Source organism: Artibeus jamaicensis, unplaced genomic scaffold (genome assembly GCF_021234435.1).
Source record: "Artibeus jamaicensis isolate MK-2021 breed Jamaican fruit bat unplaced genomic scaffold, CSHL_Jam_final contig_490, whole genome shotgun sequence".
In the NCBI taxonomy this organism is placed as follows: domain Eukaryota; kingdom Metazoa; phylum Chordata; class Mammalia; order Chiroptera; family Phyllostomidae; genus Artibeus; species Artibeus jamaicensis.
The window spans coordinates 8,198,692-8,258,292 of record NW_026521861.1 but is presented as its reverse complement, the minus strand read 5'-3'; the positions used below and the strand labels follow the sequence as shown (position 1 = coordinate 8,258,292).

Below are 59,601 nucleotides of genomic sequence, written 5' to 3'. Positions count from 1 at the left end.
AGATATAGCAAAGAATGGGGGTCTTATATTTATATTCTGTATTTCATCATTTAGGTGTTTATTGTTACAAATTCACTGGCATTTCATTCTACTGATATCCTTGGGGAGATGCTCAGGAATATTGTGCTAGAATAATGTTGTGCATATAACATCCCTTGCCAAATTTTATACTATGGAGGGTTGGTCACAGCAGAGCAAAGCTATAGATCATAGATTACACACCAACCACGGCAACCTCCTTACATATGGATCCATAATTAATACCCTCAGAGAGATGCTTAAAAAAGATTTTAGAAATACTAGAAAAATATTGTTCTAGCATAACCCTTTGAATGGGGCCTTAGAATATTTTTTATGCCAAATTGTCTCTTAGGGAAGATCAGTTATATTATGGCAAAACTGTAAACAATACACTGAACATTAGAGATTCAGCTACTCAAAATGAAAACTCAAAGAATTTTTTAAATTCAAAGTCACAAAACTGTTCATCTCACTTTTAAAAAAGTGTCTCTCGTGTTGTGTAGGAGAGGTTAGCACTCCCCTTGACAAGGATGGAAGAGGACTTCAGGCCTAACACACATACTGTTAAGGCATTAACATCATTTTTCTGAGTTGTTCTAATAAAAGTGCTTCTTTAGGGATTTCTGGCTTCCAGCAGCTCCTTACAAACCAAACAACCTGTCGATAACTATAAACTTGGGGAGAAAATCAACCAAAAAAATAAAAGGTTATATATGATTGGAAAGGAAGAAACAGAATGTCTCTAACTTGCATGTGACATGATTGCCTACGTAGAAAATCCCAAAGAATCAGAAAAACAAAAAACCACTACTAGAATAAACAAGTTTTCGAAGGCTGGGAGAATCCCAGTGTGGGTTGTACTTAGTGACTTGCTTCCAAAAAACAGAATCACAGGAGGAAAAAAATGTGACTTTACAGTGAAGATATTCGGCAAAAAAAGTCTTGGGCAGCCAGTCAAGGTACATATCAGCAGCAATAAAGCATGTTAATAAGGTATTTGATGTGATATGTTGAGGATACTTCACCCCTGTGGTATTATTTAACCCCAGTCTAACCATAAAAAAAAAAAAAAGTCCAAACAGGGCATTTTATACATCTGAAAGTACTCCTCAAAACTGTTAAGGTATGAAAAACAGACTGAGGAAGTGTCATCAACTAAAGGAGACATGACAACTAGTCTCTTCTATGGGATCTAAAAAGGCATTAGTGGAAAAACTGGAAGTTTAGTTGATAAGCTACTAAATGTACTATGAATATGCTCAATGACCAGAGATCTACATCTAAACCCTTAAATTCAGCATCCTCCTCTGCATTTTTAAGGATGTGCAGCAAAAATCCAGCATAATTTTGGGGCCACGGACCTAGTGTCCAGCCCCACTGTTTGGCCTGGGCTCGCCTACTGATCCTGCCGCTGTAATGACAGAGTGGCACACAGTGCTTCTGTAGAAGCAATGTCCTTCGGATACTTGGTGGCTTTTCAGATATGCATGCCTTTGATGGCCTGGGCAATCTCATGAGTGTTCCTAAAAGTGAACACGAAGGCCAAGATTTGAACCTCTTCATTTGAATGATTTTGTGGGCTTTTCTGGGACAAGTGAATAGTGAACCATTCAGAGGTCACTTCAGGCCATATAAAAGAGCACAATAGCAATTTTCAAACAATAAACAAACAACAAAGACCTCATCTGAGGGGGAATAAAAAACTGTGTCAAAAAGGGACTTCCGCCAAGATGGAGACGTAGGTGGAGGAAACACCTCGCCTCTGTGCACAACCAAATCTAAGAACAACTATTTTTAACAGCAGTCACAACCAAGCCACACGGAAAATCGACAATACGGAGTCCAAAGGACAACTAGATACTCAGCTGGACCGGTACGAGGAGCGAGGCCAGCAGCGGAGCAGGTTAGCAAGAAAAAATTCCCGGGGCGGTGCGCAGGCAACCGAGGGCGTTGATCGCAAGCGAGGTGGCTGCCCGAGTGCACAGCGGGTCGGTCCGTCGGTCTCGCGCATCTACGTGCGGAGAAACCAGTGAGAAGGGAAGCCGGCGCGGAGTAGCAGGCTCGCACAATTCCAATCCGATAAACAAGCCCCATGCGCTGGGCTAGCGGAGAGGACCCCCATTGCTCCCTCTCTGACCACGCCCCCACACACAGCGTCACAAACCAGCGACCTGGGTCTCCCCGTCCTGGTAAACAACTAAGGCTTCGCTTCGCTCCGCTCACTTAACAGCACGAATAGACCAAAAATGGCTCTAGGACAACTCAGAGCCCCAGAACCGATAGACCTAAGTGATGAAGAAATAGCCAGTCTTTCAGATGCACAGTTCAAAACACTGGTTATCAAGATCCTTACAGAACTGGTTGATTTTAGTCACAAATTAGAGAAACATATGGAAGCTAAACTAATTGAAATAAATGGTGATACAAAGGATGCCAATAGTAATGGAAAGAAAATTGGGACTCAAATCAAGGGAGTGGACCAGAAGGAAGAAAAAAAATGATCAAACAGAAAGGAATGAAGAAATAAGAATTCAGAAAAATGAGGAGAAGCTTAGGAACCTCCAGGACATCTTTAAACGTTCCAACATCCGAATTATAGGGGTACCAGAAGGGGGAAAGGCACAGCCACAACTGGAACACTTATTTGAACAAATAATAAAGGAGAATTTCCCCAAGATGGCAAAGGAAATAGACTTCTGAGAAATCCAGGAAGCTCAGAGAGTCCCAAAGAAGTTGGACTCAAGAAGGAACACACCAAGGCACATCATAATTACATTAGCCAAGATTAAAATGAAGGAGAGAATCCTAGAAGCAGCAAGAGCTAAGGGGACAGTCACCTACAAAGGAGTTCCCATCAGACTGTCAGCTGATTTCTCAAAAGAGACCTTACAGGCAAGAAGGGGCTGGAAAGAGGTATTCCAAGTCATGAAAACCAAAGAACTACAACCAAGATTGCTCTACCCAGCAAAACTTTCATTTAGAATGGAAGGACAGATAAAGTGCTTCTCAGATAAGACCAAATTCAAGGAGTTCATCATCACCAAGCCCTTATTATATGAAATGTTAAAGGGACTTACCTAAGAAAAAGAAGATAAAAAAGATGAACAGTGAAAGGACAGCAAACTCACAGTTATTAAGAACCACACCTAAAACAAAAGCAAACTAAGAGGACAGCTAGATCAGGAGCAGAACCATAGAAATGAAGATCTCATGGAGGGTTAGCAACAGGGGAGTGGGAGAAGGAGAAGGGGGGAGAAGGTACAGAAAATAAGTAGCATAGACAGTAGATAGAAAATAGATGGGGGGAGGGTAAGAATAGTAGGGGAAATACAGAATTTAAGGAATTTGAGACACGTGTTAATGAACTAAAGGGGGAAATGGTGGGGGAGGGGTATGCAGGGTAGAGGGGAATGGAGGGGGGAATAGAGCAAATGTAATGGCAAAATCAATAAAAAAAGTTAAAAAAAAAAAAACTGTGTCAATAAAAATGTTTCCCAAAACTACTCACTTACCCAGAAAAACAAGGACATTTTATGGCTCAATTTTTGGGTTCTAGTGTTCCCAGTTACTCTTAAAACTACCTTCCCAAATTTTATTAAATATACTGCCATCTTAAACTTAAAATAATCTTTAAAGGACTGTTATATGGACTTTAAAGCAGGGGTTCTAACCCTCAGTGAGGGAAAGAATCACCTAGGGGAACTTCAGAATTAACAAGCCCAGCACACCACCCCCTGAAGATTCTGATCCAACTGCAGGGAAAGATTCCCGCTGCTACTTTTTAAGCCTCCCCCATGGATTTAAGCATGTAGCCAGGACTGGGAACCACTGATGTAATTCAACAGAATATGAAACGGTATTTTTTAAATCTTCTTTTAGGTGAAGGTAGATCTTTTCTTAGGCAAAATAAAACACAGATATTGAAGAAAAGTCTGTTTCTAACTGTACAACTATAAATGAAAAGACACAGAAAACACAACATTAGTCATAAAACCAATTATTTAATTGAAGCCATAAAAAAAAGCAATATAAATTGATAAAATAATTAGGAAACGATATTTAGCATGTTTCAAAAGATTTAAAACAGGAACAGGACACTTACAAAAAGTTGTATGGGAAATAAAATTCTTAAACTATACAAGAAATGTAACATTACAGAGTATCTTATAAAATACAATGACAGAAATATAAAAGGACTGTGTGTACTCTAAGTCTGAAAACTATTAATAATGACCAGATATTTAGGTTTAAATTTACAGTTCCTGGGGATGAGAATCAGAATAGTATATACATCTTGAAAACCAGGGGACAAAATTCTCCAATTAACCATGGGTGGTATCATCTTCCACAAAGTCTTTGGCCATCTCTGCTGTGATCACATCGATATGACTAACCTGAAGAATAAATGTTAAAAACAAAGTCTGTTAAATCTTTAAGAAATATATCAGTGTTTTCACAGTATTAGGTAATATTTAAAATACAGCTATCACCTATAAATTTTACATACAAAGTCAAATGCTTCTAAAACACTGACCAATAAAACATTTATAATGGTGTTTGTTCAATGTGTATGTTTAAAAATACTCTGCATTTCAATGCTCTGAAGATATAGATAAGTACTTATGCCTAAATATTATTTTGCTATTTCAAAGAACCAACTTTAATTAAGGCTCAAAACACTAGGAAAAACTATGTGGTCCAGCCGAACATAAGTGAATGCACCTAACTGTTAAAGGCTGCATTAAATAAGTACTGAAGAGATAGGAAGATACTGTCTCCTAATGCCAATGAAAATAAAATCAGTTCAATGAATGCCAAAGTAGAAATTCCTTCTTTACAAAGACATCATCTGATAAGCAACTACTTTCTAAACTTTCTTTCATGACTTAAGTAACATAAAAAAGAATTCAACAGCTGAATTCAACAGCCCTGACTGGTATAGCTCAGTGGATTAAACATGAGCCTGAAAACCAAAGGATCGTGGTTCGATTCCCAGTCAGGGCACATGCCTGGGTTGCAGGCCAGTTCCCAGCAGGGGACACATGAGAGGCAACCACACATTGATGTTTCTCTCCCTCTCTTCCCCTCTAAAGATAAATAAATAAAATCTTTAAAAAATATATATATAATGGATTAAATACTATATGAACTTAAACTTCATGTTAAGTTTAAAATTTACCTTATTTCTGAACTTTACACCATAGAATTTGTCAGCTGACTCAAGCAGTTCAGGCCTAAAAGTAGTTGTAATAAATTGAGCATGTACAGCAAGTTCCATAATCATATCTGTAAAAAAAAATAATAATGTAATAGAATCCTTTTCTCAGATCTTAAAATCTGAAAACCAACTATCTTTATACTTACTTAAAATTCAAAACAGCCTGTGAATCTATTTTTCATGCGTATACCTATAAAAATTATCACTAAAGCTACAGGATATAAATAAGCAGCAACTTCTAACACAGCATTAAAAATAATGTGAGAGCAAAGTTTTCCCACACAAAAAAGACAAAACCACCTTTCCCCTCTACCCACTCCTCAAAGATCTTCTGAAATTAAGATCAAATACAGATTCTTTAAATACAGAATCAACTGTTTATGATAGGAACTACTTAAACATTGAGAAATACAAGTTTAAAATGAGAGACTTCTACATAAAAGTTTAACTGAAGTAGGATTCTCAAGGTATTCAAAGAAATACAACTTTCTCACAAAACTAAACTTTGCAAAGTAGTCTAATACTAAATTTTTAAAAACCTCTTAAAAGAGAAATTTCATTTACTAAATACATACCCCTCTCTAGTCTCCCCGGATATCTCATGGAACAAGAAATAACTGTAAGGCAAGCTATCATTTTAAAGCACGTTCCCACCGTTAAGTACAAAACCAAACTGTACCTGACACCGCCTTTCTGTGCTGCGCATCCAGGGCCTGGTCAATCTCATCAAACAAGTAAAAGGGAGCTGGGTCACATTTCTGAATGGCAAAAATGAGAGCGAGAGCTACCAGAGATTTCTGTCCACCTGAAAGCTGTTGCATTTCTCTCATTTCACCTTGTTTTCCTGTAAATGACACCTAAGAAAACATCTGAGTCAATATCCTAAAAGAGCAGAGTCACAATCACCTCTTCAAATTAAATCGCATGCAATGTATCAATTTAGATTTGCAAAATATTCCACAAGTTCCATATTGGAAATCATTGAGAAAAACTGGATGTTAAAGTATTTACCCTAATTCCAACTCCAGTGAACTGGTCCACTGACGGGACACTACTCTGTGAGCCAGAACCTCTCTCGCTTTCACCACTCCCTTCTCCTTCATCCTGAGACTGACTGCCTTCCACATCTCCTTTCTTCATCACCAAGGTAGCTTTGCCACCAGGAACCAGCTTCTGGAATACTTCACTGAAGTTCTTGGACACCTTAAAACAAACACACACACACACATACATAAATAATAAGTTTGGGTGTCAATTTGAATATAAATTTTGCTTAGGTGGAATTACACATATTACAGCTCAAAACAAAGACATATTTAAAAGCAGTCACAAGTATTTTTTTAAGAACAAGAATAAGAGATTGGATACTTTTAAGAACTGTGTAAAACATTCTAATTATTAGGTTAGTAACTTACATGCTGGATTTAGTCACATGTATTAGATCCAACTATCAGTGGGAAAAAAGCTTTAAAATCCTTATAAATTGAACAGTGAATTGAGTAGTAGCTGAAATTTTTGTCTTGTGTATCTACTACAAAAAGAAACATACCTGTTTGAAAGTTAACTGAATGGCCTCATACTTCCGAAGTTCAAGTACATTCATTAGTTCCATGATTGACTTGTACCCCCTATCCAACTCTTCTTGTCGCTTTATCAACTTCTCTTTTTGCTCAGAAAAATTTACAAACTGATCTAAAGCCTTTTTGTTTACATGGCTGTACTTCTTCAACTCTGTGTTGCACTGTTCAAGTTTTCGAAACAACTATAAAGAGGAAAGATGTACACATAAATTCATATGCAGGAAAATTTGCAATGAGATTTCAAATTCAAAACCAGTAAGATTTACCTGTTTGAGGCTCAGTGTTTGGTATTTTTCAAATGCTTCCTGGGGAAGTGATCCCAGTTCTCGAATTTTCTTCATACACTCTTCTTTCTTTTTCAGCAGCATGCCTTGTCGATTTGTCATCTTTTCTAGTTCTTTAGTATCATGATTTATAGCATCCATATGTTCTTTTTCCATATTTTTCCAGCGCTCCATACTCTTCTGAAGCTCCTTAATTCCAGCTTCTGTTTTATCAATGGAATTGTCCAAATCTAAAATGTAGAAAAAAACAAATTAGGCCACATTGTGTATTTTACAGCCAGAGTGTTATGTGAACAAATGTTTTATTTTAATAATCAAATCTATCAAAATAGATAGGCTTTTTCAATATCTCTTTAAATTTTACTATGAAAGTTCATGAAACAATCAGGACAAAATTAGGAGTTTACATAAGAATCACAAGTATAGTTTTTCTTATTAATGTTTATAAAAAACTTAAAAAGTTTTTCCTTCTCAGCAACTAGGCTATAAGAAACTTGATCCAGCTATTTCTTACTTTTGTCAACAAAATAATTTATGATCTTAAAACTGTCACAAAAATTCAATAAAACAAAGATTACTATTTTATAACCAATACCCTAAACTCCATTCACTAGATTGTTTATGATGATGGAAAACACAAAATCATTACTAGATGCTTTTGCCTATTTAGATATTTCTTTTTGTAGTAAACAGTGTTATAAAATACATTAGCTAAATTTAATTAAATAGCTTTTTTAAAAGATTTTATTTATTTATTTAAAGAGAGACAGGAAGGGAGGGAGGAAGAGAGAGAGAGAAACATCCATCAGCTGTTTCTCGTACGCCCGTATCCAGGCACCTGGGGAGCAACCCAGCCATGAGCCCTGAGTGGAAGTCAAACTGGCGACCCTTTTGGTTTGCAGGCCAGTGCTCAATCCACTGAGCCACACCGGCCAGGGCTAAATTTAATTAATTATCTTTAAAATTTTTACTAAGTAATAATTTACCTTCTGATCGTGCCATGGTATCTTTTACCCTTTTATTGATTGCTTCAAGTTCTGAGGTTGTAGCAGTAAGAACAGTACCCCCTTCTGTCTCTCTCAGTTCATTCAGTTCCTGCAACACAAAAGGAACTCATGAGCATTAAACCAGAAGATATTAATTTTGTTAGTTTCAAAATGTTATGGCTACCAACAGTTTCTACAGCTGTTATTCTACAATAAACATTCGAGAAAACAAACAAAACCATTTCGTATCATTATGAGGGCAGGAGTAATAATATAATTATTAAAAAACTTCTCAGCATCTGCCTACTACTGATAAAATATTTTTAGAAGTATTTTATTTATATTTTTTTATTTTTTAAGGTTTTATTTATTTATTTATTTAGAGAGAGGAGAAGGGAAGGAGAAAGTGGGAGAGAAACATCAGTGTGTGCTTGCCTCTTATGTGTCCCCTACTGGGGACCTGGACTGCAACCCAGGCATTTGCCCTGACTGGGAATTGAACCAGTGACCCTTTGCTGCACAGGCCCGTGCTCAATCCACTGAGCTACACCAGCCAGGGCATACTGATAAAATATTAATTAACTTTTACTAAGTTCCTAGATTGTACTAGGATAATCATACAAAACAGTATTACTGTTATGTTTACTTAATTAACACAAGAGGAAACTGGAGTTTAGAAATATTAAATGATTTGCCCTGACTGGTGTGGCTCAGTGGATTGAGTGCTGGCCTACAAACCAAAAGGTCTCTGGTTTGATTCCCTATCAAGGCACATGCCTGGGTTGCAGGCCAGGCCCCCAGCTGGGGGTGTGCCAGAGGCAACTAATCTGTTTCTCTTTCTCCTTCCCTTCCCCCCCTCTAAAAATTAATAAATAAAAAAATTAAAAAGAAATATGAAATGATTTATACAAGATCACACGAGGTGGCAGTGCTGGAATTCCAACTCAAAACAGACGGTCAGACTGCTAGTCTTTCTGTCCCCAAAGTCCACGCTCTTAGTCAGAGCCTCTCATATAGCACTTTCAAAGTTAGGGTCATCAAGGAACTCTCGAAAAAGAACATACCTGTTCTACTTGGTCCAGGCGTTTTCTCAAATTCTCATTGAGGTAAGTCTCTACTCGAGTAATAATACCTTCTAATTTAATTCTTTCATTCAGCAACTGTCTGTTTTCCTAAAAGAAAAGAAAACTATTTATCTACGGAGGCATGTATGTATCACCCACAGGAATGCTGTTCATTTGCCGTCGCCTCCATCACTTGTTTTCAGATGAGCTGAAATGGAGTTTTATAGCCTCCCAAAAGCCCCATACTTTCTTCATTTTCTCTCTTCAGAATGCTGTTTCTGTGCCTGGCTCTTTTTATAAACATGCTATCAAAAATGTTTTTCTTCTCCTGCTTTTTATTTTTTGGACTTAGTGTTGTTTTTATCTCAGTTTAAATAATAAAATGTTTAATAAAAACAATATTAAATACATAAAGGTGATCAGATCAATATGGCAAAGCTAACAATCCCAACCTTACTAATGATAAATGTGCAATAAATAAGATAGAATAAAATGAAGATTTCTTGTACAATCCTGACATATATAGAATGGTTTAGAAAGACTTGTTTATTCTTATGGCTATTTTAAGTCCAAGGGTCATTTTTACACTTTCTTAATAATCCTTTGCATTTCTTATCAGCAAAAAAGACATTTCACAGTAGCTAGTTACCAACACGATTTTCTTCCTGTCAGTTGTACTTGCCTGCTGAAGTTGACGAATTTCATCATTCAGTGCATCTACTCTCTTCTGATCTTCGAGACTAAGTTGAGAAAGCAAATCAGTTCCCAGTTCCGCTTTCAATGATTCTCTGGTGGACTCCATAGCATGCAAACTCGCCTCCAAACTTTGTAAGCTACGTTGCTATAAGACGAATATTCATTTATTAATAAATGTATTATGTTATTGTATCACTTATAATAGTGAAAATTGGTAACAATCTATATTTGAGAGTAAAATGAGCTAAATAATGACATCAACTCAATTAACTAGTAGGTATCCACTAAGTTTGATAATTAGACCCACAGCAACAATATTCATGACACCATTCTGTGGGGCTGTATGGAACACCGTATCTCGTGACCAACCTATATAAAAATCTTCATACATATTTGTAATAAAAAATAGTTGCTAGAATATACACGGGTGGAAAACTTATGGGCAATTTTTAGGAAAAAAACTTTTGTTTTAATACTACTGATGTATAAAATTAATAGTTTTTGTCAAATCGCTTCACGTTTATAAGACCATTAAGCATTACTACCTGTAACAGCAATAAGTTTTCTTTCTATTCATTTTAATACTCTGAGCAAAATGTAATGCAATTAAATATTCATGTGACTCCATAAATAGTACTGTACAGACAAAAGTACTTACTGACAAATATACTACTATCAGACAATACTATTTTGCCAGAGTTCAAAATGCCAATTTGTTTAATGAAGTTGAAAAGTCTGAATGTGGGTGATGAAAGGAGACCATGGGTACCCCTGGTTATAAGTGTGATATAACAAATGCAGATATCCAAAAAAGTATGGGGCTAAACAAAAATGGAACACATGAAATCCAAAGAGAACCTATATAATATGGTCCACCCACTTTGATATAATTAAAACATCTGCCCTGGCTGGTGTGGCTCAGTGGATTGAGTGCTGGCCTGCAAACCAAAGGTTCATTGGTTTGACTACCAGTCAGGGTACATGCCTGGGATGCAGGCCAGGTCCCCAGTGGTGTCCACATGAGAGGCAACCACACAGTGATGTTGCCCTCCTTTCCTTTCTCCTTCCTTTCCCCTCTCAAAAAATAAATAAAATCTTTTTTTAAAAAAAGGATGTTATAAAAATATATATATATAACAAAAGGCATACTTACGAACCTTCGGCATAAAGGTTTTCTCTGACTGCTGCCTCTTCTCTTTCAGCATCTTCATTTCTGATAATATGCTATCTCGAGATGCTTTAAATTTCCTTTGCTGGGTCTCTATCTGCTGCATTTGATTCATCAACTGGTCAATTTCATTATTAATCCATATACAAGGCTAAGGAAAATTCTCCCAGTTCTTATAAACACATTTTGTATCCCCCTTCCTTTTCTTTACCCTTCAATAAAAGGTGTTTCCTCAAATTTATGGACCATAATAATGTTGAATTAAATGGTGCTCACCCCACCATTTCTCTTTCAAAATAACATTATTTTGCTAATAGCTATACCAACCAATCAATCAGCATTCTTGGGAAATTCTAAAAGATAGATGAAATGTAACAGTATTACTTCTAAAAATCCTTTCATTCAACAAATATTTACTATATAATCTATTATGCTTAAAGCATTATATATGGAAATGATGTATGAAAAACGTATGAAGCTATAAACTCATCCTTTTTTAAAAAATGTCAATTTCAATTAAGAATGTCCTAGTGAAGTAGCAAAAATGATTAATTCTTTTCACTGCTGGAGTACCTAGAGTATTTTTCGCCCCTACAATATTTTTAATGTTGTGTGCCATAATGTTAAGTACACATAAAACACTTGTGCCTTATACCATGATTGTTTTAAGAAAACGAAAGCCAGCCTAATCCCCCTCAATTCCCTTATAACCTTAAATTTTAGTGTTTCTTGAGTTCTTTTCTCTCAGTAGACTCAGTGTTATTAGCTATTTAACAGCAAAGCAAAGGATCAATGTTAAAATACTTCTTTGTTTTTTCTGTCTTCAGAAGTTACAGAGACAAACAACCTAAGCTTCTATGCTTAAATAAAAGTCAAACACATGGAATTTTTTCTCGCTGTATATATATGAGAAGATACACCTAACATGAAAAAGATGATATATTCCAACCAAAATGCAATTCTACACAGTAGCACAAAACAAAAGGATATTTTCAATATTTCGGCGTAGGTTTTCATTGAGCTTTGCTTCAAGCTCACCTAGTTCTTCTTCTGCTTTTCTGACATCTTTTTGTAATTCAAGCCTAGACTTCCTTGTGTCATAATAACCTCCAGTTAGAGCACCCCGATGACTAACTTGGTCACCTATAAACAAAACAAAACAAAGATAGCAATTCTTCATAACACCTTACTCAATGATACATTAACTTATAATCAAACAACTAATCTACAGGCTTTACCTCTTTAATAGGAACTAAAGAGAAAAGAATTTAGCCCTGCCTGGTGTGGCTCAGTGGATTGAGAGCTGGCCTGTGAACCAAAACGTAGCCAGTTCTATTCCTGATCAGGACACATGCCTGGGTTGTGGGCCAGGTCTTCAGTTGGGGGCATGTGTTAGGCAACTGATCAATGTTTCTCTCACACATTGATGTTTCTCTCCCTCTCTTTCTCCCTCCTTTCTCCTCGCTCTAAAAAATAAATAAAATCTTTTTAAAAATCCAAAGTATTTTATTTTATGCAGTTAAAAACACTGAAAGAGTTGACAGGCTTCATTCACCACAGAGCCAAAGGATTCCATGGTAAAAAAAGTTTAAGAATCCCTGTTATAAACCAAATCATTATACTGACGTGTGGACCCTTTTTGGATTCTGATTTGAATAAACCAACTAAAACACAACTGGACATGAATTTTCAAACACTCCTAAAACTAAAATGGTAGACAAGCTCCATCACCAACCTTCCAGGGTGATGCAGTCCATAGTGAAAGCACGGGCCAGCTGGGTTGAAACCTCCATGCTACGACAAATAAGCGTTTTTCCAAATACATGTTTGAAGGCTTTGTCAAATCTGGGATTGTACCTCAATTTACTTATCATAGGAATAGCATCCTAAAAATGAATATTTTGTCAGCAAAGAGTCACAATACAGTTAATTAAAACATGTTAGCACAATTATGAATTACATTCTTATGAAACATAAACACAAATGCCTATTTTAAAACTACTGATTTTTATAATGAAAAAGTCAGAAAAATCATTCTACTGAAATATCCTGAAAATTGTGTTCAGATAACCATCCAGGTTTTCAATAACAGAGCACAGTGATAAAGAGCTTAGTGAACAAGCTGTCTAACTTCCCTATGTAACAGTATCTTCTTTATAAACTTGCAATAACAGTGTCTTTCTTACAGAGTTAAGACTAGACAAAGTATTACATGTGAAACAGTATAGCATCTGTCACATAGAAGGACGAAATAAATGCAAACTAGTAATATTTTCTCAAAACATTCTAATTACAATTTAGGAAAACATTTTTTTCAGGTAAATTAATTTCCCCCCTTTTTTCTCTTAAACCATTAAAGCAGGATTTCTAGAACCATAAATTAGGAAGTAAATCCCACTAAAGAAAAAATGCAACTATATTAGGCTTAAATTAATAATTATAAGGGAATACCAATATAATCAACATGCAGGAGAAGAAACAACACTGTAGGGACCCAGAAGCCGCCAGTATGCCCCTTTCTATCACAGAGTGGTCACCTCCAAGACATGGATCACTATTCTAATTTTTATGATAACCGCTTCTGTGCACTTCTTTCTAGTGCAATAATCTAAGTTTAGTTTTGTTCAGGAAGTGTAAAGGAAACCGCACTACATGAATTCTTCTGTGTCTTCCCAGCACCTTTGTGACTCAATTCCTCCTCCCCCAAACAAAGCTGGGCCCTCTGAGCAGCTTATTAGATTCTCACTGTTCCTCTGAAACTGCTGACTGTCCTCACAAGGTTTCCGCTTCAACTTTAGGATAGTAAAATAGTTGCTACTACCATGAACGTTCTGGAACTTAATGCCTCAAAGTAACTCGTTTTTTTTCAAGAACAGCATCTCAGAAACATTTTCAGTCCATTTAAAGGATACCAGCTGGTAACAAAAGCAACATTATACTTTTGAGACTAGCACCTTGTAGACATTTTTAACTTATAAGCTGTTTAAAAAAACTACATTCAGAAAACAAAAATATTAATTTTAAGTGACAGTTCTTCAGGGAATTCTCCAACTACCTAACCTGAATTCTGTCACCCCAGGACACATTCTCAAAGTATCCTGCATTTATGTATGTTAATGCTTTGCATATTTTCAATGATCTGCTTCATGCTGTGGCTGTGGCCTCTGTCATCCCCATCGAGCATGAACTGTGTTCCACGGGAAAAAGGGCATGTTGAGTTGACAGACCATGTGAATCCTAATGCGCTAATGTACAGTGTCACTGCACTAAGAATGTATTAACCATTTAAAAAGTAACTGATTGAAAGAAAGACCAACTCACATTAGTTTCAGGATAGGCAGTATCCCTTACGTCTAACTTGTTAAGAGGCAGAAAAGTGACCTCTCCAGGAAGATTCATTTTATTAAACTCCATCAAAATCTTCGTGCTGACTTCGTCTGAATCAACAATATGATAAAATAACCTACATGTAAACAGAACACGACACATTTTTATTGCTAGATTGGTTTTTAACTGCTGGACTTTAAAGCACTATAAACATTTAAACAAACAAATCACTTCCTTTCTACCCAAACCAATTTATATGAGGGATGGGAAGAACTACTTAGAAAAATTCAAATGGAGGGAGAAAAAGCCCTGAAAGGGGAAAGTTCTAGGTCTACAATCAGAAACAAGTACTTGGCACCTATATGTTTAATTGGGACATTAGATAAGTAACTGAAGATACAAGAAGATAATGGGAGACATATTGTATTAAAACTATATGTCTACAATAAAAATAACAATTAGTTTATTCTTATTCCCTCTTTATTTTATTTCTTTTTTTTTTTAAGATAATGGAGTGACATCTTTTTTTTTAAAGGTTTTATTTATTCATTTTTAGAGAGAGGGGAAGAAAGGGAGGGAAACATCAATGTGTGGTTGCCTCTTACGTGCCCCTGCTGGGACCTGGCCTGCAACCCAGGCACGTGCCCTGACTAGGAATCAAACGAACAGGCGGCCCTTTGGTCGCAGATGGCGACCAAATATACTGAGCCGCACCAGCCAGGGCTCCCTCTTTCCTTTAAAAACTCAAGATATCAAGTGAATAATCCCACCTGTTTCCAGCAGTGACTTCCACACATGTGTAGAAAGCAGGCTCACATTCAAAGTTATTCATCACTATGCCATGATAGCCATTTTGAACATGCTGGTTTATTCCTTTTCGACGAAAGTGGTCTAGCACTTTGTTTATGCTGTCTATTCCATTTAAGATGGCCTATTTATAAGTAAAAAATATTAAGTTACCAATGGCTCTCTTGCTAGTAAAAAATAACCCCTTTATATATTTATTTAAAAATATACCAGATATTAAATTAAAAACACCCTCTCCCAAAACACACTCCTCCCCTTGAAATATCCCAACTACATGCAAAATCTTATACTGTGGGTTCTGTTCTCTGACACTAGCATTACAAATGGCTTCTTCATCTAAAAATCAAAAGTGCCATCATTAACTACATAGTTACACAATACCCATCATTTTACACTTAAAGGACAAGTGATCTGCACTCTACTCTTATTACCTGGAACCCACGACCCACAGGTTGAAAGCTAATAAATTTCTGTGCAATAGCAATGGACTCAATGTAAACTGAGGCAATGAAAAATCTGCTCACCTTTCCTGTTGCCGCTCTGAGAAGTTGCTGTTTCTTTTCAAGGTCTTCTCTTTTAGCAGCAAGTGCTTGCTGTTCTGCATTCTCCTCTCTCCACAAGTAACTAACCAGTAAAAATTAGACTGTCTTTAATTTCAAAAGGACACATGGAGAAAGACAACGGGGTGGAGGAGAGGACTGAACGTAGGGGGTGGGAGTGGGTAGGGCAGAGGAGAGTAATGGGGGGAAATGAGAACAACCTTAATTGAACAACAATAAAAAAAAGTATTAAGAAGATGCACTAACAGTGTACAATTTAGAGTACAATAATGAAATCAAACTTGAATTACAGCTAATTTATAACTTAAAGGCCACTTAACAGCCAGTAATTAACATTTCTCAAAAAATAATTAAGGTATATTTTAGTCTATACTAACTTTCTTTCACTTTGTAATTCGTCTTTCTTATTTTTTACTTCATAGTATTTTCTGTCCAGTTCTTCTACTCGAGCTTTGACTTCATTAAGGTCCTGATCCAATTTCTATGGAAATGAAAATAATTCAAATTTAAAATCCAGTATCATGCAAGCTAATCCAAAGTGACAGAAAGCAAATCAGTTGTCAGGGGATGGGTGAGGAGGGCAGTAGGGGACAGAGAGAGGAATTAGCACAGGTTATGGGAAACATTTGGAGGTGATGTGAATTGTGGAGACAGTTTCATAGGTATTTATATGTCAAAACTTAGCAAATGATACATTTTTAATATGTGCGATTTATTATATGTCAATTATATTCCAATAAAGCTGCTAAAGAATCAAATTTCAATTTTTAAAAATTATCTTTAGATAAGAGCATATCATCAGAAAATATAAATCATAAAGTTACTCGAGAAAATATTGCTAAAATTTTTTCATTAATAATCTAAACCTCATTACTTATATAATACATACTCCCAAATTTTAGGAGAAAAACATACACTCATAAACTCTCAGAGCACTGCAGTGCATACTTTTCATATGGTCTCCTCTGCACACAAACACTGGACCACAAGAGATTTAGGAGTACACTGAAAAGCTAAAGGTTATGTTGTGTAATGTAATCAGCACTGTAAAAATCATATCTATCCCATACACAGGAGAGACTTCACCTTCACAAGTGGTCATTTTGATACCCTAAAGTATGACTGAAATGTTGGAAAATAAGAAACTTGAAATTTGAGAAAGAATAAATAAACAATAAAATTCTTATTGGAGGATCTTGGTTAACCATCAGGCTCTTTAAAAAAAAAAGAGTTCGATGTTTCCATGAACCCAGGACAAAATGCAATTTCTTTATTTCAGGAAAGGATGTGCAGGCATTGCAGTTAAAACTATACTGTCTAGGGACTTTGTGTCAGCTGGGTTCCCAGGACCCGGGGTCCTGGGGAGTGAAGACTTAATTTCAAGGTCATGGCAAAACATAGGAATTTCATTGCCAGAACTGTGATGGTGCAGGAGGGGAATGTGGAAGGTACATACAGGACCCTAAACAGAATCCTCACCATGGATGGGCCCACTGATGAGGGCATCAAGTGATTCCAACACTACGAGAAGCCTTGTTGCCATCACTGACAGTGGAAAAGCTACGAAACCTGTTGGAGCATCTACACATGGGAATGACTCTGTAAGATCAACTTTCTGATGCAAAGTCCTGCCTCGGGCAGATCCAAGGCAGGACTGATGAGGCCTGTAAACATTAAGCTCGTAGGAAAACCCCTATCCACCAGTTGTGCCTCCGCTTCTTTTTTTTCTGCAACCCCATTCTCTTTTACCACTTCTTGCAATAAACTCAACCAGGTATATTATGACAAAAACCATCCTGTCTACCTAGATAAACCTGCATTTTCCATTTCCTCCATCCAAACCAAAGTCCAAAGCACACTGCACTCTCAAGGCCAGTAGGCTACTGTCTATTACTCCCAGTTACTGTTGCTACTAGTTGAGTCGTTCATGGTTAGTCAGTTCTGTTTGCTTCCAACTGTTACTATTATTTTTTTGGCTAACTGATTACATTAAACATTAACTGAGAATGAGTATCAAGAATTATTTCTTTAAAAACTTAATTTATGCCTGGCTGGTGTGGCTCAGTGGTTGAGTGCCAGCCTATGAATCAAAGGGTCACCAGTTTGATTCCAGGTCTAGGGCACACGCCTGGGTTGTGGGCCACGTCTCCCAGATGAGGGGGGTGCACGAGAGGCAACCACACATTGATATTTCTCTCCCTCTCTTTCTCCCTCCCCCTCTCTAAAAAATAACGAATAAAATCTTAAAAAATAAAAACTTGATTTACTTTTGGACACATTCAAAGGTGAGTCACTAAAAATTAAATGGGCAAATCAACTTTAAACAACTAGGGAAAATAGTTATATAACTGTAATACATAAATGTATATATCAATATATATGTACTTTATCAAAGTAACTCAAAACATCAAGTTACAAAGAAGTCATTGATTTATATAACTCACTGTAAGGTATATAATATTATATGTCAACTGTAATTTTTAAAAATTACAAAAAGTTAAGGAACTGGTCTAGATTAAAGAGGATAACAGATACCTATCAACTAAATGCAACATATAATCCTAGATTAAGCCCTAAATTAAACTGTTTTCATCCAACTTTAAGAAAAACTGTACATGTGTATGTGGCTGGTTCATTAACAAGAAAGACACCTGGGAACTCCAATTAAGAGTCATCAAAAACAAACAAACAAACAAAAACAAAAATCCCCACATATTTGGGCTCTACTTCAAAAAACTAGCACACTCTGGTGGAGGATGTTGATAATGGAGGGGCTATGCACATGTGGGAAACACAGGAAATCTTTACACCCTTCTCTCAAGTTTGCTATGAACCCAAAACAATTCTAAAAAAAATGAAATCTAATGAAAAAAAAATTGGCACATAAGCATACATCTATCTACTTAAAATACTTAGACATAAATGTACATGCTTTTATGTGTATACATAGTACACATGCATATTATATATGTAATATATACATATATTAAGAGTACATGTTTTAATGGCTTTTTTGAAAAACCAACCACACCAACTGGTACAGATCTTATGTGGCACGAGGGTTCCCTCTGTGTATGCACTGACACACACACCATCCTTCCCCCGTGCCTGTCCTACACACGCCCTTCACATCCCTTCCATCCTTCTCTAATCACCTATACTATCAATCGCACAGATCCCTTAGGAAAGCAGTTTTCTCCCTCTCTCATTTCAAATGATGAGAGATCCTTCTTACTCTGAAAGTGACTTTATCTTCTACTTCAACTTTTAAGGAAGTGCTAGCTAAATATGCATAGTAAATGCTTAATTCATTTAAAAAATGTCATAAAATCACCATTACTTTAACCAACAAAAAATACATTCTGCAGTAAGTTATTAAATTGACAGAAAATTACTATAAAGTTATGTTTTAGATTTATATGATGCCAAAATTAAGGGTAGTTCAGATACATACTACCAATTCATAAAAATATATTTCAAAATATACTCAGTCTAGATGGACATTCACTGGTAAAAGAGAACTACCATATGTATAATGTTAAACTTGTGCTGGTCTCTTCTATATGAGTACCTGTCTTGTATATTTTAAGAGTACCATGAAAACTGTTAAAGCAAATGGGTAAAACTACACACTTATCTCTACAAAAATATTTTTACAAAACAGTTGTAAAAGTTCTTACATTATACTGCTCCAAATTTTTCTCTTTATTTGCCTCAGTGTCCTCCAAATCTTTATGTATAGCAGCAATCTGTCTTTTTTTATCATTAATAGCTTGATCTAAAGACTTGAGTTCCTTTTTAATCCACTTATCCCTTTCTTCTTTTGATGTAAACTGGCTTCCTCGCCCCTGCTTTGCATAAAGATCCGTTCTTTCCTGGGTAGCTTGGGCCAATCTACACAAGACAGAAGAGAATGGATTGAAAAACAGAATAGGAAATAACCAAGTTTAATTGCAGTCGACACATCAAAAGTACACATAGATAACAGCCATTTAAAAAATTCCATTAAAGAAGGTATTAAGTATGAAATCACAGTTAAAGTCTGGTATAATATAAACAATGTCTTTACTCCAGGTTTGCATTACATGGTACATCTAGACAGTTCTAGCACCCCACCTCAGGAAATGCTCCAACTAATCCTGACTGGTGTGGCTCAGTGGTTGGGTGCCTTCCTGCAAAGCGAAAGGTTATAGGTTCGATTCTGGTCAGGGCTCATGCCTTGGGTTGTGGGTTTGGTCCCTGGTCAGGGAGTATAGGGGAGGCAACAAATTGATGTTTCTCTATCACATCAATGTTTCTATCCCTCCTGCTCTATCTAAAAATAAATAAATAAAATCTTTTAAAAAATGCTCCAACTACATTTAACTGTACAAACATTTCAACCCTTTACAATAAAGATACTATAAAAGTTAAAAGAGAAGATATTCACAACATACAGAACAAATATTAACATAAAACAACCCTATAAAAAAGAAAAAATTAAAAAATGGGCAAATTATATGAACAGGCATTTTACTAAAATGAATAGAAATGGCATAAAAACATGATAATACACTAACTCATAAAATCAGCAAACACTGGCAAGTCCAATCTACAGACGGATACTAAAATGTCCACATGTTAAAAGAGCATTGAGTGAAAAAAGGAAGTAACAGAATGAAACATACAGTAAGATGTTATTTGGGTGAAAAAAAAACCCATCATGAATGTTTTTAAAAGACCAACAATATCTAGCTATGTTATCTTCAATAAGTTATTTAACCTACCAGAGCTGCAAGTTTGTCAAATTTAAAGTGGGGACAGTGTACATCCCTTAGGGTCTTGAGTAGAAAAAATGTAGGCAAAATGCACATAGTAATGCTTGGCCCACAGTATTTGTTTAACACTGGCTATTACTTTGTAATGGGCATTTAACTTTTGCCCTGAATACTGTGCCTTCTCAACCCATCACTGTTTAGGTTCTACAGAAAAACTAGGTAGAAAGGTAAAAGTGTTGGTGAAAAAAATCCCAGACCTAGCAATTCCTCGCTCTTCTTTTTCTTTTACACTGTTGAATTTAGGTTCTGTTTCTGCCAGTTCTTTCTGCTTTTCTTCTATTTTTTCAAGCAGCTTCTGCCTCTCTTTTAATAAGCGTTTCTGTAAATAAAGCAAGATAAGTAAAAATACAATCTGCTTAAAATTTTTTAAATTTACAACTCATGGCCCTGGCTGATGTGGCTCAGTGGATTGAATGCTGGCCTGTGAACTGAAAGACTGCCAGGTCAATTCCCAGTCACAGCACATGCCCAGGTTGCTGACCAGGTCCCTAGTTGGGGGCATGAGAGGTAACCAATCACACATCGATGTTTCTCTACTTTTCTTTCTCCCTCCCTTCCCCTCTCTCTGAAAAGATAAATAAAATCTTAAGAGATAAAAAAAAAAATAAAATGTTTTCTCATAAAAAAATTCATGAGAAAATTTGTCCTGTGATATAAGACTAATTTTTTAATGTAAGAAACAAAGAGATAGTGCTGAATTGCTACATGAGTGCAAATTATTTTAATGTGCCAAATCTTTTATAAAAATTCAAGCATATACCCTGTCACAGAAAGGACTATCTTAGTTCTGAAATTCCTACTCATCTGAACATTTGTTTTTCATTTTCAGCATTTAACTCACCCTTTGTTCACTATTGCCTGCCAATTCATCTTGTAAATCCTTCGCTTTCAGCTCCAACTTAGTCCTCTGCTTAATTTGTTCTTGTCTTTCCGCACTGAGCTGCTCCTTTTCCTCTTTCATAGCTGAGATTTTTGTTTTCAGTTCTCTAACTTGGCGCTCAATATCCTATTCAAAAGTTCGGAATATAAATAAGTCAGGCAATTAAAAATACAATAGCAGAATTATGTAAAACCATTTGTTTTGTCCCTTCTTTTTCTTTCATTTACACTTTCAGTACTCTATGCTTCCAATACTCAGTCCCAGTCACACCCCACTTCAAGTTACCACTCATAATTCTGCTACAAAGTGTTTACTGTGGTCAGAAAATAGGAGTTAGCTTAAGTTTAGTTTGTAACCTTACTTCCATTTTATCTCTTGCATCCTGCTGGGCATCTCTTAATTGCCTGGATTTTTCTCCACTAGTTTCTCGCTTAGCAGAAAGCTGAAATAAAAAATAAATAAATATGTAACAAGGTATGGTTTCTAATCCATTTTGAATTTGTTTAATATTTCATTAACATCTATCTAGCAAAAAATTTTAGATATCTGCTAAAATAATCATTCACTTAAAAACTTTTACAGAAAAATTTTAGAGGTTTTCTTTAAATAAAAAATTCTTAGTTCTAAGCATTACCTAAAACAAATTTTTGTACAAAATGTCAGCAATAGTAATTACAAAATACATTTTAAAAAGCTAAGAAAAAAGTCATAAAGCATTAAAGGTGGCTTCCTCTGATCCTGCTCTGTGTGACACCTGATTGTATTTCAGATACAACCACAGCAAGGCCAACATAGGCCTACATATTTTTCTTGGAACAAAATGAAAGAACAAAGCTAATAACTAGTAAGTTCATAAAGGGGTCCTCAATTTAAGTTTCGATTTAAAAATAATTTAAAAGTATAAATATAGCATGCGTTTATTAGCACATTCATAATAATAAAATTAATCTGAATGTAAGTGGCAGAAGTAAATATTTTACCTCATCAAGTTTAGCACGAGTCTCGTTAAGTTCCTGGTTGTAAATGGTGTATTCCAGGGCTCTTCTCATTTTATCCCACTTCTGATACTGAGCTAGTTCTTCCTTTTCTTCTTCTAAGGTATGTAATCTCTCTTCAATGTATTTTAGCAACTCATTGATTTTTTCCCGTTTGCCCTCTTAAAAATTAAAAAATGAAGGAAGAAAGAGTTGAATAAACTTTTATATAATATCACTTCTCAAATATGCCATGAGTTAAACTTAATCTTAAGAACTATAGTACTATTTCTTTGATATTATGTGGTAACCAGATTTAAGATAATAAAATGACAATTGATATGCTTTATTAAACAGAGAACAAGCTTACACACAGTGAAAATTGATTGTTTTAAAGATTTTATTTATTTTTAGAGAGAGGGGAAGGGAAAGAGAGAAACATTGACATTCGAGGGAAACATCTGTAGGTCGCCTCTCTCATGCCCCCCAGCCACGGACCGGGCCTTCAACCTAGGCATGTGCCCTGGCAGGGAACAAACTGATAAGCCTTTGGTTCTCAGGCCAGCATTCAACCCACTGAGCCACGCCAGCCACGGCACAACTGATTCTAAATAGGTGTGGTAAGGGCCTCAGTTTAAGCTTCCTTTAGAAGCCAGTGAGCCTTCTCACAACACTAAAAAACAAACAAAAAACCCCTACTAACATCATTGATGCCACTGATTCTCAATTTTACAATAATGGCATTATCTGCAGCTGCCATACACTGAATGCCTACTGCACTCCACTTGTGGTGTTACTTTGCTCCTCTACAGAGAGATCGCAAGTCAAAAGTCATGATGTCAGTTAATTATTAGCAGATTCTGAATCCAGGACAGTTTGACTCTAAGCTATGACAGGGCTCAGTACTTGAAAAGTCAAGTAGGGTTTCTATAATAAATGTATTAATGAAGAGCCTAAGTTCAAAATTTTACATTTACTTGCCCTGAACAACTTTTTGTTTGTTTGTTATTGAGGGATACATTCAAATCTGTTACCCTCACACACAATGAGGACAATAACAGCACAAAGTAGCTGACCTAAACAAGCGTTATTATCTCACAGTAACAATTCTTTATTCAAAGAAATAAATTATTGGAAATCTCAAACATTAAACTGCTTAAAACTAATTTTTGCTCCATTCAGTACATACACAAATTATCATACAATATATTCCTGAGAATAGATATAACTCCTTTCTACTATAACACAATGCAAAGTAATTCACAGCAAATAGAAGTAAGGTAGAATCACATTTATTTTACCTGTTTCTTTCATTAAAGAGATGCTTTCTTCTTTTCGTTCATCGTAAACTCTAGTTCCAGCTACTTCTCGTAATAGCTTTAGTCTCTGAGAATCTGGTGCTGTTGCCATCTGATTGATCTAAAATTTTTAGAGAAAAATAATAGGCTATTCTTTAAGAATTACACCTTAAAAGAGTATTCACATAAGTTGAGTATGAGTTTGCTAATATAATCTTATAGTACATACAGGGGTGGGCAAAGTAGGTTTGCAGTTGTTTATATGGAAAATAATACAATAATTAATAAAAAATAGTACCAGCATAAACTGTTTTGTGTACTTACAACTATAAACTTATACCTTTGCTCACTCCTGTATACCTACATGCTTGTATTTCCTTTTACTTAAATAAAATTTACCAAACAAAATTACAAATAGAATTGATATATTCATAGGACTAATTTATGGATAAAACTCTCCAAATTACAAATGACAGAGGAATATTACACCACCATTTTTTCTTAATCAACATGAGACTCATTCTAAAAGAATATAAGGGGAAATCATAACTCACTATACATTTTTAAAAAACCTACAAGTTAGCCCTGGCTGGTGTAGCTCGGTGGATTGAGGTCAGGCTTGTGAACCAAAGACTCACTGGTTCGATTCCTAGTCAGGGCACATGCCTGGGTTGCAAGCCAGGTCCCCAGTGTGGACCATGTGAGAGGCAACCACACACTGATGTTTCTCTCCCTCTCTCCCTCCCTTCCTCTTTCTCTAAATAAATTAAATAAATAAATAAACAAAAAGCTACAAGTTATACTGTTAGCAGTACAAGAGAAATGGTATACTTAAATATAGATAAAAATAATTGTCTCACAGGGGTAGTATGCATTAAATAAGCAAAAAAAATCTTTAAAATCTCATTCACAAATATATGGTAAAAAAATACACAGAGTGGTAAAATCTAAGTTGCCACGCAACTTTATATAACAAGCATGAGTTTCACATATTCATAAAAACAAAATTAAACAGTTAAAGTAAAAATGTATTTTTACTGCATTAAAATTTCAAATGACAGTTATAGTAACACTTTTACATAAAGGAACCAGCTCTGAGCTGAGAAAAATTGATCAAAAAGTATATCTAACGACAAAAGTATATACAATAAAAAATATCACCCTTCAGATGCTTATCATTGGGTATACCAATTAAGTACGTTCATTCATTAAATTTACTCACTTAAAAAATATTTAATGAATGATTACAATATATATGCCATTCAGCTGGGTATTGGGAAAAGAACAGTGAGCAAAACAGAAGAGGTCTTGCCTTCATGGGGCTTACATGCTAGTGGAAAAAGAAAGGAAATAATAAGTATACCATCACAGTAAAATAAAACTCCTATGAAGAGAACTAAAATAGAGTAAGGAAGTAAAGCATATAGAGTAGGAGTGAAGGCAATGCTTTTGTAGATGAGGAAGTCATGGGTGGCTTATATGGAATCAGAGATGAACAGAAATTAAAATGATGTAAAGGGGCCCGTGTTGTATGTGTGCAGAAAAAACTCAGATAATTGCTGTGTTGAACCACCCCCCTTTTAAAAGTTTCTCTTACATAGATGATCTTTTCAAAAATCTGTTCTTCTAGTATCATATTTCCCAAAGGACATCAAACTCTTCCTAATCACTTCTTCTAAATGCTAACTTCCCAACACATATCTAAAAATGCCCCCAATGAGATAAAAGAAATGGACATTTGTAAAGAATTTTCCTGTAGTCCAAACAAACACTATAGAAAACTTTAGGTCATTACAGGTATACTCTAAGAAAAATAAGTTATCTCAAATATGGATTAAAGTATATGAGGAAATAATAGGACAATCAGCTAAAGTACATGGAAACTAAAAACTATTAAGAATATAATCTCTATAAAAAATAATACATAGCATTACAGTGGATTTCTGGTAATGTAAGCCTTTTAGTGTTTTAATTCTGTGACATACTAACTATTAATTTGAGAAAGTAATTTTTTCAAATGTGATTTTTATGGAATTTCTACAATATATTAAAACTGTGATTATCATGACTTTAACAAAGCAAAAACATCTTCTAGTACAATGCACGTTAGTACTACTGATACAGGTCACTAAGGAAAGACGATCCACTTAAATAACTCTGCTGAAATACTTCCCTCCCATTACGGGATGGACCTATTTTGTACTTTGTGGCCACATAACAGGTAATAATACTAACTTTAATACAAAAGAAATCAATGAAAACAAAAATAAGATATATTTTTGCTTCAATGTAGCCACTAGAATCAATAAACCAATTCTTCATTCAATGACTATATTTAGAAAGCAAATTCTATTGGAAAAAAGACATTTTTTTTTTACCTTTCCTTGTTTAACAATATAATAAGGATTACTTCGAGAAAAACCGGCACTTTCAAGGAGATTCATCACATCATTTTTCCTATTAAAAAAGATTGAAAAATTCAGATAAACAACAATCCAACAGTGACCATAAAAGAAAACAAGTACACTAACTTTTGGGTTAAGGAGCATGAAGGAGAGCAGAACAGTCATTACACCATCTGTTTCATCAGCCTCAGAGAATCTTGATTCTTATGTTTATGCTCTAAATACTGATTCGTTAAACATGAGGCAAATATACGCCACATATGAGGCAAGTAAAAGAATACTTTTACCTTTTTGTAAAGAAATTACAAATGTAAAGCAAATGCTTACGTGACCATCTTCTTGTCTAAGAAATATTGATCCTTTTTGGCACCAATGACTCTTCGAAGTGAAACTTCCTCTTTGTCAATCTAAGAAAAAAATGCAAAAGCCCTAAGTTAATTTAATAGTAAAAGTGAAGCCCTGGTCAGGTAGCTCAGTTGGTTAGAGAGCACTGTTCTGATGCGCCAAGGTTGTGGGTTTGATCCCCAGTCAGGGCACAGACAAGAATCAATGCATAAATAAATAGAACAATAAATCAATGGTTCTCTTTCTCCCTTCCTCTCTTCCTCTCTAAAATCGATTAAAAAAAAAAACAACTATCATAAGCCCTTGCTGGTGTAGCTCAGTGGATTGAGTGCTGGCCTAAGAACCAAAGGGTCCCAGGTTGATTCCCAGTCAGGGCACATGCTGGGGTCGTGGGCCAGGTCCCCAGTAGGGGGCGCATGAGAGGTAACCACACACTGATGTTTCCCTCTTATTTTCCTTCCCTTCCCCTCTCTAAAAATAAGAAAGTAATCTTTAAAAAAATATACCATAAAAATAATAAAAATGAAAAACTTTTTAGTAAATAAGGTAATTTTAGAATCCCTAACCATAACAATTATTTTTAAATGTCAATTTCATTAAAGGCATGGTATGAATACTTAATTCTTATGATATACATGTTTTCACAAGTGTGCACATTCCCATTTATTTACAAGAATGTTCATTATAATTTTAAGACAAAATCAGTATGTAAACTGCATCAATGTTTTCACATAAACTAAATTATAATAGCTTAAGTAAATAAAGCTCTAAATAAAGGTTTTAAACATGGTTGTCAAACTTCTTTTCACCAGGGGCCACACCAGCTCCTGGTGGCTTTGAAGGGCCAAATGTAATTTTGGACTGTATCCATGAAACTACTCCTTAACTAGGGGCAAGGAGCTCGGCGCTGCCATCAGGTAGAAACAAGGTGCAGGGCCGGTTAAAACAAGGTGGAGGACCAAATTCAGCCCGTACACCTTGTGTTTGCTACCTGTGTTTTAAAACATGGGGGAAAAAATAAGCTGCAACAATAAAATTCTCAACATTACTGAAAAGAAAAAAGTTACTCACTGGCAACCGGTTATCCGAATTGTCAAAAATAATCTCCACAAAAGCAGAAATAACACGAGGACCAGTACCTTCCTAAAACATGAGATAGATAAATTTTTTATTTAAGTGGTATTTTCAAATTCTTTAAATACATTGAAAGTTTTGTACATAGTATCAAGCCTGGTTCCATGGAAAAAGTTTCTACCAAAATAGTATATATCCTTCTTGCCAAAACAGCACAGACACTGGATTAGGATAAAATACTGTTCAACCAAAAGGCTTTAGGTTCTGAGTGAGAATAACACAGGAGATGTCAGAGTCAGGTCCTTCTTAGAGCACAAGACTCCACAGACACTGAATTCCATTCTAAAACATTTTATGGCTTTTCTTTTATAGACTTAATCGTAGAGATGAACTCTAACAAATCATATAACACTGGAACTGTTTTTATAAACATTTAATTTCACATCTATGTAGTTTGAAATCTGCTAAGAAAACATACATTTAACACATGTAACATTTAGATCAATTTATGACCCAACCCCTTACATACAAACCAAGTCCAGGTAATTTCCAGATTCTGGACATTGTTATTATGTAGTGGTTCAATACAATGCAGAATATCTAAAAAGATTATTCTTTTATTGCCAAACTGATGAACCTAAACAGAAATTTTTCTATAGGAAATTAGTCCCGATTATTGAACTAAAAATTCAAATTTGGGGGAACAGGTGAAGTAGAGAGATAATGGTTAAAGAAAAATCCTTGGTGTGAGAGACATTATTAAGATATGTGGATGAATCTTGCTTTCTGGCCTTTAAATTAATTAATTATAAACCATATTCAAACCAGAAAGGTAAATTATTTTATTATAGTGTTATAACTTTTATCCTAAAATTACTTTAGTTCATTATTCATAATGAAAAATTATAATAATTTTCTTTATATATATTGTACTTCTTTTCATATTGGAAAATAATGTTACCATTTAAGTAAAAATATGGCTAAAAATAACTTGTCTGTTGCTTAGTTTGCAATGGTTGCTTCTCTACACTCCCACTTAACTTCTGGTTCTGAATGTAAAAGTTCCTAATCCCCAATTTCAAACTCTTCTTTCTCCTCAGCAAATCTTCTTCTAGAGCCTTACCAGACAGTACCCTTAATCAAAAATTTATATTTATATGGAAGATATAACAATATACATGAAAATCCTATGATTTTATTGAATAAAAATTAGGGCTTTATCCTGCATTAATATAACATTAAAATTTACAACAGAATAACACACTTCAAAGGTTATATTCTATTCACGAAGAATATGAAACTAGAACAAATTATTTATCAGGACTGACAATGTATTTTAAAAAGTACACACAGCTGACCCTTGAACAACATGGGTTTGAACTGTGAGGGTCCACTTACGTAAGTGTTTTCTTCATTGACCTGCACATTCAAACCCATGTTGTTCAAGGATGTACTGGCAGTTGGGGATCCACATTCTCAGAGGGCCGACTGTAGTTACATGCAGATTTTCAACCTAAGGCAGTGGAAGCTCCCATCCCTCGAGTTGTTCAAAGGTCAACTTAATTTCAATAATGTCTTAAAGCAGTCTCACTCACATGCAATAAAGCCAATCGCTGTTCTGGACGAAGATGACTAAACTCGTCACTGAGAACAAACTGAATTGCTAGAAATACAAAAACATAGCTATTAGTACTGTCTAAAGCAATGCTAATAAAGTGGATTACCCACTTCATATAGACAAAAGCTATGCAAAAAATCTGCCTGTACTTCAGATTAATCAGCTAGAAAATGATGGCATGTTAAGAAGCTTTCAATAAAACATTTAAGGCAAGAAAATGGAAAGAAAACAAAAAGGTACAGGAAGAGACAAGCAGAATTAAGGTCTCCCTCTTATTCGAAGTATTCACTGATTGATTAGGTTAACACTGTATTTGCTTTTACCCTCTGGACATAAATGACATATATTATTTATTAACAAAATAAGATACATTCCTACAATATCCTTAATTGGATGCTTTGTCAAAGAAACAGACCTAAGTAAACAATATAGGGAAATGTTTCAGATTTCTACCTTCTACTCAGCTGCTTGCCATGCCCTTACCTGCATTAAGGAGCCATTTCCACTTCCAGACCACCCTGACCTAGAAATGGAACTCTTTACCCAGCTGTTCTGTTCCCAGTCCACCCAAGAGACCTTTGATGTTCTAAGAGTGGGTGTGTGTGCATGAATGGGGTGAAGGTGAGGATGGGTTGTCTATTATAATCACCCTGGGGCAGGAAGATGAATTCAAACTGCTGTCATCCCCCTAGAGATTATGAAATACTCACTTCTATAATGCCACTCTCTCACTATCCCCAAGTTACAACCACTGACAGGATACAGAGTACCCTTTAAATCTATGAGCACAGACAGAAGAGAACCCTTGCTCTTTTAAACCCCCCTTTTCTTCAAACACTACTCAACTAAGAGGTTCAAAATTTTTTCAACTCACTCCTTGTACAGTCCAATTCTGTTAACATGATTTTTTTCTCCCCAGAAGATGTTAACGGAGGCATTACTATGTGTATCTAAATGCATTTTAGCTTTAGAGATAATTTTCAAAGCTCTACCAACTTCAAATTAACAATAGTCTTTGTTGAGTTTATAAAGTTTTTATATCCTCCATCCTTTATAAAAACAGTGATTGGTTTAGAAAACACTTTAAAAAGAGGAAACAGAAAGATAAGGCATTAATCCTAAAACAATATTACCTATTCTACTGCAACACACATATACATATGCATTTACAACACATACTTCACTCTAGTAAAAAGCACTTCCATATGTATTATCTCATGAGATTCCCACACCCATCTAAGGTAAGTAGGGCAAACATCTCTGTTCTTACAGTGGAAAGAGTAATGTGAAGGGTTAAGTGTTTTGCCCAGTCTCACTCAGCTCATTCATCACTAGGGACAGAGGAGAACTCAGATCCTTACACTCCAATCTGTACACTCAGCGACAACCCTATATGAAGTATTTCTTGAGTTTCAAGCACATGTAATCTCTGAAGACATATTTTTTAATAAACTATCTTAAGATACCTAGGTTTTAATATATTTAGAATTCAAAATACAATACCTACCATAAAAAAAGTTACTTTTTCCAGATCCATTTCTGCCCACTATAAAATTTCAAAAAGTACATGTTATTTTGTATAAAAACTAATATAATTAAAACTTTACTCAAAGTATCGGAAAAATTATAAACCCAAGTTTTGAGCAAAACATCTTAATATTTGATATTAAATACAACAGTAAAAAAAATCAATAAACCAAACTTCAATTACCAAATGAGTGCAGTTTTTATAGACTTCAGCTTTTTAAGACATTCATTTTATTGTTGATTCTTTTGCTCTTTCCTAATACTTTAAAATTAATAAAAATAAAAACTACCTGACTTTCATAAGTTATAACCATTACAATGAACATTAATTCTACTTTAATTGTATATAATAAAGTACTTTTTAACAATTTTAACAATTTTAAGGTTCATGTATTTATTGCTAACATTTAATAATACTTGAAGAATCATTTTAGCCCTGGCTCAGTTGGTTAGAGCGTCATCCTGACACACCAAGGTTGCGGGTTCAATCCTGTCAGGGAACATACAGGAATCAACCAATAGGTGCATGAATGAGTGGAACAGATCAATCTTTCTCTCCCCACCCCACTTCTCTCTTTCTCAAATAAATACAATTTTTTAAAAAGAATCATTTTAAATTCTCAAACTTTTGGCCTATATATAATGTAGTTTCACAGACTCACAAAAGTACAGACAAGGCATTGTTTTTACTACCCAAATTCAGAAATACACAATCCTATACATAAGAGGGTATCAAATGTTTCAAATTTAATGAATTCATTTGAGGGTTTTTAAAAATATTTTATTTATTTATTTTTAGAGAGAGGAGAAGGAGAAAGAGTGGGAGAGAAACATCAATGTGTGGTTGCCTCTCATGTGCCCCATACTGGGGACCTGGCCTGCAACCCAGGCATGTGCCCAACTGGGAATCGAACCAGCGACCCCCTGCTTCACAGGCCTGTGCTCAATCCACTGAGCTACACCAGCCAGGGCTCAGTGGAGTTTTTTAACAAAATTTTCAGTTAAGTCTTGACCAAAAATGCTGAAAAATTACGCCCAAAAGTTATCACCTTTAATACAAAATAAATCCTAAAGAGTTCATTTATGTTATGCCAGAAATGAAAGAAGTACTTTTAAAAGGAAGTATATAGCAGACACAGAAGCCAGCCGGAAGTGGACTTCCACTGGCTAACTCTAGGACAACATGACTACCAAATAATTAGATGAATTACAAATTAGTGCTGGAGGTGGGGGAATAATCCATGAGTCCATTCTGATTTGTAAAAAGGTTAATAAGGGCTCTTGGTTGCTTGTGGTGAATGTGAAAGGGCATCGGAAATAGAAAAATCATGTTGTAACCATCAGAATGAAGCCAATTATCAATGGACACTAAATCCAGGGGAAAATTTTGATAAGGAGCACAATGTTTGCATGTTTCAAAAGTGTCTCCCCATGCCCATATTATTTATTCATTGCAAGGGAAAAAACACTAACTCTACATGGAAAAACTGGATACTACCTTGACTGGGTGATCAAAAGTAACATTAATAGAGGTAGGTGAATATCATGTATCTCCAGATGTAATTAATACCCAGAGGATACATTATTTATATAATATTTTTCAAATACAGTATTAGTAATGACAAAGAAACATTGTGGAAATGATCTACATTAAAGGAACATAAAGAGGCCCTGGCCAGCCACACCAAGGTTGTGGATTTGATCCCCCATCAGGAAATGTGTAAGAATCAACCAATGAATGCATAAATAAGTGGAACAAATCAATGATTCTCTCTCTCAATCAATAAATATTTTTAAAAGGAACCTAAAGAGATATGACAACTAAATGCAATACCTGATCCTAAAGTAGATTACTGCAGGGGAAAAAATACTATGAAGAACATTTCTGAGTCAGTTGACATTAACTGGAAAATGAACAGCAGATTACTGCATGGATGTTAAATTTACTGAAGTTGCTAAATATACTGTGATTATTAAGAAAATATCCCTATTCTTAGAAAGTGCACATTTAAGTCTGAGATAAATTTCCATGATACACACAACTTAAAAAAAGGTGAATACAAATAACAAAGCAATTGGGGAAAATGTTAATAGTAAGTACATGATATATATATGAGTATTCTCTGTAATGCTGTTGTTCATGCAACTGTTTTGTAAACTTAAAATTATCTCTAAACCAAAGTTTAAAAAAGACACATTAAAGGAATTATGTAGCCCTGGCCAGGCGGCTCAGGTGGTTGAAGCATCTTCCTATACACCTAAACATTGTGGGTTCAATTCCCAGTCAGGGCACATATGTAGGTTGCAGGTTTGACCCCTAGTAAGAGCATGTACAGGAGGCAACCAATTGATGTTTCTCTCAGATGAATGTTTCTCTCTCTCTCTCTCTCAAATCAATAAACACAACCTCAAGTGAGGATTAAAAAACAAAATTACATAAATAGTTCAAACCATAATACATAAATAATAAATACATAATTCATAAATAACCACAAAATTTTTAATTTCCCTTTAAGAATTACTATCTATAGATTGAAATACTATATAGCAATTTTAAAGATGCTAAATATATCTAACAATAATATTCAAGTTTATTATTAAATATAGGAAATTACCAACATACTACACTTAAACCCATTTTTATTTTAGAAAGTGTACTTATATAGAAGTACACAGAGACTGAAGAGGTATTGAGGTAGACCCAGTTCATGTGTACCCCAGATTCACCTGCCCCAATCCAGGCCTTAGCTGCCTGTCAACAGACAGGCTCAGTTTCCCAACACTTCAGGTTGCTGCACCCTATCCTGGGCAGGGTATTCAAGTTAGATCTGTGAAACCTACAGGAGGCCACAGTTCCCCACCTACTTCAGAGGAGTCAGCCCCCAGAGTGACACAATCCAAAGGCACTGGGGGAACTAATGCCCTCTGTGGTAAACTCTGACTAGTGACAAACAGGAGCCAGCGGACAAAACCCTCTCTATTCCTCTCCCGTGTGACCTTTCCAAGACATGGTGGGTTCATGAGGTCTGTCTGGAAGTTATCCAAAGTGACCACAAACCAGCGGTGTCTTCTTTACAAAGCTATGGCCAGCTTATCCCCTCACTCCTGCCCTCAGACTGCACCCTCCCATGAAAGCCTTCGCAGTGAAACAGGCCTCAGGCTCTGTTTTTCAAGGAAACCTGGGTGAATACAAGTATGGACCATTAAAATTAAGAAATGCCTATTTCTGGGTAAACGGATTACAGTTTATTTCAATTTTTTTCCTTTTAGCTTTTATGTTCTTCCATAATATTCTATAATTAACATATTTCTTTTGTTAAAAAGCTAGAAAAAAGGTTAAAAAAGATAGGTTTAGTATATTCAAACACTCAAACACCAGCACACAGATGTTTGCCTTCAAATCGTTTTTTTAAAAGGGTCAAAATCCTTAAACAAAGTGGTATGTATTCACAGGATGTTTTTACAGTCAATCTCAGTCTATGCTATTTTTGGTATTTCTGACCTTAAGATATTGAAACATGTTAAACCAATAATATCATATTATGTTTTTTCAGTTAAACCAAAAGGAACATTTAGATAATTTCCCTTATAACTAGTAACAATGCTGATGCTGCAACCAAAGTACCACAGTAAAACAGCTGTCTCATAACAGCTAAAACAGTAATACCTAACAGGCCATAATTTTATCATCCTAGGTAATAATGGTCTTCATTTCAAATCTCATTTATAAAATTATCCAGTTGATATATTAAATTACTTATCTACTTATAGCTGTAAGTTAAAGAAATAATATAAACCTAGTATTTTTCCTCTATTTCTAAATATTTCTGATTGATGAACATCAGAAGACACTTATAATCAAAATGTAATTAAAATCTCAATATGTATACCTTATTGTATACCAAAACAAAAAAATTTCTCTATTCCCAACAACAAGGTTGTAACTGATTTGTTAAGGGCAGGTTTTTTCTTGTTCTCAATTTTTAAAACTGATCATTTATATCAAAATAAAGAATGACTGATTCTCCACGGTTCTCTAGGACTACCAGCAGCCAGTGTTCGCCTTTTACTGGTTTCCATGGGACTCTCCCTCTATCCCACACTACTGACAGAATTATGCTCCTCGTTCTTCATGCTGAAATCCTAACCCAATGTGATGCTTGCTGGAGATGGGGACCTTGGAAGTTAGGATCACCCTGTGTTGCACTGTGTATAATGTGCTCCCTTGTGTAACATGCACCCACATTTTTAGTGCTGATTCTCTCATGTATAATTTGTATTATATACTGCATTTAGTACCACCCAGGTATAATGGGCACCCTTATACATTTTCCCCTCAAAAAACTGGCATTATACACACCAAAATACTTAAAGTCATGAGGGTGGGGCCTTCATAATGAGGTTAAAGCTCTCGGGACAGAGGGGGAAGGAGAAGTAGGAAGAAAGGGGAGGGAGGGTGGGAGGGGAAGCAGAGAAAGGCTCAAATAAATAAGGTTCTTTGAGTATGATGAAGATGGAGGCCTCCAGACTCACCATTCTGGCTCCTTAATGATGGACTGTAGCCTCCAGAACTGTGATAAAACAAATCCCTGTTGTTTAAGTCACCCAGTGTATATTTTGGTACGGTAGACCGAGCAGAATATACCAATACACCCCATAAGGAGGACACTGTATAGCAGAAATCTAACAATTATCAACGGCACATTCCATGCCTTTGTGGTGTCTGGAAGCACTCACTTCATCTATCCTTTAAAAATTCAGAGCATCAAAATCCGCTTTTGCTGGCTCTATCAGCAAAATGGAACATTATCATCTGAAGAACCTATAGACTAAATATCGTACTACAGGACAATCACCATTAGCCCTTTATCCTCACACAGTTGCTTCCTCATTTAACCTTCCCAACAGCCCTGTGAGATGAGTACCATCATCTCCACTGAACAAATGAGAAAACAGCGTCCTCAGGGAGTCAAGTTTGAAAAAGAATGCACGCCAGAGCTGGGATTTGAATCCCCTTCTCTTCTGCTCCCAAGTTTATGATCTTCCCAACAAGCTGCGTGGTCTAGCCTTAGACATTATGGGGGGGCAGTGGGGGGGGGGGAATCCAAGAGCAACGAATTTGTGAGTAGAAAATGGTTATCTTTGAATTAAGTGAGCATTTTAACTGGGAAATGACATATCAAGAACAGAATTTACTGTCATTCACTATAAACTTAAAGCTATTAAAACATACCCACATAGGGGTCTAATCAAATAAAAGTAACTCGTGACTGTGTTATTCAAATATTTCAAATATGTAAGAGAGTCATCAGCGCAGACAGAAGACAAGTTATTTCATTAAAAAATATATATATAAATTGATGTATCTTCAAAGATAAATCTTGTCTCCTTAAGCCTAGCCTTAGGCAGAATTTAAATGGCTGCAGAGATACAAATGTGATCTAGGAAACCATAAGCACTTACCAATAACATTATGTTTTGAACTGAAGGGATCTACAATTGTTTGATCTCTGTAACTTCGAAAACCCTGGATAATAACCTAACAAACAAAAGAGATATTTTTCAGAACACACACGAAAAAAATAGCTTCTCAACATTTTCTCTTGCACTTCTTCCCCTTTCTCGTTTCTCATCGAATACCAGACCCTTAAGGAGCTTTCAACTTCGCCCAAGGAAAAATTCATTTTGGAAAGTGGCGATTAAAAATCATCTAAGAACAAACAGCCTGATGATCAGGAACTACTGACAGTTTCTTTCTTTTTTTTAAGGCACTCCCATTAGTAGCCCGTTCGGGGCGTCTCAAAATGAAGTCCACTGGGTAAGGTTCGCTGGAACACTAAGGTTTCGGGGATGGAGCGACCGCCTCGAGCCGGCCGCCCGGCCCCGGCCCTCTGGACACGCGGGGCAGCCGACCAGACGTGACATTCCAACCACCGAGAGCTCGGAGCCCGACCTGCCAACAGAGGAACTTTTCCAAAGGGCCGCGCACGGGCTCGCCTTTGTGATGCGCGCAGCGCGGGAAGAGCATTTTGACAGCAGTAAACAAGTGAATAAGGAGGCGCCACACTTTCCGCCACAAGGGCGGGGGGGGGTCCCTTTGATCGCTCCTGTCAGTCGGGGCGGAGAAAGGCCCCCGGTGAAGCTGACACCCCAGCCTGAGCCCCCGGGGGCGCCCCCGGGCCGGGGAGAGCTATCTGCACACACCCCACGAGAACTGCCCGCGCGAGGTTCTCCCCGCCGGACCACACAGCTCCGCGGCCTCTCCCGCCCCCGACCCATCCGAGAGGGCCCGATCTCTGCGCAAGGCCCGCCCCGCCGACCCCCCACACCTCTCGGAGGTCCTTCCTCCTTCAAACCAGCGCCGTGAACAGAGGCCCGGGCTGCAGAGGGGCACCCCATTTCTCAGCGCTCCCCGCGCTCCCCGGGCGGGCCTCTGTCCTCCCCCGGTCCCTTGTCCAGCCCGGGTCCACTCCGCAAGGAAAGGTGAGAGGCCCCAGATTGTGCCGAGATACCCCCGCCTGAAGGAGCGTCCTCACAGGCCCAGAGGGATGAGAAGGACGTGCAGGCCTTACCTGCTTTATGTACATGGTGCCCAGACCCCCGCCGGGGAGAAGGGGTACCCCTCCAGAAGCAGCTGGGCGGACGCAGGGGTCAGGTGAGCCACCTCCGGGACCCCTCCCCCCACGCGCCGCTCAGTCCCCGCCAGCCAAACAAAATGGCGTCGCCCAAGGAGGCGGAGTCGGCGCCTCGGACGGACCCACCCTGGTTTTCCCCACAAAGCCTAGGGGGAGTCAGCGTCAGGCCTGCTCTTTCTTGTTTCAAAAAGGAGGCTTCTAAGACGTCCTTAAGTGGATTCACTTAATTTTTCAATTTGTAGCTAAAACCTTCCTGAGGCCTAGTCGGAACCTTCAATCAGAAAAGCCTTGACTGCGAGTTTGGCTCGTATTCCCTCCGAGCGCGGAGCTAATGGTTGCGCCCACAAGGGGGGAAAGGTTCGGCGCCAAAGCCAAGAGGGAGAGACCGAGGGCCAGTAGCAGGGTGGGCTGGTGGCCACGTGGTCTCGAACTATTTAAAAATGCGACAAGGCGCGGGTGGCATCTGCGAGTCCGTAGAACGCTGCTGGTCCTTTGGAATTTGGTGTGTGGAATCCTTGCTGCTCCATTCTTCTCTCCCCTCTCTCTCCTTCTCCCATTTATGTATTCATTCTGTCTACTACAACACTTAATATTTACCTCTACTACAATATTAGTCTAAGAGGTAAGGGACTTTATCTTGTTCCTGTTGTTTCTTTAGTAACCTCTTCCTAGGAAGTTCTCAGTAAATACGAATGAATGAAAAATGCAGGAAAGGGAATACCTAGCACAATCCTGGCTCATTTATGCCAGCTATTGGTATTAAAGATTCCCTGTGACCCCATCCCACTCACATCCCATCCCCATGGCAGCATAATTTTTTTCTGGAAAGCATTTATTAGGACAAAAGGATCTCCTTTAGCAGGGAGGAGTAGTTCATCAAACCCATTCACGCTCTCTGGGGGCAAAGGGACATTCCCAAGTGAAACTGACACCGTAAAGCTGATAACCACAACAACGCTTACTTGCTGCTGGTCAAGCTAATGAGTACTGTAGGCTTTTACATCGAAACATCTCAAGAACAACACAGCATCGTTTTCTTCAGTCTTTTGTTTTTCTCTCTCAACCCACCTCATTGATTCAACACGATCCTCAAGACACTGGAGTTGCGGCAGTGGGTGTTGGGGGTCGGGGGAGAGGCACGGATTACAAAATCTGTGTAAGAACAGGATCTATCCAAAAAGAAAAAAACCCAGAATCTGTTCAAACACCCCAAACATAGCCACACAACAATGGGAACAGGGATCTTAATCTCTTGGAGTCCCTGTTTCCTCACCTATAAAACGGTGAGGAACGTTGTAACGATTCCTGCCTCTGTGCAGAGAGATTGAGATGATTTATGTAGAACGGTTTACACAAAAGAGAATGTTATCAATTGTGGTTCATAGTTTATAACCAAACCAGCAAGTCCCCAGGAAAAAACATACAGCTACATTGAAAGGTCCCAGACACCAGAGAAGAGCTGACCAATATTTTGGGACCTGCTCATTACTCATTCAACAAATACTTACTGAGCGCCTCTAAGCATGAATGTGTCTTACTCTGTTGGAAAGGGGAAAAAAAAATTTACCTTCTTAAAGAATTGGGAGCTTTCAAATTAAACTGACAGATTAGGAAGGGGAAAAAAGTAAAACAGTTTTCAATTACATTGTACAGTGCACAAAGACATTTTACTCAGGGGTGGTTAGAATTTTGAGCTTATATACTACTGTAATAAATAAAAGGGAAGGGAAGGAAGACACTTATGGGAAATCCAATGACTTATTAGGAGGGAGGTAGAAAAAGAGCACTTAAGGGAAAACGGGACTTTTAGGAAAGGTATGCTAGTTTGGTAGCATTTTCTGTTTTGGTGTAATATGGAGACATCTAAGCTCATGAAAGTCAGATTTCCCTGAGTGTTTCTAGGGAGGGAATTTATGACAATTGAGTTATTTTGAACTCTTTGGGGAAGTTATGCTTTAATGTAGATGGGATTTCAGAAAGTTAAATACTTTTTTAAAAAAATATTTATTTTTATAGAGCACAGAAGAGAGAGAGAAAGAGGGAGAGAAACATTAATATGTGGTTGCCTCTCGCATGCCCCCCACCAGCAATCCTACCCACAACCCAGGCATGTTCTCTGACCTGTAACTGAACCGGTGACCCTATGGTTTGCAGACAGGCACTCAATCCACAGAGCCACACCAGCCAGAGCAGAAACTCAAATACTCTTAACTCAAAATAGTTTTTAATGCCACGGGGGCTTATTTTTCCTTCTCTGGGGTAACCAGAGTACTTGCTACTCCCTCCTCAGCCCATCTCAGAATCGATATTATCAGAAATGATATTATCAATATAGTAGACCAACAACACGTTCTGCTCAAGGATGAGATGATTAGGGACTTTCAGACAATGGTGTGACACAGTGTGGCCCAAAGGTAGGACCTTGAATGTGAATTGCTGCCAGAACCAACCCCAGGAATGTTCCACTCCTTCCAGATGAAGATGAAAAAGAATGCCTTTGCCAGATAACAGCTCCTTAGTAAGTGCCGAAGGCTGTGTTGATCTCTTCCGGTGAGGATTCCATATCCAATATGGCAGCTGAGTCACCTCCGGCTTAAGTGATGTTAATCCACTCTCATCTGATAGACTCCATCTTGTTTCTGCAAGGACCTAACTGATAAATTAAATGAGGATATAATGGAGACCCCACATCTCATTCTTTAAACCCTTGAGAGTGGTACTCATCCCTGCCATTCTCCCCAAGATGTCGCTGCCTCTAATTTACTGTCTTGGCTGGGCTTAAGGCAGTTTTGGGGACTTCCAGTTGGCCTCTCCTACGATAATAGATCTTTGTCCATAGATCGGGAGACTAATGGGATTTCTGTCAGTCACTAAGGACATCAGTCTCCGTGGCTGTGCACTCATGGGCCAGGGAAATGACCCCAGAATGAGTGTGTGGAGCCACTGCAACCAGTCGAAACAAACTTGGGCCAGAACTTCATCTATCAGTTGGCCTCTGTACACCTTCACTCTACCAAGGAGCCACGAAGGTGTTTGCACTCCCCCTGGTACTGTAACTGGAAAAGCCAGTGTTTGTGCTGCCTGTCACCCAGTAAGCAGAGACAGGGACTGAATCTTTATGGGCACTTTATTCAGATGGCCAGCGATCTGAGATGATGGGTTTGTACCCTAACAGACTCTCTTAAATTCCATTTTTAAATGGCCATTTTTATGAGGAGAACAAAGTATAGGTAAGGGGTTTGGAATTCAGGGAAAAGTTGATTGGATTTAACAAACTGCAGCATTCCCATCCTGGGTGGTGAGCAGCTCACCCGGAAGCACTGTGACTCAGATACCATCTGGAATTGCTTGCAGTCCCCCTGAGGCACAAAGGTGGGACTGCTTCTGGTCTCCTGGAGTCAGGGTGGGTCATACCTTCAATTCCTGGAACAATAGCTTTTACATACATCGAATACTAAGCTTATTAGCTATTACTTAAACTAAAAATTTCCAACTTCCGAGTCCTCCCCCCATCAGTATTAGTGTTAACTAACGTCCTGTATCTAACAGCACTCGGAAGATCTGGGTATTCCCCTTTCCCAGGCTTCAGATACCATATACTCAGATTGGAGAAATTGATACCGAATATACTTCAGGAAGGAAAATGCCTTCTCCTGGACTCAGACTGCCCTTCAGTTGATGGGCTGCAGTTTGAGATCTCCTCAGGTCTAGAAAGTGAGTGAGCAGTTGTGATTTTCCGTTGTAGTGACTGACATCAGCCTCTGCTTATTCAAGCTCAATCTAATTTGATATGTAAGTGAAACTCTACCCTCATTGGCTGCAGCCTGTCTCCTAGGAACAGCGTGGTCTATTAGCCGTAGCTGCAGAACCCAGTGGGTCGTAAACTTTAATGTAAGAGCTAAAACTATAAACTCCTAGATGAAAACATAGTAAATCTTTGTGACCAAGGGCTAGGGAATGGTTTCTTAAATGTGATGCTAAAAACACAAGTGACAAGAAAAATAGATAAATAACACTTCATCAAAACTTGTGTGCATCAAAAGAAATGAAAAGACAAGCCAGAGACTGTGAAAATATTATAGAATTATATATCTGCCAAGGGACCTATATTCAAAATATGTAAAGGATTCTTATAACTCAACAATAAACAACTCAAAAATGACAAGGATTCGTTGCATTTCATAAGTTTACTGGTCATTTCCCAGATGTCCAGTAAACTTAAGAAAAGATGCTCACCATTTTTTGTTGTCAGGGAAATGCAAATTGAAAACCACACTCCAATACCATTTCACATCCACCAGGATAGCTAAAATAAAAAAAGACAGTAATAGCTGTTGGCTAAGATTTGGAGACACTGGAACCTTCGTATTATTTGCTAGAGAGAATGTAAAATGGGGCAGTCATTTTGACTGTTCTCCAAAATTTGAGATAGAATTACCATATGAGCTAGCAATCCTATTCCTAGGTATATATGTCCAAGAGAAACGAAGACACGCTTCCACACAAAAATTTGTATTTGAATGTTCATAGCAGCATTATTCATAGTAAATAGAGATAACCTAAGTGTCCCTTATCTGATAGAAAGATAGACAAACAAAATGTGATTTATTCTTACAATGAAATAAGATTCAGCAATATAAAAGGGTACCAATTATGCTTAAGGATGAACTGATACATATGCTTAAGAATACCAGTGCGACATGGATGAATCTTGAAAATGTAATGCTAAGTGGAAGACTCCAGTCACAAAGAGCATATATATTGTATGATTCCATTTATGTGAAATGCCCAGAAGAGGCAAATCCATAGAGACAGAAAATCGATTAGTGGTTGCCCACGGCTTTACATTGGGTGGGGAGATTTAACAATGGGGTACTAGGTTTTTTGGGATGGTGTTCCAAATCCATTAATGTTATTTTAAAATGATGGTTCCACAACTTTTTAAATATAGTAAAACAAAATCTCTGAACTGTACACTTTAAATGAGTAAATTTTATCATATGTAAAATATATTTCAATAAAGCAGAAAAAAAAACTAATTTTACCTGAATATTTATTTATTTTTGACCAAAAAACATGCATACTTTTAATCACATCCAATTATACATAAGTGAAAACGTTCTGAGGGATTACATTCAGTTACAAGTAACAGAAAATACTGTATTTTGCTGTGTATAATGTGCACCCATGTTTTAGGCCTAAACTTTCAGGAACAAAATCTTTTGTTTTAATTTTTTAATTCAATCAATTAATTAATTATATTTAGATATTTGTTTTTCGTATTATAAAGGAATTTTAGCATTTATTATTGAACATGTTATGGTACAAGATATTTTATGTAACAGATAATTACAAAACACCAAAAAGATACAAGGTATTTCAGGTACTACCCACATATAACACACATCCTTATTTTTCCCTAAAAAATACAGTACCCAGTATTTATGAGAGAAGGAAGGTCCTTACTGTCCCATTAAAGGACTGGGTCAAGCCAACCACTGCACAATGTAGCTGAGGAAAAAACTCCCACGTTCTTTTTTTCAGAGCACAATTATAGATGTCATAGTGAACGAAAAACACATACTCACCAGCACTATTAACAGAATGAGCTATACAAACTAGACCTTATATGGATGTGATCTAGAAAAGAGGGAATCAGACAATGATCCCATGCATTAAAGGCTGAATTAGTTCCCTGGTGGACACAAGAGAGGTTATAGAAAAAGCCAGACTCTGGTGGATCTTTAAAGTGAATCTTGTAAAGACATCAGTGGAAAACTACACCTCTAATAAAATGGAAATCAAATAGACTGTAGTGGTTATGAGAATACTTTTAACTGGAAGGACAAAATCCAAAAAATGAGCTGGAAGATGGTGTCCTTGAACCCCCTATGTATTGCTCTCTCTCCCTGTATGGACTCTGCAGTGTGACTAATGCCTTCTTTGTATCTGCCTTTCAAATTTCATGCAAGTGAGGCTGTTGGTAAGGTCTACTATGGAACCACAGAGAAAAGGAATTCTGGGAAATCTAGTTCCTAACATTACCTACAAGGAGAATCTCCAAATCTAGATTTCATGTCATATCAGACACCTTCCCTTACATCACAATATGCTTATGACCAACATGCCTGTCAAAAAAATCCAAATATACAAGGTCAGATATAAAAGTAACAATAAACATAAAAATGCATTCTTTCATAAATTTGACATACATAAAAGTTTACTCCAACTTTTCACAGTAAGGAAAATGAGAAAAGTCTTTTATACCCATCACCCCCACCGCCAAAAAGGGGCTTTGTCAGTAACAAAGGGAGAAAATATATAATGTGGTAGGGATATGAAATTTTACAAAACCATTAGGAAAATTCAAATAGCAAAATCAAAAATAACAGACTGTCATTTTCCAATGCCCCCTTAACACAAAACAAAACATCATAAAAAATACACCTAACTGCATTTTAGAAACACACTTGAGTTCACATAATTTAAATCCAGTAGGCTTCAAAAAGAAAACAGTCAATATTAATAATTGACTTAATGAAAAATCACTAATTAATATGTGATGTTGAAAGACAACTCCCCCAATTACCTCACTGCAATACTCGTTTCTGTAAGGGTTTACAATGAACACTTGACCAGCGCAGCTTGGCACCGCCTGGGTCCCTTAGACATGGCAGCTCAATCCCTTGCTGTTAACCGAGTGCCCCCAACCCCCACAGGGTCCAAGGGACAACTGAACTGGGAAGCCACATTCCAGCAGCACACTTAAAGAAATGTGGCAAACACAATTATTTACAACTTTAATAACAGCTGTCTAACCTTAAAAGTTTTCTGGAACATTGCACCTAAAAATTAATTTTCATCAAGCCTTAATCAGGTTCTTTACATTTTTATTTCTTTCAGTGGGAATTTTCACATGCAAAGATGCGCGCCCACGGAAGTCTTTCCGGCACTATCTCCCCGCATTTGTTTTTATTCAGCGAGTCCTCCGAAGCCTTCGGAAGGAAGAGTGATCAACGAACGAAGGCTTTCCCACGTTCTCCACATCTTCTGTGGGGTTTCTCTCCAGTGTGCACTCTCAAATGTCACTGGAGGCTTTTGTTACAAGCGAGGGCTTTGCCACATTCCCTACATTTAAATGGCTTCTCTTTGGTATGATGTCTTTTGTGTACTTGTAATGAACTCTGATCTCTGCAGGTCTTACCACATTGTTTACATTCACAGGGTTTCCCTCCAGCGTTAGTTCTTCTGTGTTTTTGATACCAGCTAAGCGAGGGATTGCTGTTTCACATTCCTTACAATGATCGGGAATGTTCCAGCAAGCATTTTCGTGGGTACTTGAAGGGAAGCTGCGGTAACTGTAGGCTCCAGCACGATGTTTATGTTCACAGGGTTTCTGGCCTGTGTGCGTCTCTTCACGTGTTGGTAAGGAACTGCAGCGTTGGAGTGGTCTTCCACGCCCCTGACATTCATAAGGTTTTTCTGCTGGCTGAGTCCTTTCGTGTGGTTCTAAATAATTTAATATCTGAAGGCCTTCCCGCATAACTCACATCCATAGGGTTTTTCTTCCAGGTGGCTTCTCTCATGTCTTTTGTAATTTTTGTAATGTCTGAAGGTTTTTCTGCAGGGTTTACACTAACAGAGCTTCTCCCCACTGTGGGTTCTCTCACACGTTTGCAGAGAAGTTGAAGAACTAAAGGTTTTCCCACACCCCCTACATTTATGAGGAGCACCTGCGGTATGTGTGTGTTGTGTTTTCGTAAGAATCTGAGCCCCATGAAGGTGTTTCCACATTTCTTACATTTACTTCTAGGTTTTCTCTTCTGCGAGTTCTTCTGTGTTTTTCAATACACTAGAGAGAACTGAGGGCCCCCCTATGTGTGTGATATTTATATGGCTTCGCTCTATATTTCTGATACTCAGAGAGCTCACGTCCAGTGTGATACCTGGTGTGCTTATTATGATCCGTGAAGACTTTCCCATATACTCTGTATTTGTACGGTTTTGCTCCAGAAAGAGATTTCTCATTCAAGTTAATAAGGCTGACCTTTTCTCCATGTTGGCCAACCTTTTCTCTTCTCGGATTCTCTTTATAATAAGAATGCTTCATTTTCTCCTCCTGGCTTTGGTACTGATCTTCAATGTCATGATTGTCCCATTTTCTACATAGTGAAGCCAGCTTCCTGGGGGGTTTGCCACATTACATCTCTGTAGAGTTTCTTCTGTGAAGGATTCAGCAAAGCCCTCTCCTCCAGGGTGAGCTTTACAGCCATGTCTTCAAGCCAGATGAGTTCATTTCCAGGTTTCCTGGGTCTCCCTGAGTCCTTCCTATATCTCCAAGCACCTGCGCAGATCACAGCTCAGATTTAACTGTGAATTTTTAAACCATAACCAGAGTTAGACCATGTGCCTATTTATATAATGTACAGATTATCTGGGTCATTCTACAATTATTTCATAAAAGATAACAGTGGTGTTTATGATCAAAATACATCATAATAGCAAATATGCTATTGAAATCTCAGGTTTACATCATCTTTACCCAAAGCTTTGGCTAGTTAGATTAGTGAGGAAATGCAAATTCTGGCATGGAACAAATATGTCATGTTTCAAATTCCTAATTTTGCATTTTGTAGTAATCGTATCGTTACAAAGTTAGACACAAATTGTTACATTCTTTAACGATAAGTTGATATAATGTTTAAATTTAATTGATGTTTTAAAATTATCTTTTACAATTTAAAATGTATTTAATATGTATTTTGGGGGTGGGGAGGAAGGTAACACACATTTTCTAGAATTAGAGTTTTTGCTATAAGCAAGATTTAAAGACCCTAACCTCAGGCCCAAGATGCCTTTGCATTCCTTGGCCTGTAGTCCAAAGTTAAATTTCTTTTTTCAGGTTGAAACTCAGCAAGAAAAAAGTAATTATTGATTTAAAACTCATTTAACACAGATACTGTATCATCTGGTTTGGGGGAAGGGGGCTAAAAAATGAAAACATGCAACAATTCAGTCACTCTTTTCAAAAAGTAAGTTCACATTTTACACTTTTGCCATATGTATTTCAGCTGTTTGTTTGGTGTCTTTCCAAAGAAGCAATTCTAAAAACCCTGGCATCGCTGAACACTTTAAAATTCAAGTACACTTCATATTTGTTTTTATACTACTAAATATCATCAAACTACTTTTAAACATATAGTTTAAACTAAAGTTTTCAATTTTAGCCCATCAGAGTGGCTACAATTAAAAATACCAACAAGGCGAAATCTTGGCAAGGTCTTAGAGCAACTATAAAACTTGAAACTCTTACATATTTATGATAAAAATGTAATGCGATACAACCACTTTGTAAAGAGTTTTACTTTCTCATAAAACTTAATATACCTCGACCCTATGACCTAAGCCCAAGATGAACACATGTGTCCCCAATGACCTGTATAACAGTGTTCACAGCAGCTGTATATAATGACCCCAACCTGGAAAGAATCCAAATGTCTATCAGCATATGACTCAATGGATAAATTCAGGTATATCTTTACATTGACAGGGAAAAGAAATGACTACATAATGAGCTATGTAAATGAGTCCCAAATATATTATACTGACAAATCTTACAGGTATGCTTAAATATATTATGTGTATTGCAAATGGACGCTCACTGTGTAACTGTGTATATGAGGTCCTAGGACAGGTAAGACAAATTTATGATGGCACAAGTCGGAAAGGTGATTGTTTCAGGGAGGACAGAAGAGAAATGGGAAGAACATAAAGGAACATTCTGGAAGGTGATGGTAATGTTTTATATCTTTATACGGATTTGGGTTCCAAGGTTTATACATTTATCAAAACTCACATTGCCCTGGCTGGTATAGCTCAGTGGATTGAGCGCGGGCCTGCGAACCACACGATCGTGGTTCGATTCCTAGCCAGGGCACATGCCTGGGTTGCAGGCCAGTTCCCAGCAGGGGACTCATGAGAGGAAACCATACACTGATATTTCTCTCCTTCTCTCCTTCCCTTCCTCTCTAAAGATAAATAAATAAAATCTAAAACAACAACAACAAAAACTCACTGACTACTCAGGTGAGAATTTTGCACTTTATTATTTGTGAATTTTACATCAAAAGGAAGAACAGAAATAAATACAGGATTGTAGTTGATGAGGGGTAAGTGTAGGCCAGTTTGCAATTTCATCTGAGTCTCAGGGGTTGTTGAATGCACGCATACCGCTCCCATGACAGGTACTTTGGCATAATGTACCATTTGAACATGCTGGAGATAAGAGGAAACTTTTTTCCAGCTTAATTAATGACAAACATGACTAGCTCTGAACTGGATAAAGTGGTGGAGAACCATGCCATCAAGGAATAGGGTTTGTATCTAAGCTTGGTGTAGCGGCAGGCTCTAGTGGTGCAGCTACGCCAACAGACAAACATTCCCAAGTTAGTCCCCAAATCAAAGATGTTGCTCAAGGATGTAAATCAACACACTGCTTTCTTCATTAAGAAAATTCCACAATGAAAAAATTCTATCCAAGATGAACAATGTCTACTTACATGGTAAAAAATTATGAATTATGTGAAAGGTAGTGTATTAAATTTGAGATGACTCTCTTTATCATGTGAGAACATGAAAGCTGATGATGAATAACTGTTGTTTCATGCTGCGATGTGATGCCCACTGAAGCACAAAGTTCTACTTGGAATATTTTAATCTAAAAGGAACATTTAGCATTCCCAGAAAGTAAAAAAATACAACAACCAAAAACCACCTTTACAAAGTCCCAACCTTTTAACAATGCAGTTTGGGCAAAGGGCTTGTTTATTTGTGTGATTTTTTTTTTGTCATTTTCGTTGATCTTACTACTCCTAAGCAAAAAAAGAATGCAATATCATTTTCAATGGCAGATAAAATTAAAGAGCAAAAATTAGAAGTTAGAAGTTTAGAACAGTTTCCATAAATGTGATAACAAGCTTCATAATTTAACAACAATTATCAATAAAATACTTTATGGTCTTGATATGCAATCTGTGAAACTGTATGGCCAAATGCCTTAGGGATTTGACAGAATTGTTTACATTTTATTTCCATCAAAAGATCTATGCGTGGGAAATTTCCAGATCCAGAAACCATTGCTCTAATTGAAAGATGATTTGATTCATATAATGTTACAGGCTAGATTGGTAGAACAGCAAATATTGATGGAGAATGGAAGATGAGATTTGAAAATTAGAATAATTTGCTTTATTTTGGATACAAGTAAAACAAGAAAATCCTGAACTTCCTGAAATTGCTTGAAAATTTCTTCTTCCATTCCATCAAAAAACTTCTATGAGGATGGCTTCTCCATTAGAGCTCTTATTAAAACAGACATGGAAATAGTTTCGACAGACATTGTACCTTTTGAGTGGCATTGTCATCCATTCTGCCTGGATTAATTAGATAGGCTAACAAGCCATCCACATGAGCATTTGCTTATTAAAAACCCTAATGTTAATATACATGGTGTTCATTCAAAGTAAGAAAACACTATATTTTACTTAGAATTTTTGCTTGGGTATGATTGCAGAACAATAAAAAGTTATTAGAGAACTTCCAGCCAAGATGAGGGCATAGGTGGAAACATTGTGCCTCCTCTCACAACTAAGTTTAAAGACAACAAAGTTTTAGTAACAAAAACACAGACAATTGAAGTGTACAGAAGTCCAACAATAACAAACCATTCATCCAGATGGGTAAGAGGGGCGGAGTCAGCAGCTGGTGGTGCAGGGTCAAGCGGGAAAAAGTGGCCAGACCGACCCAGGTGCACAGGCAGCGGTTGGCAGATCCCAGGTGTGGGGTGGCAATGGGCTGACCCAGTGGGGGCGCAAGGCAGCTGGCTGACCGCAGTCACACATTCCCGCGCAAATAAACCAGGCAGAGGAGCAAGCAGTGAGACAGACCATGCAAACCAGGGCCCCAGCACCAGGAATTAAAGCCTAAAAGCACCAATTGGAAAAACTTTCAGGGTCAAGGAGCTGGGAGAGGCTCCCAGGCTCACAGAGAGTTCATTGGAGAGGCCCACAGGGTCCTGGAGGGTGCACAGGCCCATACACCCAGGAACCAGCACGAAAAGGGCCCAATTTACTTGCGGGAAGCTGCAGAGGGGTCCAAAATTTGAGAGAGAGTGTGGAACAAGCGCCATTGCCCCTCTCTGACCCTGCCCCCACATACAGCATCACAACCCAGTGACTGGGTTGCCCCGCCCTTGTGAACACCTAAGGCTCCACCCCTCATATGTAACAAGCCCAAACAGACCAAAACATTATGGCTCAAGAAGAACAGCTCAAACCCCCATAGCCAATACTTCTAAGCAACCAAGAGGTAGCAAACCTATGGCTGCACAGTTCAAAACACTGGTGATCAGGATGCTCACAGAACTGGTTGATTTTAGTCACAAATTAGAGGAATGAAGGCTAAACTAATTGAAATGAAAGGAAATGCACAGGAAACCAATAGAGATGGAAAAGAAACTGGGACTCAAATCAAGAGAATGGACCAGAAGGAAGAAAAAAATGACCAAACAAAAAAGAATGAAGAAATAAGAATTCAAAAAAATGAGGAGAGGCTTTGGAACCTCCAGGACATCTTTAAACATTCCAACATCCGAATTATAGAGATACCAGAAGGGGAAGAGGAACAGCCATGAGTGGAAAACTTATTTGAACAAATAATTAAGGAGAACTTCCCCAGTCTGGCAAAGGAAATAGACTTCCAACAAATCCAGGAAGTTCAGAGAGTCCCAAAGAAGTTGGACCCAAGAAGGAACACACCAAGACACATCATAATTACATTAGCCAAGATTCGAATGAAGGAGAGAATCCTAGAAGCAGCAAGAGATAAGGGCACAGTCACCTACAAAGGAGTTCCCATTAGACTGTCAGCTGATTTCTCAAAAGAGACCTTACAGGCAAGAAGGGGCTGGAAAGAAGTACTCCAAGTCATGAAATTCAAAGACCTACATCCAAGATTGCTCTATCCAGCAAAGCTTTCACTTAGAATGGAAGGGCAGATAAAGTGCTTCTCAGATAAGGTCAAATTCAAGGAGTTCATCATCACCAAGCCCTTGTTTTATGAAATGTTAAAGGTACTTATCTAGGAAAAAGAAGATAAAAAATATGAACAGTGTAAGCACAGCAAACTCACAGTTATTAAGAACCACACCTAAAACAAAAGCAAACTAAGAGGACAGCTAGATCAGGAAAGGAACCATAGAAATGAAGATCACGTGGAGGGTTAGCAACAGGGGAGTGGGGGAAGGAGAAGGGGGGAGAAGGTACAGCAAATAAGTAGCATAGACAGTAGGTAGAAAAGGGGGGGGCAAAAATAATATGGAAAATATAGAATCTAAAGAACCTGTGACACATAGACATAAACTAAAGGGGGGAATGGTGGGGAAGGGGGTGTGCAGGGTGGAGGGGAATGAAGTGGGGAAATAGGACAACTGTAATGGCATAATCAATAAAAAATATTTTTAAAAAGTTATTAGAATAGTAATTCTTTGTATTAACCACTGATGGCATGCACATTCAATGAAAAACACATACAGATTTTACAATGATATTATTTCTTTCTTGTTATGTTTGTTCTGATTATATTATTGGATGTAATTTTCTCTGTTGAATCTGATAATAAAAATTAGATTTTTTTATGTCTTTGTTTTTAAGTGTAATTTATCTGTGGATTCATTTTTGTTGTATTTTACAAATAGATTGGTTTGCAACAGATTTCAAAAATTCAAAATTTCATTCATCACTGTTCTATGTGTCAACTTCACCTATAAGGTGAGGATAAACGGCCAACTTTGTATGGATCACAATTTTGGGTGGTGTGAATAACATCCAGTGAGTAGGGAAAAAAGGCCATTTTCTTCCAGCAGGGATTAACATCATTCTGAGTTTCACACCTTCGTCTTTCCCACCAGAGGGCGGTCAAGAAGTGCCTATATTTGTCAGTTGCAGCTAAAGCCAAACTATCTCTTACACAGAGAGATTGAAACACACAGGAATAAATGAAGCACAGCAAGATCAATGACCCAGTGAACATTTATTGAGCACCGATACTGTTCTGTACCACACTAAGACTCACTAAAGAGCTCAAAACCCGTTGTCTATGTATTTGTAGCTAAAATCCCAGATAGTCGATGTAAAATGGGACAACAGGTTTGCAAAATGAAAAGTTCTGGAAATTGGTTACAGGACAATGTGAATATGCATGTCACTACTGAAGTGTACATTTTTAGATTGTTAAGATGGTGGATTTTGTGTTATGTGTATTTGAAAGAGACAGACAGACAGACAGACAGAGAGGAGATCTTCCAGCCGGAACTTCCAGTGGGCTGTGCAGGAACCGTGCATATTGGCAGCTCCAGGTCACAAGGTGTAGAGAGAAGCAGTGGAGACACTGGCCAGCACTTCACAAGGGTTGTTGAGCCTTTACTTTGCGACACATGGCACACACATGTACAAAACAGGTACTTTTTTCTGGGGGACTACTACAAATCTTAGCCCATTGTTCTACCCGCTTTCCAGCTGATTAGTTTAGGGAGCCCCTTTTCATAGTTAGTTCATCCATTCCACATTTACTGAGCACCTGCTTTGTTCCAGAGACCACAGAGGCTCTGGAGCACAGCTGTGTATGAGGCAGGCAGCTTCTGCTCTCGAAGTGTTTAGCAAACATAACTCTTTCTGTTTGAGGCCCTGAAGATCCTGAACACTTTTTATTTCAGGTCAGCATTGTCTTTGAACATTGACAAGTGGGCCACTTGGACCTGCCATCTCTCATGTGTTGTCTGAAAAGGTGGGGAGACAAGGAAGCAAGAGAAAAAATACCTACAGAGCCACATAGCCACAGGGTTGTCTTGACAGCAAGATCAGAGAAAACTGCCAAACCCTTGAGGTGCCAGGGCTGGACTCTGAGCCTCGGCAAGTTGTCCACGGAAGGATGCCACGTTTTGACTGCAACAGAACTTCACTGAAGTGAGTCTTTGAAATCCAAAGGAAGGAGGGCCCACGCATTGAGGAACTCAACCCACATCTACTCCAGCCTTGTTCCGATCCTGTAGGAACACAGGATGTTCTCACTCCAAAGGCTGTCTGAAACCGCTGGAGGCAATGTGGCTATGGGTCAAAGTCTGGCTCAAGTTACAACTCAGGCTGGGCCTCATGGTAGCTGTATAACCTTAGACAATACCTGTATGTCTGAGCCCCGGTTTCCCCATTTCTAAAGTGGAAACAATAATAGGAGCACCTTAGAGGGTGTTAGGAGGATGAAGTTATATAATGTATATGAATTTATCAGCACAGTGCCTGGCATGCCATAAGCACACAATTCATGCTGGCTTTTAAAAATAAGCAGAATTGGAATTTGGAGATCACCTCACCTAACTCCTTCATTCTTTGGATTACAGAGCTGAGGCCCAGCAGCCCAGTGATAGGGGGAAGATCATAAGGTTTTGAGTTACACAGACCCAGTTTTAAATCCTGGATTTACCAATCGACTCTAGAAACGTCATGAGATCTCTCTAAACCTTAGGTTCCTCTTTTGTGAAAATGGGACATTAAGGTAGTTTTGAGAACCTGGCATGCAGTAATTGCCAAGTGAAATGCTCCTTTGCTTCCTTCCTTCTCTTTTGTTGTCCAGCGTCATGCTTGGTGCCAACTTAGAACATGTGGGCATCAGGGAGTTCATGCGGACCTTCATGATACAAGCATGAAAGTCAAGCAGATCTCAACTCAAGTCCGGTCCTCACCTTGGGCAAGTTACTTATCCTTTTTCTGTTGGAGTTTACTTGTCTATGAAATGGGAGTAATAAGAGTACCTGCCTTATGGTGCTGGTGTGAGGGTCACACACTCTTTTAAAGTGTCCCATAAATGTTCATTATTATGTCTTGCAGCCATGGCTCTGGTCTACAAGGGTTCTCAGGTAGATAAGTAGTAACGCCCATATTCATTCATTCATTGATTCATTTATTTTTCATTTATTTTTGTGTCAGACTGATATCAAAGCTAGAATTCACAGGATTAGACAAAAATCTTACTCTTTTAAAAAATTGTATTGATTGATTTTAGAGAGAGAGAGAAAGAGAGAAACATCAGTTTGCTGTTCCACTTATGTATGTATTCATTGGTTGTTTCTTGTACCCTGACCAGGAATCGAATCCACAGCCCTGGGGTAATGGGATGACGCTCTAACCAACTGAGCTACCCAGCCAGAGCAAGGTTCCTGCTCTTGAGTTGCTCATAGTCTGGAAGAGACTTAAGCAATGGCTATATGACTGTGGGAAAAGGGTTTTGAGGAGACGCTAGGCCAAAAGTGGTTAAGAGTACAGGCTTTATAGTCAGACAGCTGAGGTTTGACCTCAGCCCTGCTGCTCTGTGGTCTTGTGCAAGTGACTCAACCTCTCTGTGCCTCTATAAATAAGGGTTACCATTCCACAAAGTAAGCACTCTGCGCAGATTTGTCCAGACAATTGAAGTCTAAGGACAAATGGCAGCAGCAGCACTCAGGGGAGAGGGTGGAGGCCCAGAGGAAGAACTAGAGAAATTCAGTGCAGTTCCTACATTTCACATTTTAGAATATTCCCACCAGCCGAATGTAGAGGGGTCCCTGGAGCTTTGTGCCCAAGACTCATAGTTTGTTGGTGAGAAAATCAGACCAGAGAGGGAAAGTGGCTTGCTCAGTTGAGGTGGACAGAATAATGACCCCAAATATGTCCCAAGTCCTAATCCCCAGGACCTAAGCTTATGTGACCTTACATGGCAAAAAGGACTTTGCCAATGGGCTTGCTCTGAGAAGTTTGAGACTGAAAGATTATCCAGTGTTATTTGGATGGGCTCAATGTAATTACAAGGGTCCTGGCAAAGGAAAGGCGGTAGGAGGGTCCGAGAAGCAGGTATGATTGTAGAAGTAGAGATTGGAGTGATGTGGGGCCAAGGAGACAAGGAATGCTCGTGTGGACAGGGCCTTTGCTTTCTCCACTGCCCTTCCCCCGCAGGGTGCCCTTCCCCCACTAGGGTGCCCTTCCTTTAATCTGAGCTCTCATTTCCTGCTATTTGACCCAGGAACCCAATTGCTACTATCAAGTTTGCTAAAATGCCCTCCACCCTACCCCTGCCTTTAGAGACAAAGCCAGAGCCTCACTCTCCCACGTGGAAATCAGCAGCAACAGAAAATGAATGGCAGTCTTCTCAGGGAAGAACTCGCCCTAGGTGAGATTTGTGAGCAAGGCTAATGAGATTTGGGACCTGTAATCAACAGCAGATAAACAGCCATCTAACTAATTATCCTGGTTCCTCTGTGAGACAAGTCCTGGGGGCTATGGTGATACACTGGAAGGAGACCTTGTGTTTCCGGAACTAGACAGGGCCAGAAAGGCCTTGTGAGGCTGGGAGACCAAACTGATGTATTTGGACAGAAATATTTCTAGAATAGAGCAGGGAAAGTGATCAGGTTACAACTTCTGGAGAAAGGAAAAATGACTAAATCTGGGTTTATCTACCATCCAGATAATTGCTGTGGCTGGCTTGGTAGGTGAGCACATAAACTGTAAGGGAGGTTTGGGAAGGCAGTTAGTCAGCATGGACCAACTGCTCTCCTTCAGGAAATTCATTATAGTGGAGTAATAAGAGATGTTCACTTCAGCATGGTGAAAATGCTCAACAATGTAAGATTTGTTAAATAATTGATGGTCTGGCCATATGGTAGGACAATATGCCAGATAGTTCTTAAAAATGATGCTATAGAAGACCATTTAAAGATATAAGATGATATTAATGCTCACTCATAAATGAAAAGAGTGGGTGTAAGACCACATAGGAGTAGAATTCAATTTTTACTTTAAAAAATAATATTGCGGTGCCCTGGCTGGTGTGGCTCAGTGGATTAAGCGCTGGCCTGTGAACCAGAGAGTCGCTTATTGATTCCCAGTTGGGGCACATGCCCAGGTTGCAGGCCAGGTTCCCAGTAAGGGGCACGTGAGAGGCAACCACACACTGATGTTTCTCTCCCTCACTTTCTCTCTCCCTTGCCCTTTCTCTAAAAATAAATAAATAAAATCTTAAAAAATAATATTGCATAAAAAACCAGGAAGAACAAGTATTGTAGTGCTACCAACGATTACCTCTGGATGACAGCATTAGGGGAGGTTTTAATTTTTTTCCTTTTGGCTCATTAATATTTTTCATAGTCAACAATTAACATGCATTACCTTCGCAAATGGAAGTTATCTTGCAATATAAAAAATAGGTCAAAGGAAGTGACCACTTGCTGATACCTAGTTTGTGCCGGGCTCTTCACATACATTATCTTATTTATGTTTTAAAACAGTATGAGTTAGGTGGTGCTGTGCCTGTCATAGTTACAGGGAAACTGACTCAGAGACTTTAAGTAACCTGCCCAAGGTCAAACATCTGATGAGTGCTGGAGTCACAATTTCAAGCCACAGATCCTTCTGATTCTAAGGTCACCCTCCTTCTACATCATCACTTGCCTCCTTTTAAAGAATCCCCAGGTCCCTCGGTGCTCTTTCCATGTTCTGAGCAACCTTCTGCTTCTGTAGCTTGCTTTGTCCTCAGGAGAGAGAACAATATTTCTGCTTCTGGGCTCAAGGAATTTCCTTACAAATGAATACATCCACTTCCTGTTTCATTATTCCTACTCATGTTGATCACTTAGACTAAGTTGGTCCCTCTAGGTGTGATTAGGGCTGGGGGGACTGGAGGATCAAGGCCAGGATCCTTCACAGCCTCCTTCACTCCAGTGCCCTGTGGGTCATTTGAAATAAGCCGTGGCTTCTGCAAATACAAGAAGCTTGGTGATCCTCCAGCAGGGGTTCACCCAGGCAGGACATGGAGATAAATGCTCAGTTTCCATTGTGCGCGTTGAAAGGAGAAGAACGTGTCTAAACGGACTCGGTTTCCCTACCATGTAACCTGGTGCGTGGCTGGAGAAGATGTTTGGTCAGAACAGAAAGTATCCGTAGTTACAGAAAACCAGCCAGGTCCCTCTCCCTGGCAACAGCTGCCTCTTCTCTCCTCTTATGTCAAACATTGCCCTAGTGGCAGAGAATTGAGCCAACAGTTAGTATTTTCTGAATACCTTCACTATGTCCTGTTACCTGAAATGACCAAAGGGAAAGTGCCAGAAAGAACAACCATTGAGTGCCTGCTTGGGATCAGTATTCTGCTCTTTCTGATATTCATTCATTCATTCATTCATTCATTTGACAAATATACAACTTGTCTGCTATGAGCTAGATCTTGTGCCAAATGCTAGAAAGAATAAAGAGATAAAAAGGATGCCATGAAAAGAGTTTCTTACTAAAAGCATAGGATTTTTTTTCCTATGAGTTGTTTTTTTTGTTTAATCCCTTCATCTTTTTGACCCAGCACCCCAACCTCCTCCCCTCTGACATCTGTCAGTCTGTTGCATGTATCCATGTCTCTGTTACTATTTTGATTGTTAGTTTATCATGTTCATTAGATTCTACATATAAGCAAGATCATATGGTATTTGTCTTTCTCTGCCTGGCTTATTTAATTTAGCATAATACTCTCCAGAGCCATCCATGCTGTTGCAAAGGGTAAGATTTCCTTCTTTTTAATGGGCACGTGTTATTCCACTGTGTAAATGTACCACAGCTTTTTTATCCACTCATCTATTTATCCACACCTGGGCTGCTCCCAAATCTTGGCGATTGTAAATAAGGCTGCATTGAACACTGGGGTGCATATACTCTTTTCAATTAGAGTTTCAGGTTTTTTCATCTATATTCCCCAAAAATGGAATTGCTGCATCATAGGGCAGTCCCATTGTTAATATTTTGAGGCAACTCCATAGCGTTTTCCACAGTGGCTGCATCAGTCTGCATTCCCACCAACATTGTACTAGGGCTCCCTTTTCTCCACATCCTCACCAGCACTTGATGTTTGTTGATTTATTGATAATAGCCATTCTGACAGGTGTGAGATGGTATCTTGTTGTGGTTTTAATTTGCATTTCTCTGGTGATTAGTAATGTTCATATGTTTCTTGGCCGTCTGTATATCCTCTTTGAAGAAATGTCTGTTCAAGTACTTTGGCCATTTTTTAAATTGGGCCGTTTGTTGTTTTGGTGTTGAGTTTTTTAAGTACTTTATAGATTTTGGATATTAACCCCTTCTGAGATGTACCGATGAATATGTTCTCCCATTCTGTAAGTTATCTTTTTATTTTGATGTTTTCCTTTTTTGTGCGAAAATTTTTTTATTTGCTGTAGTTCCATTTGTTTATTTTTTTCCTTTTGTTTCCCTTGCTTGGGGAGATATATCTGACAAAAAATTTCTATGAGCAATGTCTGAGATTTTGCTGCCTATGTATTCCTCTAGGATTTTTATGGTTTCAGGCCTAACATTTATGTTTTTGATCCATTTTGAATTTGCTCTTACATGTGATGTAAGAATGTGGTCTAGTTTCATTTTTCTGCATGTATCTGCCTATTTTTTCCAACACCATTTATTGAATAAACTATTTTTAGCCTATTATACATGTTTGCTTCCTCTGTCGAATATTAATTGACTGTAGAGACTTGGGTTTATTTCTGGGCTCCCTATTCTGTTCCATTGATCTATGTTGTCTGTTTTTATGCTAGTACCAGGCTGTTTTGATTATTATGGCCTTGTAGTATAGTTTGATAGTAGATAGCATGATTTCTCCAACTTTGCTCTTCTTTCTCAGGATTGCTGTTCCTGTGCAGAACCTTCTGTGGTTTCACATAAATTTTTGAAGTATTTGTTCCAGTTCTGTGAAATATGCCACTGGAATCTTTATAGGAATTGTATCGAATCTATAGATTACTGTGGGTAGTATGGACATTTTAATGATGTTAATTCTTCCTATCCATGAACACAGTATATGCTTCCACTTATTTTTATCTTCTTCAATTTCTTTCTCCAGTCTCTTATAATTTTCCAAGTACATTTCCTTACATTTTCTTTGGGTTTATTCCTAGGCATTTTATTCTTTTTGAAGCAATTGGGAATGGGATTGTTTTCTCAATTTCCCTTTCTGTTTGTTATTGACATATAAAAATGCAACTGATTTCTGAATATTAATTTTGTATCCTGCTACTTAGCTGAATTCATTTCTCAGTTCTAGTAATTTCTTAGTTGAATCTTTGGGGTTCTCTATATAATATCATGTCATCTGCAAATAAAGACAGTTACTTCTTTCCAATTTGGATGCCTTTTATTTCTTCTTCTTGTCTGATTGCAGTGGCTAGGACTTCCAGTACTATGTGGAACAAGAGAAATGAAAGCAGATATCCTGTCTTCTTCCCAGTCTTAAGGGGAAGGCTTGTAGTTTTGTCCATTGAGTATGATGCTGGCAGTGGGTTTGTCATATATGGCCTTCATTATGTTTAGCTATATTCCCTCTATTCTCTTTGCTGAGAGTTTTTATCAAAAATGGGTGCTAAATTTTATCAAAAGCTTTTTCTGCATCTATTGATTGGATCATGTGGGTTTTATCCTTTCTTATGTTTATGTGGTACATCACATTTATTGATTTGTAAATGTTGTACCAATTTTGCATTCCCAGAATAAATCCCACTTGATCACAGTATATGATCTTTTTGATACATTGCTATATTCAGTTTGCTAATATTTTGTTGAGGATGTTAGCATCTATGCTCATTGGGGATATTGGCCTATAATTTTTTTTTCTTTGTAGTGTCTTTATCTGGTTTTGGAATTAGGATATTGCTGGCCTCATAAAATGAGTGCAGGAGTCTTCCCACCCTTTGAATTTTATGAAATAGTTTGAGAAGGAGAGGTGTTAGTTCTTCTCAGACTGTTCAGTAAAATTTACCTATGAAGCCATCTGGTCCAGGCTTTTGTTTATAAATCTTTATGGCCATAAAAGGAGAGATCAACAGAAATATAGTCATAGTTGGGATTTTTAACACCCCAATGACTTTAATGGATAGCCTTCCAGGCAGAAAATCAACGAGGAGACAATGGTCTTAAACAATCCACTAGATCAAATGGATTTAATTGATATCTTCAGAACATTTCACCCCAAAGCAGCAGAATATACATACTTTTCAAGGGCACATGGAATGTTTTCTAGGGTAGATCAAATGCTATGATACAATACAGGTCTCAATAAATTTAAGAAGATTGAAATCACATCAAGCATCTTCTCTGACCACAATGCTATGAAACTAGAAATAAATTAAAAGAAGAACACTGAAAAACATGCAAAGACATGGAAGCTAAATAATATGCTATTAAACAA

General features: G+C 37.7%; 1 protein-coding gene and 1 pseudogene across 1 annotated transcript; one reads left to right on the top strand and one right to left on the bottom strand.

The window, feature by feature from the left end:
• The first annotated feature begins 513 nt into the window (after positions 1 to 513).
• Positions 514 to 609, top strand: LOC119064045 (uncharacterized; annotated as a pseudogene).
• Positions 610 to 4,047: 3,438 nt separating this feature from the next.
• Positions 4,048 to 37,372, bottom strand: SMC3 (structural maintenance of chromosomes 3). Its single transcript, XM_053668543.1, has 29 exons — positions 37,222 to 37,372; positions 36,113 to 36,188; positions 30,630 to 30,668; positions 29,100 to 29,167; positions 27,502 to 27,573; positions 26,413 to 26,492; positions 26,059 to 26,137; positions 23,684 to 23,801; positions 22,389 to 22,564; positions 21,770 to 21,850; positions 21,370 to 21,534; positions 20,726 to 20,847; positions 19,392 to 19,605; positions 16,089 to 16,192; positions 15,676 to 15,775; positions 15,115 to 15,275; positions 14,339 to 14,480; positions 12,753 to 12,903; positions 12,008 to 12,160; positions 11,007 to 11,158; positions 9,836 to 9,994; positions 9,154 to 9,261; positions 8,090 to 8,198; positions 7,086 to 7,333; positions 6,789 to 7,001; positions 6,251 to 6,442; positions 5,919 to 6,096; positions 5,201 to 5,307; positions 4,048 to 4,415 (listed from the first exon to the last, which is right to left on the bottom strand). Exons 1-29 carry the CDS (start codon positions 37,234 to 37,236, stop codon positions 4,344 to 4,346), a joined length of 3,654 nt encoding a protein of 1,217 aa, XP_053524518.1. The 5' UTR covers positions 37,237 to 37,372; the 3' UTR covers positions 4,048 to 4,343.
• Positions 37,373 to 59,601: the final 22,229 nt, after the last annotated feature.

Excerpts from the sequence above, each read along its gene's own strand:
- SMC3 (XM_053668543.1), bottom strand. Across the intron at positions 21,851-22,388 it reads CTCGTGCTAAACTTGATGAG|CTTTCTGCTAAGCGAGAAAC; the intron begins GTAAAATATTTA and ends TTTTTATTTCAG. Across the intron at positions 19,606-20,725 it reads GAAGAGCGAGGAATTGCTAG|ATTGGCCCAAGCTACCCAGG; the intron begins GTCTGGGATTTT and ends TGTCTTGTGTAG.